General features: G+C 48.5%; 2 protein-coding genes and 1 long non-coding RNA gene across 11 annotated transcripts; 2 read left to right on the forward strand and 1 right to left on the reverse strand.

The window, feature by feature from the left end:
• Window positions 1-10,518: 10,518 nt before the first annotated feature.
• Window positions 10,519-16,574, forward strand: CORO1A (coronin 1A). Of its 3 annotated transcripts, none has more exons than XM_007093462.3 (11): window positions 10,519-10,587; window positions 12,774-12,972; window positions 14,028-14,150; window positions 14,243-14,372; window positions 14,452-14,636; window positions 14,795-14,914; window positions 15,136-15,240; window positions 15,369-15,514; window positions 15,632-15,689; window positions 15,805-16,020; window positions 16,354-16,574. In XM_007093462.3, exons 2-11 carry the CDS (start codon window positions 12,775-12,777, stop codon window positions 16,456-16,458), a joined length of 1,386 nt encoding a protein of 461 aa, XP_007093524.1. In that variant the 5' UTR covers window positions 10,519-10,587; window position 12,774; the 3' UTR covers window positions 16,459-16,574. The 3 variants fall into 3 exon arrangements, with proteins under 3 accessions (XP_007093524.1, XP_042827755.1, XP_042827756.1); XM_042971821.1 differs by lacking the exon at window positions 10,519-10,587 and adding an exon at window positions 10,995-11,167; XM_042971822.1 differs by lacking the exon at window positions 10,519-10,587 and adding an exon at window positions 10,996-11,167 and having other exon boundaries at window positions 15,805-15,999.
• A 3,741-nt stretch (window positions 16,575-20,315) lies between these two features.
• LOC122234646 (leucine carboxyl methyltransferase 1-like) lies at window positions 20,316-43,716 on the forward strand. Of its 7 annotated transcripts, none has more exons than XR_006212522.1 (6): window positions 26,845-26,933; window positions 32,127-32,203; window positions 37,343-37,457; window positions 37,757-37,976; window positions 41,919-42,010; window positions 43,498-43,716. XR_006212522.1 is itself a non-coding variant. In XM_042971896.1 (5 exons), the coding sequence occupies exons 1-5, from the start codon at window positions 20,790-20,792 to the stop codon at window positions 37,371-37,373; spliced, it is 381 nt and encodes a 126-aa protein (XP_042827830.1). In that variant the 5' UTR covers window positions 20,316-20,789; the 3' UTR covers window positions 37,374-37,750. The 7 variants fall into 7 exon arrangements, 1 of the variants encoding a protein (XP_042827830.1); XR_006212524.1 differs by having other exon boundaries at window positions 37,757-37,960; XM_042971896.1 differs by lacking the exons at window positions 37,757-37,976; window positions 41,919-42,010; window positions 43,498-43,716 and adding exons at window positions 20,316-20,848; window positions 24,298-24,389 and having other exon boundaries at window positions 26,812-26,933; window positions 37,343-37,750.
• Window positions 30,501-49,574, reverse strand: LOC122234647. Its single transcript, XR_006212526.1, has 9 exons — window positions 48,779-49,574; window positions 47,706-47,745; window positions 44,631-44,790; window positions 43,709-44,271; window positions 41,334-41,508; window positions 35,574-35,750; window positions 35,074-35,189; window positions 31,696-31,798; window positions 30,501-30,953 (listed from the first exon to the last, which is right to left on the reverse strand). It is a non-coding gene; the product is annotated as an uncharacterized LOC122234647 (long non-coding RNA).
• Between the last annotated feature and the right edge of the window lie 20,482 nt (window positions 49,575-70,056).

Consider the following 70,056-nt stretch of genomic DNA (forward strand, 5'->3'; position numbering starts at 1 on the left):
CAGATGAACATATGGGAAAGGGGAAAAGAGAGAGGGAAACAAACCACAGGAAACTCTTAATGATAGAGAAAAAAACCTGAGGGTTGATGGATGGAGGTGGGTGGGAGATGGCCTAGATAAGTGATGGGTATTAAGGAGGGCACTTGCTATGATGAGCACTGGGTGTTGTATGTAAGTGATGAATCACTGAATTCTACTCCTGAAACCAATATTGCACTGTATGTTAACTAACTAAAATTCAAATTTAAAAAAAAAGGAAAAAAAGAATAATGTAATTGAAAAGAAATTTAACAGAAGAAATACAAAACGTATACTCTCAAAACTTCAAATAATTGTTGAAAGATATTGAAGAAGATCTAAATAAAGGGAAAGACACTTCATGCTCACGGATAAGAAGACGTAACATTGTTAAATCGATTTACAGATTAAACACAATCCCTATGTGTTTAACACCTACCCCAGTGGGTTTTTAAAATAGAAATTGGCAGGTGCATTCCAAAATTCATATGGGAGCTTAGCAGTCCTAGAATAGCCAAAATAATCTTGAAAAAGAACAAATTTTGAGGACTCACACTTACCAATTTCAAAACTCACTACCAAGTTACAATAAGCAAGACAGTGTAGTACTGGCATAAAGATAGGCACATAGATCAATGGAATAGAATATAGAGTCCAGAAATGAACCCATATATCTATGGTCAATTGACTTTTCACAAGGCTGCCAAGACAATACAATGGGAAAAATACTGTCATTGAACAAATGGTTCTAGCATAACTGTAGACACACATGCAAAAGAATGAATTTGAGCTCCCTACCTCACACCATATACAAAAACTAACTACAAATCAATCAAAAGCCTAAATGTAAAAGCTAAAACTATAAAACTCTTGGAGGAAAATATAGGGATAAGTCTTCATGGCCTTGAATTTGGCAGTGGTTTCTTAGATATGTCACCAAAAGCATAAACAACAAAATAAAAAAAATAAATTGGACTTCATCAAAATTAAAAATTTTTGTTCTTCAAAGGACACCATCAAGAAAGTGAAAAAAGCAACTCACAGAATAGAAAACGTTTGCAAATCATACATCTTATATAGGACTTATATCCAAAACATATAAAAAACTTACAATTCAGTATTTAAAAGACAACCCAATTGAAAATGGACAAAAGATCTGAACAGACACTACTACAAAGAAAATATACAAGTGGCCAATAACACATGAAAAGATGCTCAACATCATTAGTCATTAGGGAAATGCACATAAAAAGCACAATAAGATTCCATTCATACTTACTAAGGTGGTTATGATAAAAGAGTTGAATAATAATATGTTTTAGGGGCACCTGGGTGGCTCAGTCAGTTGGGCATCTGACTCTTGATTTTGGCTTGGGTCATGATCGCATGTGGTTTATGGGATCAAGCCCTGCATTGGGCTCTGTGCTGACAGTGCAAAGCCTGCTTGGGATTCTCTCTTTCTTTTTCTCTCTCTTCCCCTCCCTTGCTCATGCAAGTGCTCTCTCACTCTCTCTCTCTCTCTCAAATAAAACAATAAAATAAAAAAATAAAATAAAATAAAATAAAATAAGAAAAAAATAACAAGTTTTGGAAGGTAGGGATCACCAGTCTATCTTTTTTGTGAGCAAGGAAGTCTTTACATGAAGCCCCCCCTAATGACTTCTTCTGGTCTCATTGGCCAGTTTGAGACTAACGATCATTTCTGAACCAATGAGGTTCAGCATGAAGAATAGAATTTTCATGATTGAATTAGACTCATTGTTTGGAGTGGAATGGAGGTTTAGGTAGGCAACCATCAGAGCACCACTATAGACTTCCAAAGGGAATTCTGCTTCCTATTACTGGAGTATAGAATGGATGATGACCAGGCAAAAAAACAGATGTCTACGGCACCATCAGAAACAGCTGGGATGTGGTGAGAAAAACTTATATATTGGACTCTGCTCCTAACTTATTGGGTGATTTTAGAGATTACTTCACTCTTTAGCCCTGTTTCTTCAAATGGAATTATTCTTTCTAGCTTTTAAATAGCCCTGCTACTGAATATATATATATATCTCCACATAGCATATACATAGCTATATATATATATATATATATATATATATAGCAATATAGCCTTCTAGCAATGAAAAAAGGCACCAATGCTTTTTTGCAACTCTGATAACAACATAAAAGCAACTTTTGTAAATACCACTCAAAATCTCTTTACCCTAATATTTATGTACCGTGAGACTCCTATAGCATCAGAAACGTAGATGATTCATTGACAATAGCCACCTAAATCATGCAGTTTAGTCTGTGTTTTTGCTTGCCAAGGACTATTCTTTCTTCCGCTCTGATTTTACTTTGGGAGAAATTTTGTTCAGACTCTGTCCAACTGGTCTCTGGGTCTTGGTTTCGTCACCCATAAAAAGAGAGGGCTGGGCAAAGATCCCTTCTGGTGTTGGTGTCCCAAGATTCCATCGCAGAGCCCCTAAGGGAGGCTACAGGAGGAATCTGTATCACTTGGAGAGACCCTCCCTGGGGCTGACAAAGCTTTGGGATAAAATCCCTCTCTAGAGCTCACATGAAGTGAATTTGGTTTGTCAATTCCAAAATGGAAGTTGATTCATGGTGGGTCTGGTTCTTGGAAAATGCAGCAAGGTGGAAATAAATCAAGCAGGAGTCTTCCTTGCTGAATGTCCTTTGTTTTATGTACATATCACTTCTGCTTTTCAGATCAGTCAAACCAGGCCCCTGAGCCTAGCTAGCAGGCTGTCTATCTCACTTGACTCTGAGAACAGAAGAGCCTGGAATGTACCCAGCTTCAGGCACAATTAGATTGAGGGGCTCAACACGGTCATTGAATCAACCTGTATCTTTTTCTTTCCTCACCCTTCACTCCCACTTGGTTTTCCTTTGTTGGCCTCATTCTCAGGAAGGCTTTCCTCTCATAGTGACAGAAATGGCTCCAGAAAAAGACCCAAGGCTGACATTGATTGGGTCTACTGGACCAGCCATAATGGACAGGCACAAAACCTAAGATCCACCAACCCAGCCCATGGAGTGGATTCTATTCTGAAGAATAAATGAGGAATCTTGAAATGGGGTTGACATGTCAGATCTGTGCATTAGGAGCCTGGTTAAGGGACAGGGATCGGGGGCAATGGAGGGGACTGGAATTGAGATTTGCTAGCAGGCTCTTGGAATCATTCTGGGCAGAAGCGAGGAGGGGTTGAACTGGGGTAATGGCAATCGGATGGAGGATGGACCGAGCAGGAAATCAAATGGGTGAAGGTAGAGTGTGCGTGAGTTGGTGGTTGATTAGCAGTATTGGGAAAGGAAGGAGAATTTTATTGAATGCCAGCTGCGCGTTGGGCCCTGTGCTGGGGAAATAAAACAATCTGGTGGAAGAGTCAGACCTGTAAACAATTATTATGCAATATACAAATTGCCGTGATAGAGGAATGCACCAGGGGTCACTAGCATGGGGGGGGAGGAAAGAAATCACTCTAGGAGGGGTTGTGTGGTGTTAGGGAAGGCTTCACAGACAAGGGAATTTTGACCTGAGTCTCTTTTCTTTTTTATTAAAAAAATTTTTTTTTAATGTTTATTTTTGAGAGAGAGAGGGGAGACAGATCGCGAGTCAGGGCGGGGCAGAGAGAGAGGGAGACACAGAATCCGAAGCAGGCTCCAGGCTCCCCGCTTTCAACACAGGGCCCGACGCGGGGCTCAAACTCATGAACTGTGAGATCGTGACCTGGGCTGCAATCAGAGGCTTAACCGACTGAGCCACCCAGGTTCCCCTAATCTGAGTCTTAAAGGATAAGTAAGGCACATAAGACTTTGGTAGCAAACATGGAATAAGAGATTTCAGGCCTATGCCAAGGGCAAAGAAGAGAGTCCAAAAAAATTGTTGCCCAGAAAAACCACATTCAAACTAAAGACACATTTAGTTGTGTTCATATAATATTTTTAGAAATTTTTGAATTAGTTGCCAACATTGAAAGATCTGGAGCTTTCCTATAAAAATACATAAATCTAACTTGTCTTGAAAAACCAGAAGGTTTATGGGCACTTGGGTGGCTCAGTCGGGTAAGCATCCGACTGTAGCTCAGGTCGTGGTCTCTCGGTTCATGGGTTCGAGCCCAGCATCTGGCTCTGTGCTGACGGCTCAGATTCTGTGTCTCCCTCTCTCTCTGCCCCTCCCCCCCCTCAAAAATAAACATTTGGGGCACCTGGGTGGCTCAGTCAGTTAAGCATCCAAGTTCAGCTCAGGTCATGATCTCACAGCTCATGGGTTCGAGTCCTGCATCAGGGTCTATGATGACAGCTCAGAGCCTGCTTCAGATTCTGTGTCTCCCTCTCTCCGCACCTCCCCCACCTGCGCTCTATCTTTCTTTCTCTAAATAAATAAATACATAAATAAATAAGGAAGGAAGGAAGGAAGGAAGGAAGACCAGAAGGTTTAGCTCAGCGTCTGAATTCCCTTGGGGTAGAAAGGTCAAGTGCAGCCACACCCCCTCCATTCCCTATCGTAATTCACCTGGCCCTTATCAACTATTCATCTTACCTGTCCAGTCCTCTGCATCCGATTAGGGATGACTGCAAGCTCTTTGTCACTCTCCGCATCAAAATGAGTTAGGGACGCCTGGGTGGCTCAGTCAGTTGAGGATCTGACTTCAGCTCAGGTCATATCTCTCAGTTCATGAGTTTGAGCCCTGTGTTGGGCTCTGTGCTGACAGCTTGGAGCCTGGAGCCTGCTTCAGATTCTGTGTCTCCCTCTCTCTCTGCCCCTCCCCTGCTCACGCTCTGTCTCTGTCTCTCAAAAATAAATAAACATAAAAAAAAAAAGATTAAAATTTAAAAAAAAGAACCAAAAGGAGGAGTTAATTTCCTCTCCCCTGGAATCTGGACTGGTCATGTGACTGCTCACCCAGTAGAATGTAGTAGAAGGACCCCGTGTCAATCATGGGCTTACCATCTTGGAGCGCTCTCTCTTGGCACACTCCCTCTCAAAACCTTAGAATAAAGAGAGTTAAAGAAGTGGTTGTAGTTTGGGACTAGTTTACCCTGCAACAGGTAACTGGACCAGCCACCTGCTCTCTTCCCCTCGTAGACATCCGAGGGTCCAGCCTCCGGACCGGAGGAGGGAGGCAGCATGTCATCATGAACAGCAAGGCCGGAAGGGGAAGATCAGGAAGGGCTTTGTACATCGTGCTGGGAGAGTTTCAACTTTTTTGCTTGAGGAGACGGTAGCGTTTTGTAAGGTAGGCATATTATGACCAGGAAGGTGACTCTAGCAATGGCATAAGAGAGCGGACAGTCACTAGACAGGGAGCTAGGGCGATGGCCCAAGCAACACAACTCAGGCCACGGTGCTGGGCACGGAGGGAAAGGGAGAGATTCAAGGTCAAGACTTCCTCCTCTGGGAGGCCCTCCCTTGAGGTGCTAACAGGTCGAGCCGGGGAGTCGTCAGTCAGAACCAGGGAGCACAGGCGGCAAGTTTGGGCCACAAAGACAGATGGGGGCAAGGGGGGTCGTCAACATTTGTAGTTGAAGCCGCAGACATGCATGCGATGGGGTGGGGAGTTTGGGAGCGAGGAGAAGCAGCCAAGTCCTGGGAGCACCTTGCAAGTTGAGCAAAGGGAGCCGCTCTGCAGGGGGTTGAGAGAGAAACCTGCAGAGCAAAGCAGAGAAGCAGGAGGGGGACCCCAAGGCAAGAGTCCAGAGGGAGGGAGTAGTCAGTGGCATCAGCGTGGCGGCATGACCACCAAAACGTCTGATTTCACGATCGGGAGGGCATCGGTGGCCTTGGCGGAGGCGAGGCGATGTCTGGTGGTGGGGACCGCAGCCAGTCTCACGTAGGTGCCAGAGTAGGAGATGAGGAAGTGGAGGCCGTGAGTGTAAACAGCTCTGTCAAGAAACTTGATGGTGAAGGGTAAGAATGAGATAGGGAAGTGGTTTAGAGGTTGCCAAGTTGAGAGATCTTCCCCCCAGAGGCACAGGGGACTTAAGCCCGTTGGTACACGGCGAAGAGAGAGGGGTGGTGGAGAGTAGGACTCGGCTGTGCGGGAGAAAGGGGTTGAGGGACAGAGTGAGGTCACTAGGGCAAAGGGAAGGAATGCGTCCCAAGGAGGAGGACTCGGCCTTGGGCCCAAGTGGGACGTCTGTGTGATTACAGTGTCTGGCTGGTCAGAGGAAGTGGAGGTGCTGTCGCTGGTGGGAGCGGAGGGTTCAGAAGAGTTCTCACCTCTTTTCCCCATAAAATAGGAGCGGCGACCATCTCGTAAATGTGAGGAAGGCCGCCTGGGCAGATGGTCGGCAAGAAGCGACTGGCAAGGTTAACTTAGGCCAGAGCCTGTGGCCACGGCGCCCTTAGAGCCTCCTGCTTAAGGTCAGGGTTGGTTCTCGGATGTGGGTTAGAGCTGAGCCTGGAGGCAGTTGGAGGACCACAGCCGAGAGAAGACCTGGGGGGCCACAGGGGCAGGGGCCAGGCTACCGGAGTAACGCCCTGCAAATGAGGCCCCACCACTTCTTTGCTTAGAGACTTGTGTGTGCTTCTCCTGGTCATTTTTTTTTTTTTTAATGTTTATTCATTTACTTTTGAGAGCGAGAGGGAGAGGCAGAGTGAGACGGAGAGACCCCCACGCTGACGGTGCAGAGCCCCACGTGGGGCTCGATCTCACAAACCATGAGATCATGACCTGAGCCGAAAGCAAGTGTCAGATGCTTAACCCACGGAGCCACCCAGGCGCCCTGCTTCTCTTTGTCTTGGGAGCAAACTCCTCGAGAAGACAGGAGTTGAGGACCCTCCGGATCTGCTTCTTGCGGGTCTTCCCAGCTTCACCACCTTCCCCTTGACCCCAAGCCCCCAAGGCTCCAGCCATGGCCAAGAGCTCCACTCCAGTTGGTCAACCCACCTGCCCTGAGGGGTTGGATTTGAATGCCACTTTGTGTGCTCTTGGGTGGGTCACTTATCTCCTCTGAGCCTCGATTTCATCATTTGGAAAAGAGGGACAGCAAAATACCTGACAGGGTTCCCGAGACTCCTCAGGGACAGAATGTTAGTGCTGCACAGGGGACCTAGTACTGCTTGGAGCAGTCGGGACTCTGGGTTGTAAGTGACAGAACCGAATATAAAAAATCTCCTTCTGCGGTTGATTTGTTTCTATCAGGATCCACGGAAAGCCCAGATATTACAGTTGATTGATGTTTTCAAAAGTCTCTTATACCGATTCCCCTCCTTTTCTTTGAATGCCATTCATTTGTTGAATGACAAATAACCTGGTTTACTTGTCCCATAGGGTTTTCACACATTTCTAGAGTCACACATTTTCACATGCAGATTTATGTAATTGCACCCCCCATGGTGTCATTTACCCTGGTTTTCTATTCCACCCCCCCCCCCCCCCCGCCCAGTATTTCATACAAACTAACAGTTAGATCTAGGGAATCGAGTAGATTCAATAGTGAGGTTAAGATCGACTGCTGAAGTCCTTTTTTTTAATGTAATCATGTAAACGTGAACATAACTTGGGTATTAGATTGCGTTAAGAAATTATTGCTAGCTTTTTAAAGGTGTAATTATGTATTACATAATGGTATTGTGCTTAGGTAGACTAAAAATCCTTATCTGGCATACAGTAACATGGATGGATTGCAACACATTATGCTCAATGAAAAAAGACCCATACTGTATGATTGCATTTGCGTGGAACATTCTAGGACAGGCAACACTACTCCAGACTGATAAAAAGCAGATCAGTGGTTCCTTGGGGCTGAGGGTGAGGGGGTGAGGATTAATTGTAGAAGGACATGAGCGAACTTTTAGGGGAGATGGAAGTATTTCACATCTTGATTATGGTGCCTATTACTTGGGTATATACATTTGTCAAAACTAATTGAATCATGCCTTTTAAAAGGAATGTGTTTCATTGTATGGAAAGAAAGACGTATTTTATTGTAAATAAAAGCGATGTTAGAAGGAAAGAAAGCATTCTAGGATAAGAAGAATCCATTCAAAATGGTCACAAAACTATAATACACCTATAATATACCTATACTTATAATATACTATATAATATAAACTATTATATACCTATGGCAGAGAGAGAGAGGGAGACACAGAATCCGAAGCAGACTCCAGGCTCCGAGCTGTCAGCACAGAGCCCGACGCGGGGCTCGAACCCACGAACCACAAGATCATGACCTGAGCCGAAGTCGGACGCTCAACCGACTGAGCCACCCGGGCACCCCCGAATACTTAAGTTTTTATTTAAGTATTGAAATGCTATGACGTCTTGGATTTGTTTTAATAGACAAATATGTCTATTTGTTTAATAGACAAGACAATAATGTGGAAGAAGAAATGAATCAATACTGGGTACCTGTTAATAATTGTTAAAGCTGGGTGATGGGTGCGTATTCTAGAAAGTGAGCAGTGCTGTGTACCTTCTACCGGTTAGGAACTATCACTCTGCCTGGGCAGCAGGACATGCAAAGCTACGGTTCTCCAGGTCTGTCTGACTCCATCATGCTCTACAGTCTCTTTAGGGCCGTCCTGTCTCTCTCAGAGTGGTTGTACCCATCAGGACCTCTTTCCGTGGTAAGTGTCAGAAATCCGACTCAGACTTACTGGCTTATGTGGACAAAGGAACCTATGCCTTACGTGACAGAAAGGTTAAGGGGTTCAGGCACAGCTCGATCCAGGTACTCAAATGATGCCAAGAACATGTTAGTCTTCGTATCTTGCTTCTGGAGGTGTCTGTGTGGGCTGATTCTGGCCAGCTTTTCCTATACGGTGACAAGATGGTCACTACTAGTGCCAGGCTTATAGCCTATCGGCTTACTGACCCCCAGTGGAAAGTGGGCTCTTTTTGCCAGCAGCTCCAACGCGTCTGCTTCTGATCACATGGCCTTGAATCCAGCGGCCCTCCCTGAACCAATCAGAAAAGATTGCTTTGACTGGGGAGCTGTGGCCCTGTGCCCACCTTGGACCCCCTCTTGAAGTTTAGAGACTGCCAGTGTGGAAAGGTTGGTTCCCCGAAGGAAAAGGACGCTAAGAGGCTGGGCCAGAAGCACGCCACAGGCACACTGTCCCAACGCCCCTCTCAGGGAGCCGTCTGCCCCTCCTTAGGTACACGAGGAGCCTCGCGGCAGGGCCTTCACCACCCACCACTGGACTGCCTCTCGGGCTTGTGTTCCCCGGACACCTGCTTCCCCGTAGCTGGTGCCACTGGCCTCACGTCTGTCGTCTGCGGCAGCCCCATACCTGTCCGTCCCACCGCACGCCGCACACCTGCTGGGATGTGCAAGCGGCATCTGCGATTCCCAGCCTGTCCCCCTGTAGGCCTGTCAGGCTGTCGCTTCCGGGGGGCATGGTTTTCAGGCCTCTGGCCAGTCCACTTGTCTCCTGCCGGGAAGTGGGGCACTCCAGGGCCGAAGGCAAAGTGTGCCTGGGTCCTCCGTAAAAGGGAGGTGGTATCTGTGTTATAGGGATGAAACGATTTCCTAAGGATGGATGGATGGATTTCCTATGCTAAGGATGTAACATATTTATAGTGTTGAGACAGCGCCCGGCACACAGTAGGCGCACAGTAAATGCTGGCTGTTATTCTCATCACTTCGGGTGGAGACGACCCGTCGCAGTCCCCGAGCATCCCCGTCCAGTCCGGTCCAGGCCAGTCCAGTGGCAGGCTCTCAGGTACAACACCACCCATAGGTTTCTACAATTTAATAATGTGTAGACCACCTTTACGAGTTTTGTCTCATTGGAGCCTTACACCTTTGTGAAGAGTGCAGGTCACACGGTATTTGTCCCCCAGTTGCAGACGGAGAAACTGAGGTTGTCAGAGGTCAGACCTCATGCCCGAGGTCGTGCCGCCGGTCCGTGGTGGAGGTGGGATTTGAACCCGTCCCTCGAGGAATCACATCGCTGGGCCTTTGGTCGGCTGCCCCTCAGCCCACAAGGCCTCCTCCAGTCGTGCCTCTTGGCCCCCTCCCACCTTCTCAGGCCCAGCCCGGTGCCCTGAAAACAGTAAAAATGATAAGAGCCCACGCTTCTTAAGCACCTGTATCTCTCCGGACGAAGCGCGTAAGGCTTTGCTTTCCCCGTAACCTCTTGAGCTGGGTATGAGTCTTACAGAGGGGAGAAACTGGGGCTGAGGGAAGTGAAATAAGCCTGCCCGGGATCACTCAGCAGGGGCAGCCAGGAGCCCGAGTCAGAGAGCAGTCTGACTCTGGGGAAGGCCTCTCGTACCCTCTGCAGCCTCCACGATCCCTTCTCTGAGTCCAAGGATGACAGTGGACTCCCCCTTCCTCTTGAGCAGGAAGTCGGGCTTCTTCCTCTGCTTAGCATCCTTGGAGCCGTCGTTCGTTCGCTCCCCTCCCTCCAACAGGCTGAGAGCTCTCTGCGGGGCAGGAACCTGACCCTCCCTGACTCATTCACCTCTGCAACCCGGGCACGAAGAAGCCTCCGTGATGCCAGAGTATCTCATTCGTTCTCCGCGAGGCAGGCGGGGCGGAGGCGCTCCCGGACGAAGACACGAGATGGGAGAGGTGGTGACCCTCCCGAGGCCACCGTTTGTAAGTGCAGGAGCCTGGACGAGCCCCTCCCCCTCCATTCCTTGTCTGGCGGGGGCGGGGGCGGGGGTGGGGTTGCGGAAGGCAGCTCAGCCTTAGCTGGGGGTGGGCGGGGGGGGGGGGGGGCTGATGGGCGCTTCTCCGAACGCCAGGGACAGGATGGTGAGTGGGCTGGGAGCGGACTGAGGGAGGGAAGAAGGAACAGGGTATTTTTGCATTTTGACATTACAAAAGCGCCCATGAGATTGTCAGCGACTGGCCGGCAGCATCTGTTTGGGTTCGGAATTGGCAGGCGAGGCCGAGCTGGGCGGAGGGAGGGCGGCCGCGGGCGGGGGGCGGGGGGGGAGGGGGGGCGGTGCCTCCTCCCGGAGAAGGGCTATCCCCTTTAAGAGCTCCGCCCAAAGGGGCGCTGCCACCCCGAAGGAGGCGGGCAGCCGCCGCTTCTCATTCATTGTCTTGACAAGAGCATCCTCAGCGGGCAGTCTCTGGCTCCGCCGGCTCCTTCCTCCTCCTCCTCCTCCTCTTCCTCCTCCTCCTCTCCCTCCTCCATTTGGGGGGGGGGTCACTCATCTCTCAGCGGCAGGTAAGCCTGGGTCCCCGGGCAAGGGACTAGGCATCCCTGCCCCGGGCCACCTGTGGGGCCGGCGTGAGCTTGGCGGAAGCCGGCTGTGGGGGCGGCCGGGCTGTCGCGCGCCGCCCGGGGGTGGGAGAGAGCCCACCGTCCGCGCCGCCGTGGAGGGGACTGGCCCCGGGGGTGGGCGTGCGTGGGAGGGCCCATCCGCGTGTCCCAGGGCGCTGTGAGCAGGCCAGGGTGAGGGACCACCGCAGCCAAGATGGAGGTGGGGGAGCCGGAGGCCTGACGCTCCCCGGAACGGGCATCGGGGGTGGGGGTGGGGACAGGGTGGGGTGCGCCGAGCAGCTGCCCTGAGCCTGGAGACAGGAAGGGGTTGAGAGCAAAACAAGAAAAGACCAAGTTCCCCTTTCCGCGGTTTCTGGGCCTGGTACCTGCGGTGGGGGAGGAGGCAGGGTGGGGCGACGGCTTCCTGTCCCCCAGCCTCGGTTTTGGGGCTCCCCTCTCCCCAGGCCCAGGTCTCTCTCCTGGGACTGATCCCCCTGTTTCCAGACTGCTCCTTCTCACAATGCTCCTCACCTGCTCTTTGGGCAGGTGGCCCCGGAGCCTCCTGGAACCTCCCAGGCCAGGCCGGGGCGGGGGGGGGGGGGGGGGTGCCTGGGTGAGAAGGGGTGAAGCTGGGCGGGTGGAGTGGAGGCCTGGCAGGGCGCCCTCTGAGCGGGCAGCATGGCCCCCCGGCTCAGCAGGAAGGTGATGCAGGTGGGCGTCAGGATGGGGTCTGGAACCTGGGGAGCCAGAGGCAGTCCCCTTGGCTTTAATCACTCTCCGCCCAGCCACTGTGGGGGGAACCGTCCTCACTGGACCTCAGAGAAGTCAGCGCCGCCTCTCCCTGTGGATAGTTTCAGTGCAGGTGGAGACGGTATTTAAGGGCACCTGCTTAGGCAGACTCTAGAAGCAGAGGTGTGGGAAGGAGATAGTAGGACCCAAGCCATCTGCCTGTTTCTGGTGTCCAGAGACCTGTTGGGGAAGCTGTCTTGACCCCAAGGACCTGCCTCCCAGGCAGGCCCGCACGCTGCTTCCCTGTGTCTGTGGAGCCCCGTGCCAGCAGGCGATGGGGGGCCAGCCCTGTCCCTGCCTTCAGGAAGCTCCCCATGTAGGTGTGAAGGATGTGAGGCCTGGCTGCTGTGACTGAGCGAACCCACCCTCCAGGCTGTCTACACTGAAGCCCCCAGAGTGTGGGAGTGAGGCCTCAGAGAGGAAGGGCTGTGTCCGCCAGCGGTCGACAAATCGGCACTTGGTGCCACCCCATACCAGGCTCTGCCCTAGAGGCTGAGGGTACAGACATGAGGCCTGGTGTGGGTAGAGAAGGTTGGCCTTGCAGGTTAGGCGGGGGGGGGGGGGGGGGGGGGTGTGTGTGAGAAGGGGTGAGGAAGGCGAGCATGAGGGCAACAGGATGGCAGTTACGGTGGAGGGGGCAGGGAGCCCAGGGAGATGAATTAGCTGAGACCTTAAAGGCCAGGCGGAGGGGTGTTCTGGGGGGCACAGAGGACACTCTAAGGTCAGAGTCGACCTGAAGCTCCCTTCAAAGCCCTCAAACCCCACGTTCCCCGCCCCCCAGGATGAGCCGGCAGGTGGTCCGCTCCAGCAAGTTCCGCCACGTGTTTGGACAGCCAGCCAAGGCCGACCAGTGCTATGAGGACGTGCGCGTCTCACAGACCACCTGGGACAGTGGCTTTTGTGCTGTCAACCCCAAGTTCGTTGCCCTGATCTGTGAGGCCAGCGGGGGAGGGGCCTTCCTGGTGCTACCCCTGGGCAAGGTGAGCCCCTGGAGCAGCAGTGTTCCACTTGAGGGGGCCTCTGGCCCCTTGGGGGTCCTGATGGCTGTTGCTGAGCCTCCCCGGGCTGCAGCGTTGTCATCTGTAAAACTGAGCTGGGCCACATGAGCCTTACGCCTCCTCCAGCTCCTACATGTAGTGGTCGCATGGAAACTGGAGCTCAGATGACACCAGAAAGGTCACACGGCGAGTCCTGCAGACCCAGGGCCTGGTCTCCCAAGCCTGATGCCCCTGTGGAGCACAGAGAGGGCTCCGTGGGGAGAGGGGAGACCCAGCGGTGCTCTCAGGGTAGGGGTGGCTCTGGGCCTGGGCCTGCCTGAGCCCTGGCCCCCCCTGCTGCAGGCAGGGAGGGTGTAAGAGGCCCTCTCTCCTCCCCCAAACCTGCCTTTCCTCTGGTCCTGCTCACAGCCACCCCCATCCGCTCTGCTGACCCCCACCCCCAGCACACTCCTGTGCTCTTGGGGGGTGAGACAGGAAGGGGAGATCGGCCCTAAGATGTTACCTTAAAAGGGCCGATGGAAGCAGAGAGAAGAGGAAGTGGTTGTGGGGTGAGAGCTGGGTGCGCTCTTCACACAGGAAGCCCTGCCGAGGCAGCAGCTGTCCCCGGAAGTGGCCATTTCCAAACCTCTGCTCCTGCCTGGGGCCAATTATGATGGCCTTTCCTGGTCCTTGTCCTTTTGGAAGGACTCATCTCCATCCCCATCCCCACACTTCCTTGGGGAACCCTAATCTTAATGCAACCTCCCCTCCCTAGAGCCTTGGCCTGTCATCCCCTGGAAGCTTCACTCAGGGAAGGGGGCGGGGGCCAGCCCCAGGGCATAGGTGAGATGTCAGGACCTTGGCCAGGGTCTAACACTAAGGCAGGACCAGGGCCCGGTGTGGCATCCCCTTCCTGCACTACTTGTGGCCAGCCCTTCTGAGCTGCCTGGACAGGGACCCCACTGCCTTCCTCTGTGCCTCTCTGAAAGGGTCTGGGGAGGTTGGATCAGGTTTGGAGAGCAAAAACACCTCCCTCAGAATCCTGCTGTGCTCTCTAGACTGGACGTGTGGACAAGAACGCGCCCATGGTCTGTGGCCACACAGCCCCGGTGCTGGACATCGCCTGGTGCCCACACAATGATAATGTCATTGCCAGTGGCTCTGAGGATTGCACAGTCATGGTGAGTGATGGGGGGGACACGGGGGCCGGGAGAGCTCCAGCACCAGATGTGATATTTGGAGCCCCCAAGTCTCACTTGCCCCCTCTCTGCAGGTGTGGGAGATCCCTGATGGGGGCCTGACGCTGCCCCTGAGGGAGCCTGTCGTCACCCTGGAGGGCCACACCAAGCGCGTGGGCATCGTGGCCTGGCACCCCACAGCCCAGAATGTGCTGCTCAGTGCAGGTGCCTGGGGGAAGAGGAGGGGCGGGCTGGTCACGTGACAGCGAGGCTCGTGGCTTCTGACAGTGGGGATATCACCCAGGTTGCGACAACGTGATCCTGGTGTGGGACGTGGGCACCGGGGCGGCTGTGCTGACGCTCGGCTCGGACGTGCACCCGGACACAATCTACAGTGTGGACTGGAGCCGAGATGGCGCCCTCATTTGCACCTCCTGCCGCGACAAGCGCGTGCGCATCATCGAGCCCCGCAAAGGCACTGTTGTAGCTGTGAGTTGCCATGTATCGTGCCCCTTGACCCTAGGACATTTACCCTTGTACACACCACCAGCCGGGTCCCTAGATGCTGCCCTCCCTTGCTCTCAGCTGGAGTCTGGTCGTTAGGATGAGTGTGCAGGTACTGACTGACCACCTCCCTTTCCTTCCAGGAGAAGGACCGTCCCCATGAGGGGACCCGGCCTGTGCGCGCCGTGTTTGTATCTGATGGGAAGATCCTGACCACAGGCTTCAGCCGCATGAGTGAGCGGCAGGTGGCGCTGTGGGACACGGTGAGTGCCAGGTGGGGAGCGGCGATCAGGCAGGACTGGAGGCTGAGTCCTCGCCCTGCCACTTGCATGATCCCACACAGCCATGGGCCTCAGTTTACCCTCTGTGGGATGGGGGGTTCCGCTGGTTGTTCTGTGAGGGCCTTCCCCGAGTCTCTGCCCGGTGGGCTTCACAGGCCTGACTTGGCCCAGCTCATTGTTCCCTGTCTCACCCATCTCTACAGAAGCACCTGGAGGAGCCACTGTCCCTGCAGGAACTGGACACGAGCAGTGGCGTCCTGCTGCCCTTCTTTGACCCCGACACCAACATAGTCTACCTCTGTGGCAAGGTGTCCCAGTCGGGCAGCAGCTTGTGGAGGGAGGAGGGGGGTCTGGGGCGGGGGCGGGGGGCTTGGAGAGGACCAGGCAAGAGGGATCTGTCGGTGCTGATCCCGGGGTTTGCACGCGCCACCTGCAGGGTGACAGCTCCATCCGGTACTTCGAGATCACTTCCGAGGCCCCATATCTGCACTATCTCTCCATGTTCAGTTCCAAGGAGTCCCAGCGGGGCATGGGCTACATGCCCAAACGCGGCCTGGAGGTGAACAAGTGTGAGATTGCCAGGTGACTGACCCCTGCCCCTGCCCTGAGCATGCTCCCTGGGCTGTGCTGACCCCGTGCCGACCTTGGATTCCAGCCGCCCCCATGCCGCAGGCGCTGCTCACCTTCTTGTTTCCACAGATTCTACAAGCTGCACGAGCGGAGGTGTGAGCCCATTGCCATGACAGTGCCTAGAAAGGTGATGCTCCCATGTCCCTTCCTGGGCTGCGGGCCAGGCACTGACCTCACACACTTGCTGGGTGGTGGTGGTGTGGCCCAAGCACTCGCTTACCCAGTCTTGGCCTTGCCCACAGTCGGACCTGTTCCAGGAGGACCTTTACCCACCCACCGCGGGGCCTGACGCTGCCCTCACGGCTGAGGAGTGGCTGAAGGGCCAGGATGCCGGGCCCCTCCTCATTTCCCTCAAGGATGGCTATGTGCCCCCAAAGAGCCGAGAGCTGAGGGTCAACCGGGGCCTGGACACAGGGCGCAGAAAGGCAGCACCAGAGGTCGGTGGTACCCCCAGCTCGGTGAGAAGTGGACAGGAACCTGGGAGGCAGGACGAGAAGACCTATAGGGCAGGGGCTGCTACTGATGGATGGAGTCATTGTCCCCGTGGAAGGTGGCTGGTGTTTGGGCCCCCTCACACGCACAACGTTGGGGATCCTTTGGGGGCCGGGAGTGGGTAATCCTGAGGCCTCAGAAAACAGGTTTCAAGCTTATTGGCCTGCAGCTGTCTGGGCAGCAACCAGCTGAGAGACAGAAGGGCCAGGCCCTGGGGCTCTTGGTAGGGGGGTGGGGGGCTGCCAGGGTCAGGGGAGCCCGGGATGGAGCTGGGACTCACGCAACGATGGGTCCCCCAGGACGCCATACACCGGCTGGAGGAGGAAATGAAGAAGCTCCAGGCCACAGTGCAGGAGCTACAGAAGCGCTTGGAGAGTCTGGAGGAGACAGTCCAGGCCAAGTAGAGGACCCGAGGGCCTCAGCTGGGGCCGCAGCATCACCTCCCTCCCTTCCAGTCGTACCCTTCTCCCCAGGCCACGATGGCAGATAAAAAATAATAAAATGGCTTTATTTTCTGGTACCTCTCAGACTCTGATGGCCACCTGAATGCTGGGTCTGCTGAAATGACCTGCCCTTGAGCTTCCCCCTCAGTTACCTTGTGAGATTGGCCCATAGCAGGAGCCGGGGAATGCCTCCAAATACCCTAGACCACAGGAACAGGCCTTGGTGGGTGGGAGCCCCCATGCTGATGTGGGCTGTGAGCCTACTCTTTTCCAGCTCCTTCGCAGAGCTGGCAGGGTCTGAGCCGCTCAAGGCCCTTGCCACGGTTACTCAGGATTTGTCTTTTCTAGTCAACCACAACAACACGCCACCTTACTGTCAGTATCAGTATGGCTGGTGGGGAACCAAAACTGACATGACACTTACACAGCAGTGACATGACATCTTTCAAACTGCAAGCTGGAGGGAGCAAAATCAGGGGATCTTTTGTGAGGAAAAAGCTTAGAACTCAACCCTGTTTTACAGGTGAGGAAACTGAGGCACAGAGCAGGAGAGAGGGGCTTGCTGAAGGCAGATCTGGAGGCATGAGCTGTCTCTCCTGGTCCCCAGCCTTCGCTGCGGTGCTGCTGCCTCTCAACCCCTTTCTCTGTTTCCCAGCAGATCCTCCCCCCACAGAAGAGACCCGTTAGGCCCTATCAAGTGGGGGCTTACACGTGGGTTTCTGATGCCCACCTTAGTGGGCGACCTCAAGCTAGGGCACGGTTATTAGGGATGGCTGTCCTGGCCACAGCAGAGCTTTCTTCATACCACACAGGGAGCCCAGCAAGGACCCAGCGCCTCATCCACAGTCCCCGCCCCTTCTTCAGCTACCTGGGTAGACAGGCAGCTGATAAGACATCCCTGTCCATCCATTTGGGTCTCAATCTCTTTGCAAGCCATGTGACCCTGGGCAAGTCACTTCCCTCCAGGCCTCAGCTGCTCTCTAAAGTGGGGAGGGTTGTTAGCAAGGCAGCTCTGTGAACGTAGTGGGTGGATCCAATCAGGGGTGTGATAAAGAGAGAATCAGAAAATCTGGAACCTGGGCCCCTGAAAGTGACGTTCCTTCCCTGAGCCTCTCCTGCACAATGGGGATGATGCGCCCTGCTGGCAAAGTAGGCTTGAGTACTCTGAGTCACTAGTTCGCCTCCTGGCCCGAGGGATCTGGAAAAGTTCGGGAAAGGATTATAGAAACCCAGAAGGGTTAACCGTCACCACCAGGACTTCTAGATTTACCAGCCCATTCTCCCTCTGATAGGAAAGAGGCAGGTACGAGGAAGAATGCAGGTTACTTAGGGGCCAAGAAATTGGCCCTGAAAACACAGGGGAACAGAGTGACGGGAGGCTTGAAAACCGCAGTCCTTCGCTCCTGAAGGGCCCTGGTCCCATCTGGGTTACCTGCTACCCACCTGGGTCCTGGGGACCTCATCTGTGCCAGGCCTTACCAACCCTGGCACCTGTGTTTAAGAATGATACGAGGGGCACCACGTACCCCAATCTGATGGCTCAGATGGCTTCATTTTCCCTTAACTCTATCCCAGCTCCTGTCCACAGCTCCATTCCTGATGTCCTCATGGTCTCTCCAGGAGCGGTTGTGGCCACATCAAGCCCTGGGCTAACGGGTCACTGGACTTTCTCCAGTGGGCCGGAAGGCATCAACGTTCCAGGTGTTGGGGAGACCCTGCTGTGGTACCACATGCTGTGAGGCTACCAAGGGCTGGGAAACCTGCAGGGAGGTGTGGAACCCCCATCCACCTCTGACACTGGGGTGATGTTGAGGAGCGGGGGAGGTCTGTTACGTCGGCCAGTGTCCTGAAACTCTGGGTACTTTTTCATCTGTGCGCCTTGAAAACTGGCAGAGGGCAGGAGCCCCCAGTAATGGCCGATGAATAGTAGCAGTATTTCTAGGGCTCTACCAAGAGTTACAGAGAAGGTTTGTGTGGCCTGCCCTGGAAGAGACTTCATTTTATAGGTGGGGGCACAGAGGCCTATGGATCTACTTAAGAAAGCAACAGAGCTCACAAGAAAGGAAACAAACTGAAAGTCTGTTTAGGTACAAAGTCTGTTGCCCTTAAGACTTTGCTTCCTGCCTTCCATTTATAACCAAGAATAAAACTACCAAGAAATAGAAACAAAAAAAAAAAATGAGACTAAAAAAAAGAACAATAAAATTAACAATAAGAAGTAGAGCAGTATCTTAGGCTAGTATGCAGTAGGTAGTTCCGATTTCAAACTTAAAAATTGATGCTAAGAGTATCGAATTGATTTTTGCAATTGCATTTAAGTACGTTGTATGTATGTGTATGCGTGCATACGTTACATACATATATGTTTAATGTATATACATATGTGTGTACATATATACACACACACGCACACGTAAACACACACACATACACACACACACAGATATCATTTGAGCAACTGAAGTGTCGGGGAGGGATCCAAATCCAGGTGGGTAAATAGGTTTGAAAAGCAATAGAATGAAATTTTCTACAGGGTTCTGCAGCTTGAGGGACCGACCTTCACCTCAGTGTGTAAAGCAGTGCCTTCCACAGGGGGTCATTATGAGGGTTGTAGGCGTTCCGTTCCTATCGGTCAAGCATTTGGAATGATGCCTGGCATTGTAGTCAGCTCTCAGGAGGGTTGATAGAAGTAAAATGAACCTGGCCCTGATCCTCACTGGCTGGGAGAACGCGGAGGGCCCCTGCCCTTTCCTTCAGGTGAAGAAATCCCTGGCGGTGAGCATGTCACCCCTTTCCTGTTGCAGGTGGTACTCATGCCTATAGGGCAGAGTCAGTAAATGCTCTCGAGTGAGTAGGCGGTCGGCCCAGATCAGTGTTTCCCACGGAAGGAACGTGAAATGACTTTAGGTGGCACACAGATGTTTGAAATTTTAATAGTTAGGTATTTATTATAGCGTGTGTTAGAAGAAAATCCCAGGTAGCACGTCAGATCCGAGTACTAAAAAAAAGCGAGTTGATTTAGAGAAATGTTACACTGAACAGGTGGTACGTGAATGTCATGAAAATTTCAAAAGCAAGAGGGATTGACCGAAGACTGCGAAATAGGTCTTTCCAAATCTGAGATTTTTGATTCTTTGGGTTTTAAACAAAGTCAGGATACACAAAGAGAGGGGATATTTTCTGGGTTTGGGCAACAGAGGACTGTGGTGGGGACAGACAGACAGCAGCGCTAGGTGCACAGCGTCAGTGTAGAGGCGACCACTGTTCACCTTTTGGTGCCTACTCTGGGAAGTCTTGATATGTATACTGTACATGTATGTATATTCACGTGTACGTGAATGTACGCATTCATCTAACAGAATTGGGAACATTCTGTACGTAGAATTTTGTAGCTTGCTTTGTTCACCTGATACCGTAACCCCAGGTTCAGTGTTCTTACCGAAACCTTTTTGTGTTCATTCTTGACTATTTCCTTAGGGTAAAATCCTAGAAGTGGGATTGTTTGGGCATCGCGTAAATATAACTCTTCAGCTTTGAGTACCAGCAGCCGAAGTGCCTCGTGGCATGGCAGTGACAGTTTACAGTTCTGGCGGCTCAGCTGCCCTCTTTCTCATCCTCACCAAAGCCAGGTTCTATTAAACGGTTTTGTTGCTGATTTGATAGCAGATTTACTGCTTGCTGTTTCTGCTTTCATTTTGCATTTTTTGGTTTCTTTATTTTGTATATTCAGTGATCACTTGGCTCTTTGGTGATCTGCCCATTTTTGGCCTTTCTTCAGGGATATTAGGATTTTTTTCCTTACTGATTCGTAAGTTCTTTATGTTTTCAGGATGTTACTATGTGATGTCACAGGTACTTTTCATCGCTTAATATTTGCCTTTTGCTTTGCTTATGATATCTAAGCTCACTGTTGCTCACGTGGTGAAGGCAACACTGTATTTGATCCATGCCGTGACACACGTTCTTACGTCTTTGCCATCAGCTGTGACTTATTCTCGATGTGTCCCGCAGTCACTGCCAAGTCGCGTTAGAGTTGTCATCACCTGTGCGAGTGGATGTGGTCATTGTTGCTTGCGGCAGGGCCGGATGACTACACCGTCAGCTCTTGGGTGCTTCTGCCCACGTGCCTTTTAAGGGCCATTTGCAGAAGGAGCACAAATCCTGATGCTGTTGGAGAACCATCCATGGATACCTCCTGATGAGATCAAGCAAGGCTCAGTAACAAAACCTGCACCTGGACGGTCGGCAGCGTGGAAGGAAATCTTGGAGAGGATGATGGTGATCTCTTGGGGATGCAGCCTTGCCAATGCCCTTGGCGGCCCGAAGGTCAATATTGTGTGGAAACTCACAGGTACCCCAGAAGGGAAGACTTAACCCTCTTACTGCATTCATCCATTTCCTTTCAATCCGCTCAAATAAGCATAAAAGGGCTTTTGCAGGAGCGTCTGGTGGCTCAGTCAACAGAGCATGCAACTCTGGATGTGGTTGTGAGCTCAGGCCCCACGTTGCACACAGAGCCTACTTGAAAACTAATTAAACAAACAAACGGGCTTTTTCCAACAAGCACAAAATTAAAATTGTAAGCAATAAGAAAAACATTAACTAACTGGCAGTGTTTCTTCTTTCCTTTTTCAGTCTTATAATTGATAATGTCTTAGATGAAATATGGCATATAGTTCATGGAGAAAGAGTTTAAAACATAGAGATAAAACACACACACCAGAAATCGCCAGTACCCTAGTACTTGTCCTTAGATACGCACATACGCACATACACGTGTTCACGGGCACATTGGCTACATCGGTTTTTGGCCTAACATTTTTCCCTTCACGGTGTCTTGAACGTCTTGGCATGGCTGATCCTTCTAGTTCATATCTGAGATGACCGGTTAGTGGTTCCTTGTGTGGATCCACCATGTTCAGCTGGACTCCCAGGGGTGACAGAATTCTAAGCTCTGAAACAGGTTGCCCATCTCCCTTTGGAACTCCCCATCAGCAGTGCCCGCTAGTTCTTTGACCCGTACTCTTCTTAGCAGTGCTCTGTAAATCTTCTCGTGTTAGCCACTCTGAAGGGCAGATCAGTGACATCCTTTTCCTCCCAGAAACCACTGGCAGTCTTCTAGATCTGGAGACCAGAAGGAGACGCATGTTGGAGACATTAGAAAGTGGGAGTCGTAAGGACTCGTGACCGGATACGTTTGTGTTCTGTCCCCACCTGTTACGTTTGTGCACCTCGCCGTGGTTTGGGGCCGCTGCACGTGGCTGCAGAGGTCTCTCCCTGGCTCCCACCACCCGCCTCTCTAGTTTCTCCTGTTTCCCCGCTGTTCCCCAGCCTCCCTACCGACTTTCTGTTCCTGGAACATTCCAAGGCGGTTCCTGTCCAGAGCATTTCTGTCTGCTCTTCCTCCTGTCTAGAACGCCTTTTGCACAGCTTTCTCCGGTTCTGTAAGCACCCAACTCAGCCCATTCCCTTTTCAGAGAGGCTTTCCCTCTCACATTCTCTAACGTAGGTCCGTCCGTCCTCCATGCTGTTGTCTTTCATCTGTCACAAGCCCTTCCTTATCTTTGTGTCTGGTTCACTACTGTGTCCCCAATGGCTGGCACTTAGCAGACACTCACCAAAGATGGCTTGATGGAATCAATAGTATTAGCTTGACAGAGGATACGGTTGAGAGGAGCGGAAACTGCTCCTTGTCATCCAGAGGAGGGCGGTAGCAAGTCCAACGCAGAGCTTGTGGAGGGGGGCAACTCGATCAGCTTTTCAGCAGCTAGGGCTGCTGGGCATTGGAGTGAGTGCCTTCTTTGTGGTGCGTGGTCAGGCAGTGGCTTGGTGTTGTTGAAGGATTCTGGCATCGGATGTCAGGGCTGACCAGGTCAGTTCCAAGGCCCCCTCCAACCCTTACGTCCATGTTTGATGTTCGCATCACTAGTCTGTGGTTCTTGGACTGCAGACACGGCCTTTACCACTAGATGGCACCAGGTGATTCCTTTGAGGCCGGTGCTCCTCAAATCTGCCAACAGGGAGAACACCATCTTCTCTCTTTTTTTACTTATGGAAGTATAGTTGACATACAATGCTACATTAATTTCAGGCGTGCAACATAGTGATTTGACAAATCTACATATTACTCAGCACTCACCACAGTTAGGTGTCGTCACATCTGTCACCGTACTAACAGTATTATTGACTGGATTCCCTATATTCCACTTTTCATCTTTGTGCGTTACTTATATGACTGGAAGTTTGTACTTCTTAAGCCCTCTTTGCCTATTTTGTCCATCCCCCCGCCCCCTCTGGCAACCACCACCTTGTTCTCTGTGTTTAAGAGTCTATTTTGTGTGTTCGGAGAACAGACTTTTCATTGCATTTTACCCCAAACACCCACTTCAACAAAAGCTTCACAAAACCATCTTAACTCTTACAGTGTGGAATGCATACTGATATTGTCTATTTCACTCTATTCGACTGCATTTTCACAGATGGAGACTTGCAAACTACTACACTGATTTTATTATACAGATGGGTCACAATTCATCGTTTGAAAAGCACCGTTTTAGACAGCTGAGCCTGTTCACCCTTGTAAAACTTGGACAGTCTGGGCCCGTAGCAAATCGTGTCCCTTAATGAGTACTTTGTGCATTTCCGTGCTGACTTGCTGCCTCGAGAAGCCAAAAGTATGTGCTTCCTTGTGTGTGTGTGTGTGTGTGTGTGTGTCTGTGTGTGCGCGCGCACGCGGATGTGTGAACGTGGACATGAGAGAGACTGGGGGGGATAGGTTTGTACAGGATTAGCAGCGACCACAGTCAAGGCAGCGGTAAGCCTGGTCAGTGGACGTAAAGAGAAGATCTCATATCTGCCTCTGGGAGCTCAGACTCTAGCTGGGTATCAGTCACTCACCCCTTCCCCCTCAGCTTGTTCATCAAGAAACACGGAAATGAGCTCCTACACTCAGGATATCACTTAGGATGCTTCAGGGTGTAGCAGGTGACAGAAGCCTGACTCTGTTCGGTTTAAGCGATAAAGACATTTAGAAACTCTCAAAATGTCTGTTGAGAGGTAGACCGGGGTGCAGGCCCACAGTGGCTCGACCTTAAGGATCCAGGTTTCTTCCATTACATGTCCTTGTCCGAAGGCTGGTTCCACTCATGGTTGCCAGAAGACCTTAAGTGGTCATTGGGGTTTCAGATCCCTGGCTTAGAACACTAGAACTTTGATTCCCTGTCGTGTGGCCTGGGGAGAGGTTAGGTTACTGTAGCATTTTCCAGGTTGTAGTGCATGCCAGAGGGTAAGCTACAACGGCATTTTCTAGGTTGTAGCTGTTCTGTTTATTTGTTCCTGGTTTTTCCTTTTACTCCATAAGGGACGTGAAATGACAGAGCTGGGGGAAATGCTTAGGGAGTCATTATCGAGTTTTACAAAACAATTCTAGATCTTTCCTGTGGACCCAGAACTTCTGGTTGAGTAGGGTTGTCTGAATAGTTCTGGCCAGTGAGTTTGCCGAGTGAATAAACGGTTGCACGTCTTCTGGGTGAGGTATGAGGTGAGGTGATATGCTCTCCAGGGTCCTGGGAAAGGAATTAGCAGTCAGAATAAAGAGAGGTGACACATGGCCGCCGTGGGAAGGGTGAGAGGAGTGTAAGTGAGCACTGGGCGGATGGCTGAGTCTGTTTACATTTGTAACGGAGTGATAAATGGGAGTGTGTTGGCCTTGTGAAGTAGATGGTTTTCCTCCTTGACCTGGTTCCTGAGAGCCTGAATCTACTGACGTCTACTCACCTGCCTCCTTTTTATCCCTTCCAGGTTTGCAGTAAACATTGGCTACTCTCATGACCCTTACATCCAGCATTTTGTAAGACTGTCTAAGGAGAGGAAGGCCCCTGAAATTAACAGAGGCAAGTGACCCCCTCCCTTCTCACTATTCCCTCATCAGCTGAGAGGCCTGGGGTTTTAGGGATTCATTCGTTTTTTTTTTTTTAAACAATACAAATTTATTATCTTACAGTTCTGAAGGTCAGAAGTCAAACATGGGTCTTACTAGGCTAACATCAAAGTGTCATCAGGGCCGTTTCTTTTGGAGACCATAGGGGAGAGTCTATTTCCTTTTCTTGTCTACCTTCTAGAAACCACCTACATTCCATGGAAGATGACCCCTTCTCCATTTCAAAGCCAGCAGTGTAACATAGGGATTCATTCTTAACATGAGAGTTCCAGTGTTCCTTCTCTCTGGTAGTATATGAAAGTGCTTATTTCCCAACATCCTCACCAACACAGTGTATTATGAAACTTTTCATCTGTGTTAATCTGATCCGTGAAAAATGGTATCTTACAGTAAATTTTATTTTAGATTCCTCTTATTTTGGGGTGAAGTTGAAGATCATTATGATTATTTTTTAAATATATTTTTTAAATGTTTATTTTGAGAGAGAGAGAGAGCGAGAGTTCACTTGCTTGCAAGCAGGGAGGGGCAGAGGGAGAGAGGGAGAAAGAGAGAGAATCCCAAGCAGGCTCCATGCTGTCAGCACAGAACCCGATGTGGGGCTCAAACCCTTGAACCGTGAGATCATGACCTGAGCTGAAATCAGGATTCGGACACTTGCTTAGCCCACTGAGCCACCCAGGTGCCCCAAGATCATTTTTATATGTTGAAGAGCCATTTATATGTCTTTTACTGTGGACTGTCTGTTCATGGAAGGAATGACTTTTTTTGGCCTTGTTAAAGTGATAGTAACAGTGTTAGGCTGTACAAGTGATTTCTATCAAGGCAGTGAAAGGATTTGAGACAGGAGGGTGACTTAGTCTCAGCCAGATTGAGAAATTGGCCAAATGACCCTAGTTCTTGTGGGTGCAGGGCATCTTGGCCCTAAAGATGGATCCTATGGGTAGTTTCGATGAGAAATGCAAGAAATTTTAAAGTGGTGCTTCCTGAGAATAAGGACATGGTACTTACTTTGAGCTGAGGGTGAAACCAGGCATCAGTAAGATTGGACGAGGCCTGGCTAAGAGGCCTTAAGCCTCCCTCCCGCGCTCTTGAGGACACCTTCCTAACAGACGCTGCAGAGGCAGGGCCCCAGCATGGTGCCCTGGGTGCTGGGGGCCCTGGGCAGCAGGTCAGCCCTCCGGCCTTCCTTCTTCCTCTCCCTGGGTTGGCATCGCTAGACTAGGGCCCCACAGTAGGAGAGTGCTTCCCAAACAGCGTGTGGGGAGCATTTTAAAAATTTTTCCAATGTCCAGTCCATTGCGGATGATACTCTGTAACCCACGGTAAAAAGGATTTACTAGAAAAGTAAAATGGAAGAGACATGTAACGTTTACTTATTTTTGAGACAGAGAGAGAGACAGAGCATGAACAGGGGAGGGTCAGAGATAGAGGGAGACACAGAATCTGAAACAGGCTTCAGGCTCTGAGCTGTCAGCACAGAGCCCGACAGGGGGCTCGAACTCACAGACTCTGAGATCATGACCTGATCCGAAGTCAGACGCCCAACCGACTGAGCCACCCAGGCGCCCCAAAAGAGACATGTAAAAAGACAAGCTCAAATTATTTACTAGTAGAATCCACAGACATGAAATCCCTATGTCAAACTGCAGTAAGCGTCTAAATGCCACTCAAATTTTGTTCTTAAAATAGTAATACTGTAAGCAGAAGGGCTTTAGAACCCAGATCAATTTTATCTTCCTTTGACCCTCTTTTATTTCTTGTCTCCTCTGTTCCAGCTTCCCACGCCAGAGCTTAACAAGTCAGTTTATTAGGCACCATTTGCCTGTGCACCGCCCCCTGCCCAATCCCGCCTGTGATGTTTTACAAACATCCAGGCTCTGACCCGCACAGGATGGAGATGAAGGGAGCACGCTAAGAAACATGGCTGTCTTTGCTTTGATATTATCTGCCCCATTTCCTGACCCCAGAATACTTTCCAGAGGGTCTCCCAATTTTGAGTTTCAGCCGAATTCTGAGTAGCTTTCACTTAGCCAGGAAAAGACACATTTCTAAGAGGGACATTTAGATCCCATGTTTTGATGTAAAATATTTTTCTTTCATAGGTAGAATTAGGGGGCATTGCGTTTTCCTTAAGGTAGTTGATCCAACCATTAGATAGATTGTGCTTATTTGGGTTCAAATGGCTTTAAAAAAAAAAAAAAAAGGAAGAGAATTTTAAAGTCATTACTTCTCCCATAAGGTCTATGGATAACCTAAACCGCTACCCCTGAAGAAGGGCAGAAGGGTTGCGTTTTGTCCTCCTGGTGTGGTGAACTTTGCAAGGCTTATTTCTAACATCATCACTGAGTCATGGCTTGTCTCTGTCTCTCTCTCAGGATATTTTGCTCGCGTCCATGGTGTCCATCAGCTTATAAAGGCATTTCTAGGGAAGACAGAATGTCCCTGTGAGATTCTAAATCTTGGGGCTGGGATGGATACCACCTTCTGGAGACTAAAGGTAAATTAAAAAATACCGCCCCCTTGTTTCCCCAATTGTTTAATTTTGTGAAGGTTCCCAGCGGGTTCAAAAATGTCAGGGGCGCCCTGGCAACTCTGTCGGTTGAGCACCCGACCCTTGATTGCGGTTCAGGTCATGATCTCTCGGTTTGTGGGTTCAGGCCCCGCATTGGGCTCTGTGCTGACGGCACAGAGGCTGCTTGGGATTCTGTCACTCTCTCACTCTCCCTCTCTCTCTGCCCTTCCCCCATCTCTCTCGCAAAATAAGTAAATAAACATTTTTTTAAATGTTAGAAATATATTCAAAAGGAATGCGGTGACTGCCTGTCTCGCGTCCCTGTCCCCATCTGCTTGCACCTGCTGTGCAACCACTGTCAGCCACGTACGTGATGTCACCAGGGCCCTAGATATGTGCCTTGCTTCTTAGCTCCTGCTGTCACAAACAGGGCTTTTGATCCAAATGCTCGTATACATTCTCTGCGTGTGTGCGAGAGCCCTGCCCAGTGGAGTAGCTGAGACCAGGGGCCCATGCATTTGCCGTTTTGACGACAACAAAAGACTTTACTGTCGTCGTGACGGTGTCTTCAGTATAGCTTGGAGATTTGCAAGGCTGGGTGATGGTAACATGACACAAAGCCCTTTAAAGTTTAGTTATTCATTTTGAGAGAGAGAGAGAGACAGAATCCTAAGTGGGGCTTAGATGCGGGGCCTATCCCACGGAGCACGAGACCGTGACCCAAGCCGAAATCAAGAGTCCGAGCCCAACTGCCTGAGCCATCCAGGTGCCCCTTCATTCTCTGATTTGGTCCCTCACCTCCTTCGTTAGGGTTCAAGAGCAGGTATAATTACACTCACTCACAGAAGAGGAAATGGGTCCAGTTAGTGGCAGAATCAGGACCACAGGCCTGGTCTTTGATTCCGGGCTGGAATTGTAGCACCAAACCTTTTCTCTACAACGATCTCACTGATTGCGTTTTCTTTTTTGTAGGTTTGTACAGATCTCTCTGGGTTCTTCTGTCAGGTCGGTCATGTGGCAGTCATGGGTACGTGCATTTCCCCAGATTCTTGCAGAAGTACACCAAGATAAACTAGAGTGTGTGGGCCTAATGCGACCTGAGTGTGTATTTTGTCCCTCATCAGCTCACCCGATGAGGTCTTTGGTCATCGGTGCCCCCAGCCTCTCTCTCACTGAGGCGAGAAATCAGTGGCCTCAGCACAGCCTTAGTATCAACCGGTTGCCTCTGCATTCTTCATTCAGGAGAAGATAGCTAACGTTTCTGAAGGGCGTGCACATCCGTGACCTCGGGAATGAACATGAGAGCTCTGCAGGTGGGGGGTGGGTTACCCAGACGGGGCAAGGCGGGCTCCGAGAGCTCGTGGCGTCCCCAGGTCGGACAGCCAGTGGCGCTGGAGCATGGAACAAACAACGGACTGCAGTTCGTCCACGTCCAGATTCCCTCCTTGTTCTCTCCAGAGAGCCCTGCGGCTGCTCGGGGGGTGGCGGGGGGGGGGGGGGGGCTCTTTGCTATAGGTCGGCGGTGCCTCTGGGCCTCAGAGAGCACAGCGTGGTGGAAGGAACTGGAAGAGAATGCGGTGGCAGAATGTGTGCGGTGTGAACAGAAGCCACGGGAGAAACTCCTCCTTTGGGCTTGACACCCTTTTCAACGTGGTCCCGTGGTTTGGTCTCTCCCCCCGCCGTGTAGGTGGGTTAATCATTACTAAATCTGAGATTTTTATTTCTTTTTAAAAATTTTTTTTCAACGTTTTTTATTTTTGGGACAGAGAGAGACAGAGCATGAACGGGGGAGGAGCAGAGAGAGAGGGAGACACAGAATCGGAAACAGGCTCCAGGCTCCGAGCCGTCAGCCCAGAGCCTGACGCGGGGCTCGAACTCACGGACCGTGAGATCGTGACCTGGCTGAAGTCGGACGCTTAACCGACTGCGCCACCCAGGCGCCCCTGAGATTTTTATTTCTGAGCAAGGTACACTGAAGCTCATGTGCCCCTTCCAAGGAAAAGCTTATCTGTCAGCAGTGAGGAAGGAGAGTAGTGCAGGGTCTGAAAAATTTGGTGGAGTTTTTTCGTTTTGATAATGACATCAGTCTAAAGGGTTTTAAAAAACCTAAGTTTCTTTTTAGAAAACTGATGCTTGTTTGCTCTGTGGAGCAGGAGCTGAACGGGCCAAATTTAGGCTGCCACCTATGTTGGTAAATAAAGTTTTACTGCAACACAGCCAACTCCCAGTTCCTTCCATCTTCCCTATGGCTGCTTTAGCCCTACGGCAGCAGAGTGGAGAAGTCACAGCAGAGACCGTCTGGCCTGCAAAGGCTAGAGTACTGGCTGTTTACAGCAAGTTCGCTGAGGCCTGTTTTTGAGCTCTGTGTGCTTCTGTAAAAGAGGAGGGGAGATCTCGTCGGCTAGTCTTGTTGTCCGGTGCACCTTCCACCTGGGAGGGTCCCCTGGCTGCACCAGCAGAGGCTTGGCTGTGGGTCACAGGCTTTTTGCTGCCGCTGGTGTGTGAGCTCGTTCTGTATGACGTCAGGCCCCAAGACCAGTCGAAGGGACAGTTGAAGGCTCCCACCTTCAAGCAGCGGGTGAGAGAAGGGTGCAGGAAAGCCAGTACAACCCCAGACAACGAATAAAGGGTGAGTGAAACCCTTTAAGGGACCTCAGCTTCTTGGTGTCTCTTGAATCCTATTTCCACACGGCCAGAGGATCAAGGACGTAGGGGGTCAGTCTCAATATGGCAGCCTGTGCAGCGGTCGGCCACGTTGGATCTCCTTTGAGCCTACGGGATACTCTTCCTCACGGTTGTCCCCGGCTGCCCTCCGGTAGCTACGCACGGTCCCGGTTGCCTTCCGTGCCTCCTGTGACGTGGAGCTACTGGCGAGTGGAGTGGAGTGTCGGAAGGGCTCGGGGAATCCCAGAATAAAAAGTTGAAGCGTCATGTCCCACAGCCATTTGTTGCCCCTTTCCCAAAGGCAAGAAAGAAGATGTCTGTTCCTTAAAAGCTCCAGTGTGCCTTTTGGAAGCTTTCCCTCCATGGTGACCCCTTAATCGGCATTCTTAAGAGGGCAAGTAGCTGATGAGTGGGAAAGCTCTTTAGAAAGTCAGAAGTCCTAGACGAGCCATAGGATCGTATGCTGTCCTGCATTTGCTTTTGTTCTCCAGGTCTTCTAGAATTTTAGCGTGTCCTTAACTTCATATCGTGTGAGCGAAATCCTTAGAGGGTGTTCTGGAATTTCCTAGCAAAAGTCATCTTCTGGTATGCTCTAAACGTTTCCTCCAAATATCTTCGGACAGCTTTTTACCCGGCCCTGCCCTACACACGGGCAGGGGAGCGCGGCAGCACCAAGAGAGAACGGTTGAGATCGGTGAGCGTGTCTCTTCTGATGGGTCAGGAGACTGTCTTTGTCTCTGTCTTCCTGTCTCCCCCTTCCTCCCTCCCCCTTTGTCCCCCAGACCAGATCCCCTGAGATTTTCCAAGGGCTGAGGGGTAGCTGGCTCTCACAGTTCTGACACTTGCCCTTAGGGGTCACATCCTACTGGAAAATGCTTGCTTGTGATTGCAGCCCCCCCCCGCCCCCCCGCCATCATGCTGTCGTGGGGGGCCGGCTCCCTCTCTGTCCCTGCTGTCCATCGCTCGTTACTGTGCACGTAAATGGTGTTCTGCGCAGTTGCTCAAGTCAGAAAGAGGGGTGTCATCCTCACCCCAGCTCTTCCTTAATCCCGGCCCACACCTGTGAGGCCCACCACCGGGTTCTGGGCACCAACAAGTGTCTTTTTCTTGGTCTTTTTTTCCACTTTAAGGAAGCGGCTCTGTACTTGTGGAATGTAAGTACAGGTGGATACAGAGGCATTAGAAGAGCGCTTTGGGGGGGCGCCGGGCAGGTCACCAGGTTGTGGAGTGCCTTGTTTCTTTCCCCAAGCTTCAGGGGCATCGGGAGCTGCTGCAGGCAACACGCAGGGTGTCGCTGAGAGTCCAGACAGCGGTGTCCTTACAGTGTGTGCAGTTGGCGAGCTGAGGAGGAGAGAATGCGTTCGTGAATACGCATCGGGGCTGAGGGATTGATTGGACGTGACAGAGAATGTGCTAGGATGGCCAGGGGACCAAGGGGAGACCAGGCCGGGGATGCAGAAGGGGGAGCAGGGTCGTGTGTGTGTGTGTGTGTGTGTGTGTGTGTGCGTCTGCCACGCTTTTTTACTGCAGCCCTCAGTAAAGATAAATGTACACCCCAGGCCAAGACCTAATTCTAAGTACCCATGTCAATAAGGTTTTTAAGTTTATTTATTTAACTTGAGAGAGAGAACCGGTGGGGGAAGGGCAGAGACAGAAGGGGACAGAAGATCCAAAGCGGGCCCTGGCCCCCACGTGGGGCTCAAACTCACGAGCCGTGAGATCATGACCTGAGCCAATGTCAGACACTTAACCGACGGAGCCACCTCGGCGCCCCGTCCCCATGACAGTCAATGATAAAGGCACACACGTGGCACTTACTAAGGCAGGCCCCGTTCTGAGTGTCCCTTGTGTGTACTTATTTCCTCATTACTCCTCACAACCCCGTGAGGTGCTGTCCCTGTCTCTGCTTCGCAGAGGAGGGAACCTTGGCCCAGGGAGTGGAGTGACTTTGGGGCCTCGCGGCAGACAGGCGGTGGAGCTGGGATTCGAACCCCCGTCCCCTGCTCCAGAGCACCTGCCCTTTACTACCCGCTGCATCCTCCCCTCACAGAAAAAAGTAAACGTGTCACAAAACAGTACTCACCCCCACTGTGTGCGATGCTTCGGGATTTTTGCTGTTTTATTCCATTTTATCCCTCAAATGCTGGTCAGCATTGGTGTCCTGACCCTCTCTGATTCATCTTGATCTGCTTTTTGGAAAATTCTGTCAGGTCCTACTCCCCCAGCGCCTCCACATACCCCCACCTCCATCCCAGGCACTGCTCCCCCAGTTCAGGCTCCCCGTGACTTCTTCCCTGGACAGCTGTGAACCCCTGACTCCTGTCCTCCATCCATTCCCCACGTGGAGACCACAGTAATCTGGAAAATACATCTCTGCCCATATCGTTCCTGGATGTCAAACCCTTAAGTGCCCTGATGCTCTTCGGGGCCTAGTACTCGCTCGGTACGTGAAGGTGGTCAGTAAATGTAGGAGTGAATACATAATTCTAGAGCATACTGCGTGTTTTTCCTCAGGATGAAGATCTTCTCCCAAGTAAATATTTTGAAGTGGACTTTCCCATGAGAGTCACGAGAAAGCTGCACAGCATCAAGTGAGTATGGCTTTGACCACAGGAGAGAGCCCGGTAGGATTCAGGGGCAGCGTTCAGGAGGCAGCCGGTCTGAACGCCAGAGACCTCATTTTAGGGGACTCTTCCCTTTTACCCCCTTCCCACCTTCCTTCTGGCCCCAAGATCCCCGTTCCAAACTGTCTTCAAAATGAAATGTCCCCTCCCTTGCAACTCTTCTGTCCGTTAACGTAATTTCTCTGAACACGTAATAGAAATGACCTATAGTGGTTTAATTTTAATCTGAAATTTAAAAAAGTGTTTTAATGTTTTATTTATTTTTGAGAGAGAGAGAGAGGGAGACAGAGTATGAGTGGGGGAGAGGCACAGAGAGAGAGAGAGAGACAGAATCCAAAGCAGGGCCCAGGCTCCGAGCTGTCAGCACAGAGTCCGATGTGGGGCTTGAACTCATGAACCGTGAGATTATGACCTGAGCCAAAGTTGGACACTTAACCTACTGAGCCAACCAGGCGCTCCAATAATCTGAATTTTCATGTGTGCTCCGGCTACTTCTGTATCTCCAGAGCATAGAAAGGGGCCTGGCTCAGAGCAGATGTGTAGTAAATAGCGTTTGAATGAATAATGGGAGGCCAAATTGGCCATTTACTATATATGAGATAGTATGGGGGCCACCCTGAGTCCATGTTTTAAGAATTCTGCAGTTATAGATGGCGAGTTTGTGAATCTTTGCTGAGAGCTTTTGTAGCACCATGTGAAATGCTTCACTCAGATGATCTCATTGAGTCCTCAGAGCCTACTCAGGAATGACATGCTTTTATTACCAGTTGAGGAAACCAAAGCTCAAAGAAGTTAAGCTAATTTCCATAAGGTTTCCTGTTGACAAAGGGGTAGAGCTGAAATTTAAACCCTGACCTCAAGCCCAAGGTCAGATTTTCTCAGTGGTTTTTAACGTATACTTCTTCCCCTTCTTTTTAAATTAGTCATTTAAACAAAATCTTAAGTCTTACATTTAAAAAAACTTTTAGTAAACATTAAAACTTTCACCTTGTCCTTTAAAGATGTGTAATTCCCACAAGCTAGAAATATTTTTCAAGTTTTTTTTTTTCTTTCTAACTTACCCTATGGAATCAAGTTTTCCCCTTTTCCAAATACAAGATTGTATTACACGGAATGTGCATTGTATCTAAAAAAAATTTTTTTTTAATATTTATTTATTTTCGAGAGAGGGAGACAGAGTGCAAGCTGGGGAGGGGCACAGAGACAGGGAGACACAGAATCCGAAGCAAGCTCCAGGCTCTGAGCCGTCAGCACAGAGCTCAACGCAGGGCTCAAACTCACGAGCTGTGTGCAAGATCATGACCTGAGCCGAACGAAGTTGGATGCTCAACCGACTGACCACCCAGGCGCCCCACGTAGTGTGCATTTGAGATGCGCTATGGCATCTGACGCTGTGCAGCCACAGAATACGACCTAGCTTGTTAGGACACCAAGTCAAATAAGAGCAGGTGGGCTCTCACTTAAGCCTAGAGGAGGTTTCTGGGGTGAAAGATGTGTGTATGGTGGTTGCGATACTGAAATCGGCTATCGGATGTCTAATTTTTTGCACATTCTGGAGGAGAGCAGAGTCATCACCTAAATGTTACTGGACGTCAGGTCTGAGTAGGAATCGGTTTGTTTAGTTGTCTGTGATTAATAATGGTTAAAATTTTTAATTGAGTGAGCAGAAGCAGGAAACGAGAGATGGCTTGGAAAACACTGGAACGTTTGGAAACATATCGCTAGCCTATCTTTGGCGGTTTCTACGTCTTGAGTGTTTCATGATCAGTTTGTGACTTGACGTCAGATTCGGAGAGTAACGCTCACTGACCTACTCTGAGAGCTGATCCACTGAATTTTTCATGTGTGTGCCTAGGGTCAGACGTGATTAAGCAGCAGGCCCTCTGGAGTCGCCCTTGCTTTGAGCAGTAGCGGTACCTACTGGCCATTTCGGTAGTGGGTGTTTGCGTTTTTTCAGTAACTAAGCTACTTGACTCATTTCTCTCTCTTTCCCATCTTCCCATAGATACAAGCCTTTCTTATTACAACCCATTATAGAATGACATTCAGAGGACACACTGCAAATTGGCAAGTACCCTTAACCTAAGTAATAGAGTATGGGCTACCTCTCTGCTTTTCTTCCCCTTTCTTTTTAAAGATGGTGTGTGTGTGTGTGTGTGTGTGTGTGAGCGTGCGCGTCTCAGTCTACGCGTGTGTGCACATGACGTCATAGAGTGTATACTTCTGCATCACATCTACTGTGAAGGAACTTGAAACAATTGTTTGTATGGCCCCTCTTAGATGTCCATAGTTCCCAATCTGAAATCTTTTGAAAAACATTTCAGTGAGTTGCAAACATTTCAAATATAGGAGCTTTTTCCCGAAAATCTTTCCTTGGAAAAATCCAGTCCGGCAGCCTCAGACCCTGACTCCTACATGGCTGCTTCGTTGAGAGGGAATGCACATCCCCACCACTGTTGTCTCGTACCTGACCCGCTTCACCTGTTACGTTAGGTCCCTGGCCCCGGGGCTCAGTTTTTCCCCGTAAGTTTTCAGTATGAGTGTTTCCAACAACTCTTTCCTCCCTTCTAAGCCTTTAAAACTAAGGTCACAAACACTCTTCCAGAATGTTCCATCGTGTTCAGTGTGTGTCTGACAGAGAAGTTCAAGGGGCTTATTAACAATTCAGGTCAGAAAACATGCTCAGAGAGGATGGCCTTAGATGGTGGGCACAGATAACACAGGAAACGTCAGGCAACTAGACAGGCCTCTACACCAGCACAGTGCCCTCGTCACGCTCCTAGTGAACAGACTCCCACAGAAACTAATATCTCCTCCATCCTTTGTTTCCCTCGTACCAATTTTAAGTAGAACCTCCTCAGGCTTTGCCACTGGCTGGCACATCTGCTTTCTCTACATCGTAGCCGTCATACTTTTCTGTATATTTGGTTAATATTTGCGTCAGAAGGATTAGCTGTAACGAAAGGGTTAGTTAGCACTTTGCATTGCCTTCGACCCATCAGTGTAGAAGCATGTGAAGTAGAAAGTAAAGACCCTGCGTAATCTCTCCCCCCACCACGATAACCACTGTGCAGGGTGTTTTCTCCTGTGGATGGACAGTGTACCTAGAGGCAGGTAAATATCACGTGTAAGAAAATACACATGTAAATAGAATCCCGTGCCCGGCCCGCAAAAGGTTCAGTAAATTTTTGGTGAAGGAATGTATGCATATATTGAATAAATAAATATATATGATGTAGATCAACATGTATTTGTTGAAAGAGTGAATCTATACTTCCATAAATAAATAAATACAGTTATATGTATAATTTTAGTAAAGCGAATAATTTACACGTACTGTTTTGAAACTTGTTCTTCGTGCATCCTAGTGAATCACGGCTGTCTTCATGTTGCCAGATTAGATCTACCTCGTTATTTCTGGTGACTTTGTAGTACTCCTCTGCATGGAAATTCCATTTTACTTAACGTATTCGCTACTGATGTTCCTTTAGATTGCCGCCTTCTTTATGGTTTCCTATTAAACAGTTTTGTAGAAAGCCTAGTTATATGTGCATATTCGCAGGAATTGCCAGTTCAAAAAATTGTACCTTATGAATTCTAATAGCTACTGCCAAGCCGTGCTTCAAGACCCTTTCGACTAATTTGTATTTTCACCAGAGTAGATGCGGGTTCCCTTTCCCTACACCCTCGCTAACACTGGCTACTACCATTTTAAAAAATTCCTGCCAGTCTGCCAAATCTATGAATTAAAAATTTTTTTGTAACTTTGTTTGTTTTAAATTTTTTATAACTTTGAACGTGCTAGTGAAACGGAGTACCCTTCCTTCCTTCTGTTGGCCTGTGGGATTTCTTGTAAATTTCCTCTGCTCATATATTTTCCAGTTGCATTGTTTCATTTCCTTTTCAATTTATAGGAATCCTTTACAACATAAAGCAATGTTCTTTGATATAAATCCCTCGTCAACTGTTGATTGGCAGATTTCTTTCTTAGCCTTTCACTTGGTTTTTAACTCTGGGTTTGTGTCTTGTGTGGGCAAATTTTCTAGTCCTGTCCTTGATAGTTTTTGATCTTGCCATCATTCTGGGAGAGGGACAGTTGAAATAAAAATTAATGAAAATACAAATGGGAGTGAAAATTTGAGAAAAGTGATAGGCGATGATAACACTGACACATTTTCATTGAAAAATTGCCCTATTTCATTAAACCTTTGAGGCTGTGATTGCAAGAATCACACTATCTATTTACCGTCAGGAAAGAAAAGGTGCTGATAAGTTAAACCGAAACGTTATTGACCGATGCATCCTCATTTCCGAAATGTGAAAGTGAGAAAAAAATACGCATCTTGAAATTGATCATTTCTTAAAGCTGAAATATGCACGAGGTGAAACTTAAAAGTATACAAATGGGCACACAATGAAAAGTCAGTCCGAATGAGTAAATCAAGGGGGACGTCTGGGTGGCTCAGTCAGTCAAATGGCCAAGTCGTGATTTGGGCTCAGGTCAGGATCTCACAGTTCATGAGTTTGAGCCCTGCACTGGACTCTGTGTTATTAGCACAGAGCCTGCTTGGGATTCTTTCTCTCCCCCTTTCTCCACCCTTCCCCCGCTCTCCCTCCCCCCTACCATCTCTCAAAATAAGTAAGTAAATGAACCTCCATGTACCCATCACTGAACTTTTAACTGTGGCCAATGTCATCCGTACCAGTGGTTCTAAAAGTGTAGTCCTGGACTAGTGACATCACCACTGCGGAGCATTTGTTGGAAATACAGATGTCTAGCTTTTGAAAGAATATGACAAAATGTCTACTTCTGCAAGATCTGCTACATCAGAAACTCGGGGGGTAGAAGCCATCAGTCTGTTTTAACAAGCCCGCCAGGTGATTCTGATGACTGCCAAAGCTCGAGAACCACTATAGAAACCATGCTGTCCGATCTCTGTGGGAGTATTTTCAAGCAAATGTTATCATTGTATTTGTAAATACTTTAGAAGCTATTTTCTTTTAAACATAGTATCTCACAAATTGGCACGACATTTAAAGAGTGGCCAGCCGATCGGTACCAATACTTAAATATTTTACCCTTTGACCTCCTAATTCTACTCCTAGAGACCTACTTAACTGGACAGGTGCTTCATGAGGTCTATACAAAGATGCTCATCGCAGTGCCTCAGATGGAGAAAATTTGGAGATACCACAGGCCTAATCGTGAGGGCTTGGCTGAGTAAGTTGTTTTATCCACTGATGGAATGCTAGGAAATCATTACAGACGATGATGTCATTGATATTACTGTTAAGTAGGAAAAGCAGTTTTCAAAAGAAGAATTGGCCCTCTTTTCTTTTTCCTGTGTGATGTGTGGGTACGTATTTGTGTGACAGAAAATGTGCTTATGTTGCGTGTATGGGTTTATGTTGTATGTACAGAAGACTGGAATGTTCTATACCAAAACGTTAATAGTTGGAAGATGTGATTTTCGTTCATTCCACCCTCCTCCTTCCTGATTTTTTTTTCCCTTTTTGCAGTGGGACATGTATTTCTGTAATGGAGAAAAAATAATTGAATTTTGAAAAGAAATCCATTGAAATGATCACCTCTGGATGAATTTCTGTTGAAATGATAATCTCTTCTTGGCTTTCCAAATGGACACCTGTTGGATTCAAAGAGCTATGCCATTATTGGAGCAGATCTCCGAGATTCACCTGAACTCGAAGAGAAGCTAAAGAAATGTAACGTGAATCCACAGTGAGATCTTGTTTTAACCTCTTACGCGTTTGTGATTTCATGCGAATGCGAAATAAGGTCAGCTGAAAGTGCACCATGATACCCGTGTTCCGTTTTTAATTCTGAGATGTTTATCATTTCATTGCTATGAGGGAGGTTTTCTAAGTCTTTGAGAAGCAATGTTTCTCCTGTTTTCACATCAGAATCACGTGTATTGCTTTTATAACATACTGATGCCTGATACCATAAAGTTTGAGAGAAGATAATTATATGTATAGAAACCTATAACTGCAGGGCGCCTGGGTGGCTCAGTTGGTTAAGCGTCCAACTCTTGATTTCCGCTCAGGTCATGATCTCACGGTTGGGGAGATCGAGCCCCATGTCAGGCTTTGCACGGAGAGCTTGGAGATGATATTAAGTATGGATGTGAAAGCAGTTGAACGGAAATTGGCGCATAAGCTATAATCTGTAGATTATTACAGTTGCAGTGGTAACCAGCAGCAACCCGCTCGAATGTAGAAACACGCCATTTGGGCAAATGTGCTAAATAGCCAGGGAAATAATCACTTACAAATGAGGAGAGCTCTTGGGATGCCTGCGTGGCTCAGTTGGTTAAGCATCCAAGTTCTGATTTTGGCTCAGGTCGTGATCTCCTGGTTCATGAGATTGAGCCTCACATTGGGCTCTGTGCTGACACAGCCTGCTTGGGATTCTCCCTCCCTCTCTCTCTGCTCCTCCCCTGCTTGCCCTCTGTCTCTCTCAAAATAAGTAAATACACTTAAAAAAAAATTAATCAGGGGAGCTCTTGATAGGCAAGTTTGTCTCACTCTTGGAGATCTACAAAATGGATAAGGAACAGCGGCTATCACAAGTATTAGAATTACATTCATAATTCTCTGGGGTTCATTTGTGCTCTGTGTTTTCCTCCGTGGGCTGTTTTTGCTTCGCTTAGACTTCTCTTCTGAAAAGTATTAATCCTGTTTTTAATATTGGCGAAGGCTGCCTCTTAAAAATACACTGTAAACGTGTTTAACTTTTCACTTTCAAATAATTCAAATTTGTAAAAAAAAGTTGCAAAAGTTGTACAGGAAATTCCCACGTAGCCTTCTCCACCTGGCTTCCCCCCATGTGGTAATACCGTATGTAATAGTCGGTGCCTTTTGCATTAAAAAGGTTTTTGGAGGGGCACCTGGGTAGCTCAGTCGGTTAAGCATCCGACTTCAGCTCAGTTCATGATCTCATGGTTCATAGGTTCGAGCCCTGCATCAGGCTCTGTGCTGACAGCTTGGAGCCTGGAGGCCTGGAGCCTGCTTCAGATCTGTGTCTCCCTCTCTCTCTGCCCCTCCCCGGCTTGTGCTCTGTCTCTCAAAAATAAATAAACATTTAAAAAATTTTTTAAATAAATTAAAACGTTTTTGGAACTGTTTTTCTCTAATTACCAACCTATTGAGGTTTTGAAACTTTTTTTTCCACTCACTTTTTCTAATCGTTCCTACTGATATAATCTGGGGGTTTAGACTTAGGTTAAAAAAAATTGCTTACTTTAAACTTCCTTTTAATGTTTTTCTTTCTGATTTTCAACTTCATCTGCAACTTGGACTTCATTGTCTATCCTCTGGATTTAGTTCTCTCATTCTTTGTACCATGACCCAGTTGGGTCCAGAGAGCATTTGTAGATATATGCATACATATGTGTGTGTGTATTTGTATACACATACATATATTCTTATTTTGGAGAGAGAGAAAGAGAGGATGTGCAAGTCAGGGAGAGGGGTAGAGGAAACGAGAGAGAGAGATAAGATCCCAAGCAGCCTGCATGCTCAGCATGGAGCGCAACACAGGGCTCAATCCCATAACCCTGGGATCATGACCTGAGCCGAAATCAAGAGTCAGATGCTCAACTGACCGAGGTACCCAGGCGCACCTGGATATATATTTTTAATTTCTTTTAGTGTTTATTTATTTTTGAGAGAGAGTGTGAGCACGAGCCGGGGAGGAGCAGAGAGAAAGGGAGACACCGACTCCGAAGCAGGCCCCAGGCTCGGAGCCGTGAGCAGAGCCCGATGTGGGGCTCGAAGCCATGGACTGTGAGATTATGACTTGAGCTGAAGTTGGATGCTTAACCGACTGAGCCACCCAGGCACCCCTGGATGTATATTTTTAAGTCACTTGAGTTATACAACATTTCCTTGTCAAAAAAAGAAAAAAAAGAAAAAAGGAAATCCTGATGAACAGTAGCAGTGGATGGTCGGGACTGTCAGCTCAAAGCCAGCAGCACTTGTGGGTAGCCTTTCTCTCTAGAGATCATGAGTCCAGGCACTGAGTCTAACTGCATGGGTTACATTCTGACACTAACTACACGATGTTCTTTTCAGCAAATCTCTTGGGTATTTTCAGTTCAGACAATTTACTTGTTTTGAAATTCCCCGCCAATAAAAACGGGCAAAAGTAACCTACTTGCTGTGTGAGAAAAATAGCAACCAGCCGTGAGGAACAGCAGCGTAAAGGGGCAGAGAAGGAGGAGGATCCAGTAAAGGAGTCAGAAGGAGCCGGAATAAATCAGCAGAGCTCACATGATTTAGGGCTGCCTGTGTTCCCTTCCAACTGTAAAGCGTTTAGAGATTTCTGTAGGAGTTTATTGCTTTTCCTGTTTCGTAATTTGTTCGTTACTTCGGGTCTGGTAACTCAGACCGCATGCTAATGTGTCATTGGCTGAAGACTGTTCGTGTTGTTTTTAATTCTTGATGATAAAAGTTTGTGTAAGAAGAATTAGATTCTGTTAAAGGCATAGCAGTATTTCTGCATTTTATCAGTCAGCTTTTGATGTGTACCAAAATCTCTGCAGCCTCAGCGGTCTCGAACAACTCACAATTCAGAGCAGTTCACAAGTTGCTCGGGATTGTGTGAGGGGACCATTTGGACGGGGCTTAGCTGGGTGGTTCTTCCACTGGAGCCAGCTGCAGCTGAGGTCCCCTCGGGTTCACTCCTGTAGCTGAGGTCCCCTGGGGTTCCCTCCTATGTGGATGCCTCATTCTCAGGCACAGGGCCTCCCCTCCGATAGCAAGCCAGCTTGGGTTCATTGCCACACGGGTTCAGACTTCCTAGCAAGAGGGCAAGGGCCAACGTGCAAGTGATTTTCAGCTTCCGCTTGCGTCGTGTTTGCTACTGTTGTATTGGCCACAGCAAGTCACGGGCCTAACCCAGATTCCAGGGGAAGGGAACTAGACTGCCTCGGAGCAAGGGGTCTGCAGGGCCACCTCGTCACCATGTGCGGGCATGCCGGGGGAGAATTTGTAGCAAGCCAGACAAAACCTTGCTCAGTGCTCACGTTGTTACGGTCTGAAACTTTGGGTCACGACGGGGCTCTCCACCTCTTACCGCCCTGATAGTTGACGTGCTATCCGGGGCTTCTCCTCTTCCTGCGGTGTGCACCCCAGGGTTTTCCTGCCCTGCCAGCACTATCCGTGGCTGCCGAAGTGAATCTTGACCATGGACCCAGTCACTTGGGAGCAAGCCTGGGGATGTGTCCGTTTTCAGTGAATTCAGCAATTTCCTAACAAATGCAAACCATCAGCCTCCTCAGGTGTACTAATTGCTCACATGCCTTCCATGATTTCCTAATCAGTATTTTAAAATGACAAAAACCACATGAATGATGAAAAAAACTTTTTTTAAAATATTTATTTTTTAGAGAGAGAGCAAGCAGGGGAGGGGTAGAGAGACAGACAGAATCCCAAGCAGGTTCCATGCTGTGAGCACAGAGCCCAGTGCGGGGCTCAAACCCACAAACTGTGAGATCATGACCTGAGCCAAAAATCAAGAGTCGGTCGCTTACCGACCGAGGCGCCCTGAGTGATGCAAATTTCAGTACTGATATAATAAGGGTAGCGAACTTGTAGAAGTTGCTTGCTATACAGCTGGCACCTTCCATGAGTGTGACCTGTATTAACCTACTTGTCACAGTAACCAGGGTGTGGCGCGTGTGGCCGGTGAGGGGACCGAAGCACAGAGGGATTGGACAGCCTGCTGCCCACGGCCGCACGGCCTCACGGCTGGTAAGTTTCAGGCCAGGATTCAGACCCAGGCAGGAAGACGACGGAGCACGTGCTCACAGGCACCCAGTGTGACCATTCATGCCACGTAACCCTCACACGTCCACCGACAGAGAGTGATGCTGCTTCTTGCCTGCCACCGTTGTCACAGGAGCTCTGGGAATCATTTCGTATAGTAAACTGTTGACGTTTGGGGACAAAGTAATAATAGTGCGCGGTGTATTATGTATGTTTTGTGACATTTGTGCGTATAGATACGTTAATGGTTTTTTTGAAGTGGTAAATGGGGGGCACATGGGTGGCTCAGTCAGCTAAGCATCTGGTTTTGGCTCAGGTCATGATCTCACGGCTCAAGAGTTCGAGCCCCACGTCGAGCTCTGGGCTCACAGCTCGGACCCTGGAGCCTGCTTCGCATTCTGGGGTTCCCTCTCTCTCTGCCCCTCCCCTCGTTCATGCTCTGTCTCTCTCAAAAATGAATAAACATCGTAAGAAGGGGGTTTTAAATGGTTTCTCATTAGATAAGTAACACCACATGCAAAACTTCAAAAAAAAATCAAATAGTACAAAAGGGTATGCAGGGAAAGGTAAGTCTCACTTCTACCCCGGACCTTAGTGAGTCCTCCAACCTGGGAAGCAACACTGCCAGATTCCAGAATTATTCTGCGCATATATAAATGTAGCTAGAGATTTTTTTTTCTTTTTTAAAAAAAAATTTTTTTTTTTTTTTAATGTTTTATTTTATTTTTGAGACAGAGAGAGACAGAGCATGAATGGGGGAGGGTCAGAGAGAGGGAGACACAGAATTGAAACAGGCTCCGGGCTCTGAGCTGTCAGCACAGGGGCCCGATGCGGGGCTCGAACTCACGGACCGCGAGATCGTGACCTGAGCCGAAGTCGGCGCTCAACCAACTGAGCCACCCAGGCGCCCCTAGATTTTTTTTTTCTTAAGGGCAGACAGGAGCATGTTATGCACAGCCCTCTGTACTGTACTTTTCGAGAGTCTGTTATCTGAGAATCATTCCACATCTGTATCTGTGTCTGTGTGTCTACGTCTGTACCTACATCTACTTGGATGTCCTCTTGCTGTTTTCATGGCAATGTAATATTTCATTAAACGACCATGCCACAACTGCTTTAACCCCAGCGGATGGGCATGTGAGTCCTTTCCGTCATAGGTCCCGTTACACATCATGCTGCGGAGTAAACCCTCTTCCACCTGGCGTGCACGTGGGAGTCTACCTGTGGAGCAGCCGCTCAGTGGTCTGACCGGCTCCCAGGCCGAGCGCACACCGCCCGGTTGCCCCGCAGGGGGCGGCAGCAGACGACGCTCTCGTCAGCCCCGCGTGCCGGGCCCGCACCCCACTCCGTTGACTGCACTGGGTTATTAGCAAACATCAGCCTTGACGGCTCAGAAACAGAATACTGTTGTCTGATTTTGCGTATTCGAGAAGCCCTTCTGGCATCGCCCAGCCTCCTCTTTCCCTTCCCAGGTGAACATGGACGACCGACCGGTTCGGACAGATCGTGATCGAAAACCTGCGGAGGCGACAGTGTGACCTGGCGGGAGTGGAGACCTGCAAGCCGTGAGAGTCACAGGTCGGAGAGCAGGGCGGGGACATCCTTTGGTACCCTTAACCCCCCAGGGAAGGGCACACTCCCTTCTCAGATCAGAGAATGTGAGAAGCCCTGTCGCGTGCCCACCTGAACGGGCAGCTGGGGTTCCACGTGGGCTGCTGGCTCGTCACGCTAAAGAAGTCCAAGACCTGGGCCGCCATCTTGGTTTGGAAAATACACATTCCCATTTCCCATACCCTATTAGTCCAAGTTTTCAGTATGCATATTTGCAAACAACATGAACGTAGAGGGAACAGTAGGACGAAAACCCACGTCCCATCAGCCAACTTTGGTGACTCACATCTTTCAATATTGTTTTATTTATCCCCATTTTTTGTCGGTATTGTCATTGGAATATTTTAAGGCACATCCAGAGAGTATAGCATTACCCCCATAAATACTTCCATGTGAATCTCCTACCAGTAAGCATTTTCTTCCCCCACCCCGGGATAACGGTAACATCATTATTGTACCTCACACAGCAGCCGAAACTCCTCCATAGCACCTACTCCACAGTCCGTGTTTGGATTTCCCCAGTTGTTTAAAAAAAAAAAAAAAACAGAAAAAAATTCTATAGGTGGTGTGTTTGAAACAGGATCCAAACTTGGTCCAAACTTTGCACTTGACACGTCGCTTACATTTCTTAGAATCTGTAATAGAGAGTTTAAATATCTTTTATTTATTATTTTTTAGTTTGTTTGGTTTTCTCTTTTTTTTTGCTGAGGAGACACCACCCACCCCTGCCCCTATTAAATAGGTGGGATATGTCACATTACGCCTCGAACGCATTCAAACACTCTTGCTCACGGAGAAGTTCCTTGCTTTATTTCTCTTTAAATATACATTAGTGACTTCTCTCTCATGATAACAATGCATGTTCGGTGTAGAAAATTGGAAAAGAAAAAGAAGAAAGATGGGGGCTGGGACGGGCTTTTGAAAAAGGAGTCATCTGAGACAAGTTCTCATGTGCTCCAAGAGTGCCTTGGATTCGTGCAACAGTGCCTCGTACCTTGCCTTTTCTCTCCGCTGCACATTCTAGAAAGAACGGCTCCTGTCGAACGGGTGGGAAACAACATCAGCCGTCGACGTGCTGGAAGCGTACAGCAGACTGCCTCAAGCTGAAGCGAGCAGGTGCGGATTGGCGAGAGTTAGTTTCACGGCGAACAATTCTGATTGATTAAAGGCATAACTGTCTTTAATGTAAACACAAACACAAAACAAACCTCAAACCTCCAACCCTCACTAGATATACTTGAACCATGTTAATCTGCTAATACAGGCTAAACCACAGCACCTCGAGAGGAACTCATTAGCCACTAACGGAGATAGGGTTTGTGCCAAAGCAGGTTATTTTGGTCAAAACGAGCCGTCACACCTGTCGCACTCCCAGAGCACCCAGTGCGGTGGCAATTCTGCACAATCCCTGTGTTTTGCAGATTTTTTCTTTGAACTTATTTTTATTTTAAGAGAGAGAGCAGAGTGTGAGTGGGGAAGGGGCAGCGAGAGAGGGAGAGAGAGAATCCCAAGCCGGCTCTATGATGTCGGTGCAGAGTCCGAGGTGAGGGCCTTGAACCCATGAACCGTGAGGTCGTGACCTGAGCCAAAATCAAGAGTCGGACGCTTAACCGACCGAGCCACCCAGGCGCCTCTTTGTGTATATATTTTAAAGCTTATATTTAAATGCTCTTTTGAAAAAAATCATACAAGCACATGATAAAACAAAACAGAAGAAGGCAGCGTAGAGTACGAAGACCACCCTTCCATCCTGCTCCCCTCACCACGAGTCTCCCACCTTCTCTCAAGACACAAGTGCCCTTGCCTGTTCTTCCAGAAGTGAGCTACGCGTGTGGAAGCACGTATGTCCCCCACTTGCTCTTGACGTAGATAGTAGCGTACTCTGCACGTTATTTACTCTACAGTTTGCTTTTCGAATTCCACGGTGAGCCTTAGAGACTGTGCCAGGTCGGTGCACACAGACCCATCGCATTCTTTCAGATAGCTGCATATCCTCCAGCTGTGTGAGTGTGCCATAACCTCTTGAACCCAGCTCTCCTCGGTTACAGCTGTGATGCAGCTGTGAGGCTGCAGTCAATATTCTGGAACGTACATCTTTGTACATATAGGGTAAACTCTTAAAGGCAGAACTGCTGAGTGGAAGGGTGTACATTTTAAATGCGGGGTGGGGGGGGGCACCTGGCTGGCTCAGTCGGTAGAGCATGCAACTGACTCTTGATCTCAGGGTCGTGAGTTCAAGCCCCACATTGGGTGTGGGGCCTACTTAAGAAAAAAAAAAAAAAAAAAAAAAAGGAGGGCGCCTGGGTGGCTCTGTCAGTTAAGCATCTGACTTCCGCTCAGGTCACCATCTTGCGGTCCGTGAGTTTGAGCCCTGCGTCAGGCTCTGTGCTGACAGAGAGGGGATTGTGGGGGGGGGGGGGGGGGGGGGCGGGTAAGCATCTTCATAATGAAACAAGGAGTTCCTTGAAACTGGCAAACTCTTGAGGCCCCCGTGGATGTTCTATGAAAGGGACAGGAGCAGACAGTTGCCACCTGCCTCCTGTGGGAATTCTGCAGTCCTCAAACTGCCTGCAAGGTTTGGGGCTTCAAGGGTTCAAGGAGATTGTGCATATTTATTACTAACGTGGGATGTGGGAGAGAGAACACCGATGTGAAACCTAGTCTAGTTAAAGGTTATCGAGCCCAAGCAACATTTCTGAAAGTCTGAAAGTGAAGCTGAAATATACGATAAAAGCCAATGAGGAAATATTACTAAGAATAAGATTGTCAGGGCTCCCGGGTGGCTCAGTTGGTTAAGTGTCCAATTTTGGCTCAGCTCATGAATTCACGGTTCAGGAGTTCAAGCCCCATATTGGGCTGTGTGCTGACAGCTCAGAGCCTGGAGCCTGCTTCAGATTCTGTGTCTCCCTCTCTCTCTGCCCCTCCCCTGCTCACATTCTCTCTCTCTCTCTCTCTCTCAAAAATAAAATAAACATTAAAAAGAAAAATGAAAAAAAAAGAATATGATTATCTAATAATTCTTAAAAAAAAAAACCCTCCTACTCTTAATAAAAACTTCTGGTCCTTAAAAAAAACAAAACAAAAAAAAAAAATGTGCTCTTAGAATCTTCTACCTGCAGGTGGCTGTCATAATTTAGAAGGATATTCTGACATGGGCTGGCATGGCACCATTTTTCTAAGCTATGCCGGCTCCTCTCTATGGGAAGAGACAGAAAGTCACCCGGGAGCAGACTGCTGGTCTTCAGGGGCTCAGGTGAAAAGACCTGCCGAAGGTCATGGAATGAGAAGCAAGGACACAAGCAAGGAGGCTTAAGAGAAACCTCAGTGCAGAAGGGTTCTGTCTTTCCCGGCATGCTCTGGGGTGGGTGGAGACGGAACGGGGTTGAGGCCGAGTGAAGGGATGTGTACAAAGGGTCCCAGGCCTTCTGGAAGAAACCCCCAGCCCCAAAGTTAGGGAAGCCTGTGAGAGACGAAGTGCAGTGGCCCCGGCCGAGGCCCCTCAGGAAATATCCCTCCTGCAGGGCAGAAAAGTCCAGGCTGATCACAGGCCACCTCAGGGCCTCAGGGTGGTTCTGACAGGTCTGGTCACCGTCACTGAGACTCTAAGTCCTTCAGGAGCCAACTCAGCCCAGAAGTGGAGGATGATAGCATGAGAGGCAAGAAGTGGAAACTCTAGGCTGTTGCCGGCAGGGCCTGTCCCATCAAGGACACCGTCATAGCAGCGAGCGAAGGCCCGCAGCCTGCCTGGGACCCGTGACCAGGCTGCAGTGCCGGTGGACCGGCCAGGCCAGCCAGCGCCTCCCCCACCCCACCCCGACACCTGGCACTTGAAAGCAGGACAGCCCCATTTGAACTTCACAACATGACACTGAAGTTCCAGATCCCCTTTTTATCACCGTGCAACCCAACTGCTTTTCTTTCCTGCTCGGGACCATGCCGATCAGTCTCATCATGTCTCAGATCATACATACAGACGTACGTACACAGATCTGCTTCAGTTCTCGCCGATGAGGCTTTGTTTTGTTTTCCTCTTTAAGCAAAGCACTTTAAGAAGATTTTATTTTGTTACCTGTAACAGATCTTCACTGAGGACTTCTGTTTTCTCAGCTCTGTGGGAAAAAATGAAAAGCTCAGAGTCAGAAATCCAGAAATGCAAAGGAACTCGTGAAATGTAATAATGACTATCCCAGAGTTTAAAACAAAACAGCTAGGGACGGACGCCTGGGTGGCTCGGTCGGTTGAGCGTTCAACTCTTGACTTCAGCTCAGGTCATGATCCAGGGTCGTGGGATCAAACCCCACGTCGGGCTCTGTGTGGAGGGTGGTGCCTGCTTGGGGTCCTCTCCGTCTCCCTCGGCCCCTGTCTCCCCCCGTTCCCCGCTTGTGTATGCACGCTCTCGCTCTCTAAAATAAAAAAATAAAAAATAAACAAAACAGGCAGAAATGAATGATAACATGGGGAGAAATTCCACCAATGTTGACATCAGAGGGCTCCTTGAGCAAAACCAAAGAAAAAAAAACCAGCAAACAAAAGTCTGCAAAGAATAGCAACCCCAAACAAGAACAAAGCCTCAAGACCAGTGGCTCCCAGACCTGGGCGTGGATAGAATCACGGAGGGTGGGGAGTGTGCTGATTTAAAATGCCAGTTTCCAGGCCTCACCTCTGTTCAAAAGCAGGTCTGGAACAAGATCCTGCTTCTTTAAGAGGCCCTTTCCTCCCAGAATTCCATGGTCGAGACCCACAGGCCACCCTTGCAGAAAAGACTGCTCTAGAGGCGCCTCGCTGGCTCAGTCGGTAGAATGTGCAACTCTAGATCTGGGGGTCATGAGTTTGAGCCCCACATTGGGCATGGAGCCTACTTCAAATAAATTAAAAAAATAAAATAAAAAAAGACCGCTGTAGAGAAGCCGAACCTTCAGTTTCTAAAATGATCATTTCTGAGCTGCACAGCCTTACTGAAACAAGTTTGTCACAAATCCAGGAACGTGATTCAATACCACACACACAAATAGTAACAACTGAGTACTCCTTCCTTCAGGCATCTCATTTTTACTTTAAAAAGAAACAAAGTATTTTCACAGCTTTCTCCCACTCATGCTTTCCAATTATCATTAACTATGTAGACCTTTCCAGAAAGCCGACCTGGCGGCCATCAACCGGCAGAGGAACATCCTGAGTTGCTCGAGCCTCAGTTGCCAGATCACGGTACTTTCCGAGGACTCCTCTGCAGTCCAAAGGGGCAGCACTGTTGCTGTACGTAATACCCAGCATGATGGCAATCGAGGTGCCATAGTGGGACTTCTGGTTCAAACAGCGATTTAAGTCGAGTCATTTGACTCCCCTGTAATCAAGTCATTTGATTACAAAGCAAATCAATGTATTTCTTATCCTTGTTTTCATTTTACCAACCAGACCCTTTGCTTTCAACTTAGAGGTACTTTACCTAAAAAGGTATCTGGAGACTGAAATCTATGTGGAACATATTATGCGAAAATGTTAACATACAGCTTGAAAATAAGTTGACACTATGTTTCCTGCCTTTATGGACACTCAGCCACATATTACATTGATAAAATTAATTTTAGAAAGAGATCCAATATCTCTTCTTAATCAGGTTTATTTCTGGGCTTTCTAGTCTGTTCCATTCATGTATCTTTTTTATGCCAATACCATCCTATTTTGATGACTACTGCTTTGTAATATATAGCCAACCCTTGACCAACATAGGAGTTAGGGGTGTTGACCCTGTGCAGTGAGAAATTGGCACGTAACTTTTAACTCCCTGAAAATTTAACTACTAGTAGCTACTGTTGACCAGAAACATCACTGAGAACATAAATAGTTGGCTAACATGTATTATATGTTATGTGCATTATTTAATGTATTCTTACAATAAAGAAAGTTAGAAAATGTAATTACTTTTTAAATTTTTTTAATATTTACTTTTGAGAGAGAGAGAGAGAGAGAGAGAGAGAGAGAGAGAGTGTGTGTGTGTGTGTGTGTGTGTGTGTGTGTGTGTGCGCGCAGGTGAGGGACAGAGAGAGGGAGACAGAATCCAAACCAGGCTTCAGACTCTGAGCTGTTAGCACAGAGCCCAATGCAGGGTTCGAACTCACGAACTGCGAGACCATGACCTGAGTCGAAGTTGGACGCTTAACCGACTGAGCCAGCCAGGCACCCCTAGAAAGAAAATGTTACTAAGCAAATTGTATGGAAGAGAAAGTACATCTACAGTATAGTACTGTAAAAAATCTGCATATAAGTGGACGCATGCAATTCAAAACCACGTTGTTCAAGGATCAAGGAGTTTGAAATCGGGAAGTGTGACGCCTCCAGCCTTGTTCTTCTAGCTCAGGATTGCTTTTGCTGTTTCAGTCGTTTGTGGTTCCATGTGGATTTTACAATTGTTTTTCTTTTTTTTGTGAAGAATGCCATTAGAATGTTGATAGGAACTGTACTGAATCTGTAGACAGCTTTGGGTAGTATGGAGGTTTTAATAATATTAAATCGTCTAAACCATGAATACAGGCTATCTGGGAAGATTACTTTTCGTGACGAATCATGAGTCTGGAATGTAACATACAAATTGGGGTGGCTCCTTCACACAAAGATACCCCCATTGGTCTATGCTATCCCCACCTTAATTTTAGGGAACCACCATGGTCCCTACCTCCCCCAATATGTGCTCCAAATGACTCGATCTTTCTCATCACTGTGTCTGGTCCAAGGCTCAGCCCTTTCTATGCTGAACTGTTTGGGAGTGTTCATCTTTATCAGAGAATGTGCCAGGAGAATTTTTACCCAGGGAAAGTCTAGCAATTACTCAGAATACTGGCCACGGTGCCCATTCAAAGAGTGTATTAGCCACAGAAACTTGGTTTTTACGGAGATGTGATTTTTTTTTTTAAGTTTACTTATTTATTTTGAGAGAGCCAGGGAGAGTGTGAATAGGGGAGGGGCAGAGAGAGAGGGAGAATCCCAAGCAGGCTCCTCGAGATCAGTGCACAGAATCTGATGCAGGGCTCAATCTAACATCTGAACCGCGAGATCTTTCAACTGATCGATAACACAGCTTTATACATTAAAGATATTAATGCACCGTGGTGTCTGCTCCTGTTTCCAACTAGTCATTGGCCATAATTTTAATTATGAGATAGGCAGACAGAAGTTTAATTCTTGTGTGGTTAAGTTTACAATGGTGGTTTTATTTGCATGGTTATCTTTTATTGTTCATTCTCTGTACTTTTATGCCAGAGCATGAAGAACTTTCCATCTTTTCCTCCATTCTGTGGTTCTGGGTTTTCACTTGAAACTCTTCATCCGTTTGGAATCGACTTTGGCCCCTAATGGTGAGGTAAAATCTAACCCGCCTGCTTTTTCCAGTGCTAACCTGTTGTTTCATACTGTTTCCTCCCTGTCTTCTGATGCCTCCTTACCTCATGCCGCCTTCTTAAATCTCCCAGGGCCGGTTCCCAGGTGGTAGCAGGAGCCCCGTCTCACCAGCGTGGGAGCGCAGCCGGGAGGCTCGGGCGGCCAAGGTCAGACAGAGAGCTGGGGGACCACACGGACTCGAGTCCAGTTACTCTTTACTAGACTCCAGCTGCCCCACAGGAGTCTTCGTTTTCTTAAGCCCTCACCTAAAAGCTTTGAAAACATTATGGAACGGACTGACTATCAAAAGAAGCCGATTATTCAGGGAAAGTAATTTCATGGGATCGCCAGAGCTCATCATGGAGAATATCCCATCTCAGCTTTTCTGGGCAAGGCTCTCACAGACGTCAAGTGTGTGTTCTGGAGAACAGCGGAACACCACCCACCTACACGGGAGGTAGACACCTGTAAACAGCACTTCTCCACAGATGTGTTTCTAGCGTGGGGGCCGTGACTACACATCTCTCCAGGAACTAGCCCGGGGTTCTTGGCCATGGGCTTGAAGAGGTCTGTGGAGTCCGTGAAATTCTCTGCCAATTTGTGTGTGTGGATGATTTTTTGGGGGGGAAGAGGCCGTCAGAACCTCCCTGTAACATCTACAGGGAGCAAGGTTTCTATTCCTAAAGACTGTTCTAAGAGTCAAAGGCTGCAGTTAAGTCCACTGCCCTGTGACCTGCTGATCACTTCTTTAGAAGTTATGTTAACATATATTGCCGGGGCGCCTGGGTGGCTCAGTCAATTAAGCATCCGACGTCAGCTCCTGTCACGATCTCGCGATCTGTAGGTTTGAGCCCCGTGTTGGGCTCTGTGCTGACAGCTCAGAGCCCGGAGCCTGCTTCGGATTCTGTGTCTCCCTCTCTCTCTGCCCCTCCCCTGCTCACATTTTCTCTCTCTCTCTCAAAAATAAAAACCTTTTAAAAATTAAAACTAACGAACAAATAAAAACCTATTGCCACATAGGCTCCATTTCAAATTTCTCTTCCAGTTCCTTCCTCAGTCCAAGTGCACTGTGATTGTTTTCTCCATACGGTTAGGCTACCTCAATTCAGTATTCTGCCTTTAAGCCACACGCCTGCCAATCTTATGACTGAGCCTTGGAACAAAGGCTCAAGCATCAGACACACTACAAGGTGTGTGGCTCCAAAAGCAGAGGGAAAATGCTTGTAGATTTCCACTGAGAACCACTCAGATTAGGACATTCGCACTTAAACACGACTTCACCTTACCACATTTCTGGAATGCCTAATTAGGGTGAAATCACGCCCTTTAGACAATATTCCTAGAAACAATTATACAGCTACACATTATTTTCGAGTCTAACCAATTAAATGAGAGATGAAAAAGAAATTGCTGAAAGAAAAGGAAAAGGAGAAATAAAAACATAGATAATACATACGTAGAAATTCAAAGAAGTAACAAAAATGATCAGCTGTGACTAATTTAGCACATCTTTATTTAGTACATAAAGATATGGACAGACATTAACATCACTCACGTTTGCCAACTGAACTAATCAGGCACTCTTCCAATGACAACAAAGCCCTCAGGAAGCACAGAAAACCTTTGTGTGTAGAAAGAGACGTGCCAGGCTCATGGGAAAGGACATCAATCCTCCCCAAAGTTTAGTTCACAGATATGCCAGGCCATCAATGCCTGGGATTTACTTATTTTTGGGTTCTCAGGACCCACCCCATAGCAGGGACCCACTAAATATATGGATTAATGTGCTCTCGACCAATCACAATCATAGCATTTTCCTAGAACTAGAAACGATACCAAAATTCACTTCTACACAGAAATGGGAGACAGCAACTGAAAAAGGAAAGCCAAAGGAGCCCAGCTCTGCCAGATTGAGAACACATTACACACCCACAGTTATTATTAGCACAGTGTGGTGTCGGTGCGCACAAACACACCCACCCGAAGCCACGTGTCGATGAAAACAAAGTCAACAGAAAGTCGAGGCAGGTGTGAGAATTCTATGGTTCAAAAAAGAGAAGCATCTGAAACGAATGGAAAAGCGAATAATCACTGCGTCACGACTTCAGTAAATAACATCCAGACGTAACCCGAATCACGCCAACCCCTCCCTTCTTCGCCCCTAAAGCCATGGTGCTAAATAGTTTCTCACGTCAGTCCCATGCCATTGTCCTGCTCTGGGGGCCATCACCTCTCCCTTAGGCTGCTGCTATCGCTTCCTGCTTCCTGACTCCCTGCTTCCTGACTCGACTTTCACTCGTGTCCCTTCCCCTTCCTCCACAGTCCTGGCTCACCTGCCACCACAGGACACCTCCTCAATCACCAGCTTGGCTTCCTCAACCTTCTGCACATATGGGCTCCCCCAATTCTACTGCAGTGGTCCTCAAACCACGATCCCCCAAAACTGGCCCGGAAGCTTTTCGAACAATGGTTCTCCACCGATGAGCACAAAGGCCGATCGATACTGCCCATCTCTAAGAGTCGACGTCCACGGCCACAGGTGTTCGTGTGTTTTAGCCCTGCCATCTTGGGGTTGTCTGAGGAACGTTACACATCCTAGCGTGTCCAAGAAGGTAAAAGCCGTGAGAGTAGTGAAAAGGTTCTAAGGGGAGATGAACAAGCATGATGCAAATTAAGGACATGAGAAGCTTCACTGTGAGAAATGATGCCTCCACAGATTTTCACAGACACATATGGGGCACATTCATTTCAACCTTAGCAGAAAAAATTAAAAACTGTCTATTTTGGGGAAAGATGGCTGTCAGTTATTATTAAGCAAAGAAAATAAGGGTACACTGGTTTTAAACCTTGTTATTAATGTTGATTTATTTTGAGAGAAGAGAGAGAGAGAGAGAGAGAGAGAGAGAGAGAGGGAGGGAGGGAGGGAGGGAGGGAGGGAGGGAGGGAGAGAGAGAGAGAGAGAGAGAGAGAGAGAGAGAGAGAGAGAGAGAATCCTAAGCAGGCTTCAAGCTATCAGCGCAGAGCCTGACACGGGACGGGGCTCGAACCCATGAACCGTGGGATCATGACCTGAGCCAAAATCAAGAGCTGGTTACTTAACTATGAGCCACCTAAGCCCCCTGATTTTAGACCTTCAAAGCTTTTAAGAACCAACTTACTCTATCTATTGGATGGAAATGCATCCAGAGGCTTGTGAATTTAACCACCACAATTGCTCTGGACTTAAGAACATATGGATCTACAAACAGCCGTTAGTTCACTACCTCATTGGAAAATAAGAGCTGAACAGACTTTTTCCACTGCTAGCAATCAGATAGTGTTGCCTTTTTCCAATTTAAAGCAAACAAACAAAACATGAAGTTAAAGGACAAGATGGTCAGTGGGTTAGGTTTCCCCCGAGAATTTTTCTTCTCCCTGGGAATTCTCTACCACCCATCACCCCTACCTTCCTGTTCTCAAGATTATTCAGGTGTCCCATGTCCGAGAAGGCTTCACGGACCCCTGGGCACGTCTCAGCGACCCCATGCCAGCGCCCACGCTACATCTATCCTGCACCCACTGTACCTAGTGAAGTAGAAGTACTTTCGTGTATTTCCCCAAGGTACAGACGGGCATGGGTTCAAGTGGCCAGTCCTGTCTATGCATCAAAGTATCCAGCGACCATGTGGCAGGTACCAAGTTGGTAGACTTCTAAATGTTCACACTGACAGGGAGCTGGTCATTGCTTAGAAGAATTTCTGTGCAGTTCTGAACATTTATTTTCATTTGAGTACCTGGTCACTCAGTCTACCATTTCTACTATAAACTCTTTAGGAGGCAGAAATTTAACGAACCCATTCAGAAATGATGGAAAAACTGCTAATGAAACATGAATGGAGAGATCAAGTGGACAACAGGCCGAAGTATCTCTGATAAGGAAGACACTTAAAAAAAAGAACTGTGAGAAAGGACAGAGAGAACCATGCTGGGACCAATCAAAAGGAAGGAGTCTAGGCAAGTAATGAATAAGCTGTAATTCACAGGGAATAGCAAGACTTCAGAAATGAGTCTTGAAACCTGGAGAGCTGAGATGAACTTAATATTGTTTTCGTGTCACTGGCTACAAAGAGGCTCCTCCTATTCAAAAGCAGTTTCTTCTATAAACCACAGGGTCGGTCGGATTTTCAACAGAATCCGCTTTATTTTCTGAATCTTGTATCAAACCTGTACCTAGTCGTGAATGCGTTCCCTCAAGATTCTGTCCCTGCACTCATTATGTAATGTACCTGAGGATAAGAACGTGAACTTGTTTACCTTGTCATGTATAAATAAATCAAGATGTGGCATTCATACTTCCTAAGGCCTGCTAGAATAAGTACAACCGGCTGTATTCAAATTATCTGCTTGTAGGTCTCTCTCCCCACTCAAATTCCTAGGAATCCGTTATCTTTTTCACCCCAGCATTTGACAGGTTCTCAGCAGACAGGTGTTGAACCGAAACTGGCGATTAAAAAACGAAATTGACAACTGGCAATTAAATGACCAAATAACACATACAGAAAACTCATCAAGAAATACAAATATGGGACACATTCATTTCAACCTTAACAGAAAACATTAAAATAGGTAGATTTTTTACAAGACAGCATCTAATGTTACCAGCCTAACGGTGAAACACGACATTCGTCATATCACGCACGGTGACATACGATCCAGTGTAAATTATCTGCCGCACCGTAACTCAATGACAGCACTATCGTTTCAAAGACAATTTAGCAATACTAGGACGACATAAAATGTCCTCCGAACGTCATGATGTCATCAGAAGAAAATAATTTAGAGAGGAATAGCTATGACCATTAAAATTTCGATTGGCCATGTCGGACCAAAGTGGAGGCCCAGATGTCCCACGTATGGATAAAATCCAGCTCAAGCTAGCTAAGCCGGTTGGAAGACAATTGTGAGTCCAGGTTAAAAAAAAAAAACAAAAAACAGTTCAAACCTTAAGAGACTCTTAAATACGGAGAACAAAACTGAGAGTTGATGGGGGGGGGGGGGGAGAGGAAAGCGGGTGATGGGCCTTGAGGAGGGCACCTGTTGGGATGAACACTGGGTGTTGTATGGAAACCAATTTGACAGTACATTTCATTAAAAAAAAAAAAGAAGAAGAAAGAAAGAAAGAAAAAACCCCGCGAGCTTGAACTAACTAAGGCCACCGAGAGGCAGAGACCAAGTCAGAGATGGTCCAGAGGCAGAGCTGCCAGATGGCAGGGAGAGCCTGGGTATAAAGAAGATGGAGGAGAAAGAGGGAGATCGCAGGTGACAGAGGAGATGCGGTTTCTGGCATTCAGTGCACCAGGGCGGGTGTCCACAAACTCTTCCTGCAAAGGGCCAGGCGGTAAATAGCATGGGCTCCGTGGGCCATACAGTCACCGTGAGATCTGCTTGACTGTGCTGCTGCAGTGCGTGGCTGTGATCCAATAAACCTTTTTCACAAAACAGGCAGTGGGCAGGATTTGGCCTACAGGCCAGAGGTTGCTGACCCACGGCCTAAGGAATACAGGGAAAGAAGGCCAATTTGAGGATGCAGTTCATGAGCTGAATTTCAGCAGGACATTTAAATAGAGAAGTTCAAGACAAAGATCAATCTGGAGATGAAGAGATGCCAGGACTAGACACATAAAATTAAGGAGCACCCAGAGGGGGGTCAGTCTTGATCAAGCATCTTGATCTTAAGCCAAGACTCTTGATCTCAGCTCAGGTCACGATCTCCCGGTTCGTGAGTTTGAGCCTCGCGTCAGGCTCCGCCCTCACAGCATGGAGCCTGCTTGGGATTCTCTTTTCCTCTCTCTCTGCCCCTTCCCTGCTTGTGTGCGCTCCCTCTGTCTCTCTCTCTCTCGCTCTCTCAAAATAAATAAATAAACTTAAAAAAAAAAGACATCAAGTTGAAGGTCATCAGCCGTGTGGCGGTAGGTATGGGGATAGGACCAGGGATACGGTCTGAGAGGACAGAAGATGAGGCACACCTCCCAGTCCAAATACAGGGGCGGACATGCAATGGCACTTCAGATCACTGTGGCCCTGGAAAGGCAGGGACATTATAATCTAACCCCCCTTAACTCAAACTTTTTAAAAAAGAGGGCCCTATTTTCACTTGGGGTTCTCATTCCCTTTTCCAAAATAAATAACATTAAACTTTCAAATTCATAGAAGAGAACGAAAACTTCCCAGTGGCTAGAAAATAAGGCAGTGCTCCAGTGTTTTTTTCTTTTGAAATATTTTACGCTCCAAAATTATATAATAGGGGTTATAGCTCAGGGGTAGAGCACCTGACCGCAAAATTATGTGACATATACGTAAAGCACAACGAACAATGATAAAGCAAACGTCCCATCCCCATCTCAAGAAAGCGTTCACTACCAAAACACCACGGTCCAACTTTTCATTCGGTAAGAATCAGTCTCGCAACCGGAGGTCAGAGCAGGCAGCCCAAGGCCAGATAAAGCTTGCAGATATATTTTCTCTGGCCTACGTCCAGCGGTTTCTTTTCTTTTCCTTTTTCACTGCTGATACTTAAGTATCGATAAACTTCACAAAAAAATCAGCGTTCTGGAGTATCCTTAAAAGTGGGAACGTGGGTGTTCCTGCACCCACATTCACCATGTCAACAGGTAGCTAGACTTGCCAAGAGCAAGCAAGCCCGTGCAATGAGCTAGTTTTGCTATTCCTCGCCTCTCTCTACTGCCTTACATCTACCTTCCCTTAGCTTATTAATTTTACCTGCCTGGCACTTGAGTCTGTGACCCCTAGTTACAGAACATCATTGTGGTTTCTAACTTTTTGGAGTAAGGAGACATTACGTAGAGTAAAAGGCAAAACAACAAAACAAAACAAAAAACAAAAAACCATCTCAGACTCTCTCAATAGGAATATTACTACTGAGTAAACCAGCTCCATAACCCCTTATCCATCATTTTGAAATCTAAAAAACAAGGTGTTTTGGTAACTTATTTGGTAACAAAACTTGACCTGAACTAATATGAAACCATTTACAATCTTTAAGTGTTCCATTTAGCATGAAGTACCTTTATATTTTCACTCTAGAAATATTAACATATTCAACGAAGGGTTGCTGACCCACACCATGGATTATACAGTAACAGCATATGTACATTTTTACTTTTCTAAAATCTGAAAAAGGGGCGCCTGGATGGCTCCGTCGGTTAAGCGTCCGACTTTGGCTCGGGTCATGGTCTTGCGGTCCGTGAGTTCGAGCCCCGCGTCAGGCCCTGTGCTGACAGCTCAGAGCCTGGGCGGGGGGCGGGGCGGGGGGGAGGCCTGGGGAAAGCTTGGGTCCAGACCCCAGAGGACGATGCTCAGCGGGGCCGGGACAATGGGCGGCGGGGACCCGCGCGGGGGGCGTCCCGGGAGGCCGGCCCGCCCCGCTGTTCCCGGGCGCTCGGACGGTGGCTCTGAGCTGGGCGCCTGGCCGCTGCGTGGCCCAGCCCTCCTCCCTGGCCCGCAGCGGACCCGGCGCAGAGCGGGCGGCAGGGCGGCCGCGCCGGAGCGCGGGGCCACTACACCGACCCCCAGTCCCCGGCCCACGCGCTCACGGCCGGCCCGGCTACATCGCTTCCAGGCCGAGGCGGCGGCGGCGGCGGCGGCGGCGGCGGCGGCGGCGGCGGCGGCGGCGGCGGCGGCGGCGGCGACTGCGGCAGCTGCTGCTGCGGCGGCGGCGGCGGCGGTAATGGCTGCTGCTGCTGCTGCTGCTGTTGCTGCTGCTGATCCCGGGCCGAAGCCCCGCCCTCCCCGCCTTACTTGCAATGGTACCGCAAGCCGGGGGCGCGCGGGACCGGGCTGGGAGAGGAGCGCCTGGCTCCAGCGCGGCTTGCAGCCTGTCCCCTGCCGCCCGAGCCCCCTCGGCCCCACCCCCCCCCACCCGGGCTGCACCGCCGAGCGCGCAGAGCCCTGTGGCCAGGCGCCGCCTCGGTCCTGACTCCCGGCCCCTGCTAGGCGGGGCGCCGGTGGGAGGGGGCAGCAGGCGCCAGCGGTGTGACCCCATGGTCCTGGCGGCCGGGAACAGCCACACCCGGGCTTGGGGCACTCTGGGCAGGGGGCGGGGACCCGCGGGGGGGTGGGGGGGCGATGGTGGGAGAGGAAGAGGAGGGGTTGGGGTACCCGGGAGCCTCCGGATGCCCATTTCATGTCAATTACCAAAAAAAAAAAAATTGTTAAGTGGAAACCACAAGCTGCAGAGCGGTGTGTGCTTTGATTGGACTTCCCAGGAAGGTCCAGGGCGAGTCGCTTTTTCCACCGCAGGTGCGCACAGGCACCTGGGGACCGCGAAGGATGGCCGCGGGGCAGTGGGGGGAGGGTAAGGGGGCAGAGGGCGTGGGCAGGGGTCCCGGAACCTAGTAGCCCACGCGCGGTGTGGCGTTGCCTAGAAACGCCTGGTTGTGATTTGATTAGTAGCCTCGCGCAGGCCTCCGTTTGGAGACACTTAGCGGGACTGTCCGACTGCGCTGGACGCTTTTTGCCGAGCGGACCAGGTCAGTTCTGTGACCCGCAGCGATGTCCTTTTCGTTTGGTGGCCTGGGCCATTCCCTAGAGCAAGTGGGTGGCAGTGTGGCTTCTTTCACTGACCACATCTCTGAGGTCATCAAAGATGTGAGGATGGAGGGAACCGAAAAGGTGGGAGAAGGGCCTGACTCTGACCGAAAAGAGAGTGAAGGGAGTCGGGAAACCTTAAGATGGGAGAATCAGAGACTTAAACGTCTTTGTAGTCATCTGGAAGAGAAGTATGAAGCCTCGGAGCTTCAAATAAAGCGGCAGACTCTTAGCTACCGACATCAGCTACAACAGAAAGAGGCAGAAATGAAACTTCTTAAAGCGAGACAGATAGGGCTCAAGAACCAGTTGCTGAAGCTCCAATCAGCCCTTCGATCAACCACAGCGTCACCTTCCTTGGGTTACCGTATCAACTACTTTGCTTCAGCTTCCCCGGGGGATGACCTGGACTTTGCTGACCTCATTTGGTCACAACAAGAAATAAGCAGACTGTCAAATGAAGTCTTAAGACTGGAGGCTGAAGTTAGCTATTGGAAGCATTTTTCCCAGACTTCAGCACCGGGAGCGAATAGCGACGAGCAAAATGAAATCTACAAACTGCAGGTTACCATCAGGGAACTTGAACAGAATCGAAATGAGGCCATCGATGACCATCAACTTGAAAAGGCAGTACTGCAGAACGTCTATCAACAGACACTGGCAGAAATACGTCGCAGGTACCATCAAAAGTCAAAAGGCTATGAAAAAAGAATCAAAGAACTGGAAAATCTGTTAGAGAAGGACGACTCTGGACTCAGAGCAGCTGATGAGTCTGTCATTGAGGATATGCAAAACACCATTCAAGTGCTACAGACTGAAAAAGTGGAGTCTACCAGGAAAATTGAAGAACTTGAGGACACTGTAAAATACATCAATAACAAATTATCTTCGGTAGAAAGTGAGAGAGACGCTTTAAGGAGAGAATGGGACCGGATCAATGAGGAAAAGAAAGAAAGGACTGAAGAATGTGAATCGCAGCCTTCCGTTTTGAGGCAAAGTGACACAGTGACGGAAAAGGAAAGAGTTCTTTCCGAGAGTACAGCAGTGGAAGAAGTGTCTGGACCGCGGCAAGTGCTGTCCGATGCGGAAAAGGAGATGACGCCACGGTGTAGCTTAACCCAGGGTGACAATCTCATTGGAGACGATCTGAAACTTGAAGGGCGAGTCTACGTTTTAGAACAAGAAAACTCATCAGGTCAAGGACGGGAAGCACTTCAACTGGCACTTTGGAAAGTGAGCCATGAGCAGGAAGTGATTGAAGGTACGGCTCCAGGAGGTGTGAATGTGGATTCAGAAGTAGAGCATTTCAGATGTGACTTGGAGGCCGACGGACAAAAATCCACTCAGGGTAGGACCGAGAAGGAACTCCCAACAGCAGAGCTGGGGGAGTTCGATGGACAGAAACAAACTACACGGCCCAGGGTTTTGATGAAAGGTCAGCTATCAGAACAACAAAATGAAGGCAACGGCATCAACGGCAAAGTGGAACACGATCTCAATGATGAAAAGGGAGCTTGTCCATTTGAAGATGAGCAGATGGACACAGCTGAAGAGTTAGATGCGCAAAACGAAGAATCACCTCAAAGTCAATCGGCTGTTAATGATTTGCATCGGTCAGATCCGTCGCGAATACATAATTTAAACATCCCGAAGGAGAACGCTGAACTTAAGGAACACATTAAACAAGAGGAGGAGGAATCTGCTAGAGCTGAGAAGGAGCCAGAAGACTCTGACAATACTGTTGAAGATGACTCACTTAAGGGGAGGGAAACGACGGTTAGAAAGTTGCAGCAAAGCCTTTCAGAAATGGAAGAGCTGAATGGCAATTTAAAGAAAGCTGCTTTCAATCTCAAGGTGGAAAATGGAAAGTTGGTTTTGGAGCTTGAAGACGTAAGACGTCGGCTGGAAGAAACTACCGTCTGTAACCGTAAGAATTCTCTGGAAACAAAATCTATTACGCGGGCCTTAAAAATAGAAAAAGGACAGTTAATAGTAAAATTGTGCCGGGCTGAAAAGAAGCTGTTGGAGAAAACAGCCAGGTACGAGCAAGCTATTAAAGAACTGACCAACACGTATAACTTGTCTAAGTCGTCCTCCCAGTTAGAGCAGGAGTGTTTAATTCAACGCACTCAAGAGAAAGACGATGAAATACTACAACTCAAAAAGAGTGTTGAGCAGATGGATGCCGACCATAGAGAAACTAAGGAAATGCTCTCCTCTGCTCTGGAGGAGCATAAGCGATTGACACGACTTATTAAAGACAAAGAAATCTGTATCGAAAAACTTGAAAGAAGGCCAGAGCTCCAGGAGCTATTAGAGAAGTACGGCCAAGTCTTAAGAGAAAACGAAATTTTACAGCAAACCGTGGAGGAGCAAGACGTTCGTCTTGCATCCACGAGAGAAGAGAATGAATTTCTGCAAGACGAACTGGAGTGTCTGCGAGAAGACAGCCAAACTGTACCTGTGGTCGACCCGCAAACGCAAGACCGTATCATGGAACTGGAATGCGAGGTGTATGAGCTGAATGCAGAAAGAGTTCGTCTGGAAGACGAAATCAAACAACAACAAAAGATCATTGAGGATCAACGCCAGGGCAAGCTGCAACGGCTTCGTGCTTTACAAGACCAGAAACGGAAGTTAGATGATCTCACACGCCAGCATGAGCAAATGAACATTAAACACGCTCAGCTCCTTTCAGCGAAAGAGGAGATTAAGATTTTGCAGAACACAATAGAGCAAATGAAAACCCGGATCCTTCAAAAACCCAGCAAGTACATTCCTACAAAACATTCTGACGTTTTCCAAGTAACAACGATTCAGCATCTTCCTGTAGAAACACGGAAGTGAAAAGCATGATTTATCTAAAGCTGAAACTGAAAGATTAAGTAAAAGGAACAAAAGGACAAGAATTGGAGATTAGAAAAAAAAAAAAAAAAACATAAAAAAAAAAAAAGAATTGGAGAATAAACTCCTCACTGAAAAGAACATCTGATTAAGTGAACAGATTGATCGATCACCCATCCAAAGATGAGACTGGTAAACTCACTCAGATTATCCGGCAAAAAGATTTGGAGATAGAGGATCGCCCCAGCAGGACATCTGTGGCTTCCTACAACCAGAATGTGGCAAACCTTCTGCAGCAATTGCAAGGTATGCTTTGGAAAGAGAACAAGTATTAGCTGCCTTCCAGGAGAACTAGGGAAAACAGCAATCTGAACAGAGAGTATCACAAAATGCCAGATAGAATTGTTGCCAAAGAAGCATATCTCACGAAGCTGTAAGATGAAAAGATTCACTAGAATCGAATTCACTATAATTCGATTCACTAGAATTCGATATTCACTAGAATCGGTCCACCTGGACCGGAAACGGATGGGTGTGGGCATCATCTTCTAAATGCTGTGACTGACACTTTACCCACGTACAACACCATTAATACTGTCACCTGGGAAGAGGACTGACCTGGCAAAAGACCTTTCAAAGCAATACAGGATTCTTAAGCCAGAGAGGAGACAGTACTTGAAAGAAACCAAGTCACTATGCACGTGTACCTTATCACAAAATGGCCTTTTGCGAAATGCAATATATTTATAGTTTTGGTTTAAGTGAAATGAAAATATTTTTAATGTTTGAAAAGACTGTCTTTTAATGACTGCAGAGGTATTCACCAAACTGAAAACAGTGGCTACTTATGGGGCACCTGGGTGGCTCAGTCGGTTGAGCGTCCGAAAAAGAGCTCAGGTCTCTAGGCAGGAGGGAGCAGGAAGAAGGAAGTCAAAAAAAGGTGGGTTGCTTATTGCAAGGTTACTTTCCTTTAGGGGATGGAAGGGGCTTATCATGCAGACTACCTGACTCACGATGATCAGGCTATTCGAAGGTTTATGGTTCCCTTTCTGGGAGAGCCAAAACTGTAATTAAGTTAAGCCTTAGTTTGGTGCAGTGGGACTTAGCACAAGCGACTCCATTCTGGGTATGCTGTCTTGTCTTTAACACTCTCGAGGTGGAAAGAACCAGCACTGGAAAGGCTCGCCCAGTTGCCACTAGAGAAGGAGGGGCATCTGCTTCAGGGCTCCGCACTAAAGCACCCCTAAAGCACCAGGGGTCAAGTGGGGCCTTAAATACAGTCTACGCTTTCCTTACCAAAGCACATTCCCTGGTTCAGGGCTGAATGTGCCAGGGGAAAGAGGCACATTTTCCTCCAAGAAGGAGCCCTCCCATTGCCAAGCTGTGTGGCCATGGGGTTGTGTCCATGTACCCAGAGGGGGCACATCTTGCAAATCCACTCAAAGGCATTACATAAGCTAGCAGCAAGCCTGAGCTGTACCACCCCTGCACCACTGTGGCCCCTCAGATCTCTACTACCCCTCAGAACATGGAGGACAGGTTCCTATGGATCCCATCCCCGAATCAGGCTTACCCTGACAGGTCATCTGAAGAGCAATCTTCTGTCTATTATGAATCACGAATCATTTGCAAAATAGGAAGCTGCCTAAATGCTGGCATGAGCTCCCTGAGAATCGCTGGATGAGGCAGATGGTTGCCAACGAAGGTAGGACTCGGCCATCATGGATTCAGTAGGCCTTCAAACGGGGTGCCTCAAACGGGCTTTGTTCCCGTGCCGAGGCTCCAGCTCTAAATGCTGAAGCACCTTCGCCCTGGCCTGTCCTTGTTGCTTACAGAGCCGACAGAAGCCCAGCTGTGGATGTTCAGGGACATCTTTGGGCAGAATACCAAGCCTCGCAGCAGTCAGCCCCTGTTCAATTAAGAGAAGAGAGGACTGATAAATGTTCGGTTTACTTGCATTCCCTCCAATATCCAACACAAGGGAGAGAATGATCTAATATATTCTGAAATAACTTAGACTCATTAAAATCGAAAAGAAGAAAGGGAAGAAAGAATTCTGCAGCAATGAGCTGACACAGAGAACAGGGATTTGGTGACTTCGCACAACAAGCCAAAGATGGGGCTCAGAAAAGACAGGAAACCCACTCAGGATACTTAAAAGTATGACCGCTCAGCTAGCTAGCTAACCAACTAACCAGACAGGCAAACCGGGACCAGGAGATCAGTCTCAAACACCCTGTGAGGTGAGGACGGATGGTTGAGTTCTGTTCTCAATGTTAAACCCGAATGAATTATCCTGGAGGAGGGAGAACTGCTATCCATTAAACAAATAACATGCTGATCAAAGAGCTGTGTGATGAGAACAATGAGGCACATTTATTCAGATGCTGTACACACATTTCATGCCCTCTGTTCAAGACATAGGCTCCTCATCTGTCACAGTCACACAGACGCGATGTAGGTACTTGCTCTGATGCCAGCAGATACAAAGCCCCTCTCCCTCGGCACGCACACCACTCACCCGACACCACCTAGGGAAAGGGCCTCCACACGCCGACCCCACATGCACCTTCATCCATTCCCCCGCCTCAGAGCCACACATACCAGCGGCCAGCCTCTTCATGCCTAGCAAGATGATGGAACATTCTGCAAAGCTGGTGGGGTCACTCCACTCCTCAGGAAGGTGCCACCTCCTGTGGCCTTGTGTGGCCCCTGGCTTGGGTCATGGCACTGCAAGCACTGCTCTGCTCCCCCGAAGGGTGTAAGGACCCCGTTGACCTGAGGCTCCCGGTTGGCCATCCACAAGTCAGTACCTGTGATCTATCCTAGGCTGTGAGGACCCGGGGAAGACACAGGAAGACACCCACTTCTGTCCTCTGGGAAGTCCTGCTGCTCTGTTCTCCGTAAAACAGAGAGTTATAAATGCACAAGGAACCAGCCAGACTGGGGATATAAACAAGGGCAGCTGGCCGGGTGGCCCCCTGTGAATGAAGCCCTAGGCCCCATTTAAAGAAGGCAGATGCTGCTGCTCAAGCCCTAGAGTATAAGAGAAGCTAGAAATAGGATTTTCAAATGCACGCTCCTCATGAAAAAAAAAATGCTATCAGGACACATGGGTGGCTGTCAGCTGAGCATCTGACTTCGGCTCAGGTCATGATCTCAATGTTGATGGGTTTGAGCCCCACATCAGGCTCTGAGCTGACAGCCCAGAGCTTGAAGCCTGCTTTGGATTCTGTGTCTCCCTCTCTCTCTGCCTATCCTCTACTCACAATCTGTCTCTCAAATAAATAAATAAATAAATAAATAAATAAATAAATAAATAAAATGTTGAAATGAAAAAAAAAATTTTAGAAATGCTATCAAATTCTTTACATTTCCCCTTTTCCAAGATAAAACAAATCTATCTGCAACTTGGTCTGTTGTCCCCAATATCTGGTGAATTATAGCTTTTGCTGTACTTGAGGATGCTGTTTTGGTTAATCTTCATCATCAACAGCTCTTCTGGTTATTGCACGTGTGCAAAAAATTCATGGTCACAATGTTTCTGATGGGGCTTTCCACACATGACAACTGTCTTGGACCTCAGCACAGAAATAATTTTCATGCTAACCTGTGCTCCTTCCAGGGTTTTCTTGTTCTCTACCCCCAGTGTACCCACCTGTACCCTGGACTCACTGCACTGACCTCATGGTAACACAGATGTTGATGAATGATGGGGCCTTTTACACTGTACAGGATTTGTTGACTGTCATCCACCCAAAGAACCTTCTCAAACATTTGTCATACAGAAGCTCCAAAGAAGAGCTTGACAAGTTAGGGGAATGTCTAAGGAAGGTGGCCTTATTAAGTTCCAAAAAGCCTTCTAGGGTGGCATTTGCTTTTTCTGTTCACAATACAGTTCTCAGTTTATTGGGCTGAAATATGGTCCAGAATATGACATCGGACCCATTTCTGAGGTGGACTTACCGAAGTAAAGGCTGGTATGTAAGGTGTAATTTCAAAGCATTCATTTACGATGAGAAATACAATTGTTCATTCAAGCCCAATGGCCAGCACCGTCTTTACGGTAGAGAAAGCCACACGGGAAGCCAAACGAGAACTAAAAGTTTGCCGATGGGGGGAAAAAATGAATTTGATTAACCTCAAATGTAGTAGCTACGTTGAGTTTGGCCAGAAGCCAGGGCCTCTGGCTTCTCATTCATCTGCTAAATGTCACCATGGGTGCTCAAGAGAAAGAATACTGTAGGCAAAATCACACTTTGTACTGAAAGGCTCGTGTCCCAAATCTAAACCGTGTGGCCCATTTTAGAGGCAGGCCAAGGTCCTCCTCCAGGGTAAGCAATTCTTCCTCCCTGGCCTCTTCTCTCACATTGACTGCTTGATTTGGGGGCTTGTGGAAGACCCAGAGACACAGCACTCGAGTTCCCCTTCAAAAGAAGCAAACTGCCGTGGCAACAATAGGAATAACTGACAGCCTCCATCCGGCAGCTCCTTCCAGGTACTTAGATTTGAACCAAAGTAACCCTTTTTGTGGGTTGGTCCTTGGCCAAGACTGAGAAGTATGGCAGTCCTAGGGGCTGGTCATTTCTGCCCAGTGCAGGACTCCTCTAATGGGCAACCTGGGCTCTGGAGCACCCTATACTCTCGAATTCCCCTGGGATTCTGGACATGCTGGACATTCTGGAGAAGAGACGGGAACTCCTTGAGAGGAACCAGACATTGAGAGGATCCAAGGAAGAGGTGACCTCGGCTTGCCTCTCTCTATCCCCGGAAGGATGTGCCGGTGTCTCGGCTGCAAAGACTCAGACCTCAGTGATGAATAGTGTCTTTACTCCAAAGTCCTCTGCTGTGATTGTGGTGTCCTGAGCAGGTATTTTTCCAGTTTCAGTGAAGCAATTCCTTCAAGAAACAGTCCGATGGTATTTCCAAATCCTCAAAGCTGGGTAACCAGGGGGATTTTATTACACATATTTATTCTACAATCCAGCATCTCACAAGACATCCAGAAGCTTCTTGTAAGCTGCCGCTCCTGCCTCCCAGGCAGAATGCTCATGTTGCTTCTCAGACATTAAAAATAAAATGAAAAAGCTCCCGTTGTGCAGGATGAAACCTTCTTAGCTGAAAGGTTCCTGCTTCCACCCCGGCCAGTTGGTAGACATGCCTGCCTTCCACCTCCTTCCTGTCTGTGTAAGTCCCCTTGTGGCTGGGAGCCTTTCTCGGCCATGGTCAGACCGACTTTCGATCTGCAATGCTGAGCCAATGGTTGAAATGTAACACAAAACTACCCTCCTTATATTTTCATTTCTATTAGACCTTTATCATGATTCCTTCTTGAACTGAAGCTTAAATGGCTAAAGACTGATCATAATAGAACATTTAATTGTTTACTTGTCTAACTCTCTCAGCCCTAATCAAATATTGTTTTTTCACTGAGCAGCTTACATGGTGTGTTTTTCCTGTCACTGAAGAGAGCAAGGGGGCTGAGGCAGAATTCAGATGAGCCCATGCTCACTTGGTGTTCTCATCCTATTCATTTTTCATCCAACAGCGAGGAACAGAGCCCTCTGGAGGGAGAATCACAGAGTTCTGGGGAAGGAGCTTTTGGACACGATCACACGCAGGTCCTCAGAGAGGAAGAAGGCGGCTGAAGAGGAGTTACCAGAGACCATGTCACCCTGTGGGGATTCCTAGAGGGGGTGCGGGCTCTGGGTGTTAAAGGCTGGTGTTGGAGCCGCCCCAGTTCCCTTTCTTCACACACCCCTTTCTCGCTGCCTATGGTGTCACCTCCGTGCCATCACCCAGGTGCACACCACCCTCCCCTGTCACCAGATCATTACAGAAGCCTCTTGACTGACCTGTGTCTGTCTATCCCAGCTTCACTACAGTCTGCTTCCAGCACAGCAGCAAGAGGTCTTTCATGTCCCCCTCCATCTGAGGACCCTCCAGTGGCTCCCAGCTCACTTAGAAGAAAGCCAGGGTTCTGACCACAGCCTCCACCCCACTGTTCCCTCTAACCTCGCCTCTTAGCGTTCACCCTTTGCTTATTCAGCTCCAGCACTACTGACCTCCTACCTCAGATATTCTGCACATGCCTCCTCTTTAGGGCTTTTCACTTGCCATCCCCTCTACTGGAACAGAACTCTCCTGGAAACCTGCGGGGTTCACTCCCTCAGGCCTTTATCCAAATGTCATCATTCAATGGGGCCTCTACCCCTTACATACTCCCTAGCCTCCCTCTCTGTCTTATTTTTCTCCATAGACTTTACTACTGACATACACTTTAGTTCACCTACTTATTTGTTTACTGCTGATCCACCTTACTGGGGTATTAGCTCTAGGAGGGCAAGGATTTTCCTCTGTTGTTTTCACTGCTGAATCGTCAGTGCCTAGAAAAATGTCCAGCACTAATTAGGTGTGCAAATACATATTTTTTTGAGTGACTAGAGTACATAAATAAATGTAAACATGCATAAATGAATGAATAGGCATTCATTTCTGGCCATGAATCCCAATGGCCAGAGTCTACTCTAGGCCAGAAGCCTGGATGTATCTGCACTTTGCATTCTAGGATTCTGGGCATAAAGGAATCTTCCAATGGGAGATGGCGATGCTAAAGGCAGAGTGAGATCCAGAGCTCAGAATGAGCCCCAGCCTTCCAGCCAAAAGTGCTGATTTAAGCCTAGGGCAACATGATGGAAGAGGAGGAGGAGGGGATGTGAACCTGAGTTCAAAAAGGCCCTGCTTCACAGCATGAGAAGGGACAAGTTGACTCAAGGAGCTTCCCTGGAGGCATCAGATAAAGACAGTTCAGTGAGTAGAGAAGGCATCATTGTGAACACCCCTTGAGTCTGGGGATGCTCTGGGAGCCTGGGGATGGTTTGGGCTGTTAGAGCCCAGAACAATCCAGGAAAATTTTCCAGAAGGAGAAGAGGGGAAGTTGGCTACCTAGGACCATGTCCTTTGTATAGGACTGATTCATAGAATCATGGGGCCAAGGTCAATGACTGAGACACATCCCTCTCCAAAGGCTTTTGGAGAGGGGAGTTCCATTTATCCCCTGTTCGCCAAGTCTGGGGTTTCAACCTTCTTACAAAAAAGTAGTACTTTTCCATGAGACTTCAACATTTGAGAACCTCAGTCAGTTCAACCTAACACTTATTTATCCATCAAATTTTCAAGGTACGCACATTTTACATTTTGACAGTTGTGTCAATCCGCCCACCAGAAATATGGTACCAATTTATATTGTCTGTTTCTCATGCCTTACATTGAGTATCTATCTCTTTCTACCTGCTTTGAGGAGAATCCTATTTCCCAGAGACTTGTCTACTTGATTTATCCTTCCAGAGTTCTGGTCCTTGATTCGATTAATCAATTCCACAGACCTTTTGCTCTGTGATTAATGTAGGCTCTTATCTTTATTAATTTCTTCCACTTTTTATTCTGCTGTTCATTTTCTAGCTTATTTTGAATTCTTCATCCAATTATTCTCAATCTTCCAACGTTTAAGCAGATTTATGTTAGCAGTATCAGCTTTAGATCATGAATTTTTACTAAGAATCACTTTAGTCCCATCCCCGTATGTATTTTTATACAGTGGTCTCATCATCTTAAATGTC

This window comes from Panthera tigris, chromosome E3, assembly GCF_018350195.1.
Source record: "Panthera tigris isolate Pti1 chromosome E3, P.tigris_Pti1_mat1.1, whole genome shotgun sequence".
Taxonomy (NCBI): Eukaryota; Metazoa; Chordata; class Mammalia; order Carnivora; family Felidae; genus Panthera; species Panthera tigris.

Excerpts from the sequence above, each read along its gene's own strand:
- CORO1A (XM_007093462.3), top strand. The coding sequence starts at position 12,775 with ATGAGCCGGCAGGTGGTCCGCTCCAGCAAGTTCCGCCACGTGTTTGGA. Across the intron at positions 14,373-14,451 it reads GAATGTGCTGCTCAGTGCAG|GTTGCGACAACGTGATCCTG; the intron begins GTGCCTGGGGGA and ends GATATCACCCAG. Across the intron at positions 15,241-15,368 it reads TAGTCTACCTCTGTGGCAAG|GGTGACAGCTCCATCCGGTA; the intron begins GTGTCCCAGTCG and ends CGCCACCTGCAG.
- LOC122234646 (XM_042971896.1), top strand. The coding sequence starts at position 20,790 with ATGCAGCCTTGCCAATGCCCTTGGCGGCCCGAAGGTCAATATTGTGTG. Across the intron at positions 20,849-24,297 it reads TATTGTGTGGAAACTCACAG|GTTTGCAGTAAACATTGGCT; the intron begins GTACCCCAGAAG and ends TATCCCTTCCAG. Across the intron at positions 32,204-37,342 it reads AGAAAGCTGCACAGCATCAA|AGACCTACTTAACTGGACAG; the intron begins GTGAGTATGGCT and ends TTCTACTCCTAG.